Source organism: Gymnoscopelus microlampas (assembly GCF_963454915.1).
Source record: "Gymnoscopelus microlampas genome assembly, chromosome: 12".
Classification (NCBI taxonomy): domain Eukaryota; kingdom Metazoa; phylum Chordata; class Actinopteri; order Myctophiformes; family Myctophidae; genus Gymnoscopelus; species Gymnoscopelus microlampas.
The window spans coordinates 2,806,008-2,878,096 of NC_139949.1; the positions used below are offsets into that span (position 1 = coordinate 2,806,008).

The window sequence follows — 72,089 nt, forward strand, 5'->3', positions numbered from 1 at the left end:
TAAACAATCATATTTTGTTAAAACTGTTGTGAAAAGGTATCTTAGTTAAGACCTCCTGGTCACTGGAACCAGCCGGTTCCAGCAGGGGGCAGTGGCAAACACTTGGTCTCAGAGAGCATACATGACAAAGAGAGCCTAACCCTAAACCATTAAACAAAGGATATGCAAATCCCGCTATGCATGATGGGATTGATAGCCCTGTTTACTATCTTTGAATAACCTCACGTCACCAGTCTTTCCACCTCGGAGGAAAGCCTGGTATGCGTTATTAAAGACCCTTATTACACGGCTTGGTTGAATGCTCGATTCTGATTGGTCAGTCATCGGTCATTATTTCTGGATAATGACCGATGGTAATGACCGGTGAGACCGACGAGGAAACTGTGTAATCAGAGACTCAGAACACCTGCTCATATCAACCTGAGCTGCTTGATTTTATGCTTTATCCAACATAGACAGCCATGTAAACAAACAACCAATGTCATTTACAACTAAACGTTGCTCTCAAGAATGTTTTTGAAAACATTTGAAGTGAGAAATAGACGATGCAATAACCGAAAAGTCATTCTATTTCATCCACTGCACTTCCTTGTTTATCGTGGCACAACAACGCGGGAATACCAAAACGCTCGCCCCAAAACATAGTCGCCCCGGGGCAAATCCGGCGGTATTACAGGCAAATCGGCAGTAAATAGAATGGGGGGCGAGTGTGTTTTGGGGCGAGTTTTTTTCCATTTCGTCATTTGTTTTTGCGAGGCAAACTTGTCCGCCCAGCCCAATACTTATGGAATACTTTCATTGCCGTAAGCAAGGAAATACTTCGTTTTGTTGTTACTTTTGGGTAAATGTATTTATATATTTATTAAGTAGCCGTGTAATAAGCGGGATAATGCATGGGGAGGTAGTCATTATTGAAATTTAAAGCCCTTCAGGGCGATTAACCACCAATCGCCCTGTCGGGCTTTAAATTTCAATAATGACTACCTCCCCATGCATTATCCCTTGCATATGATCCGGTCTAGGCCACGCCTACTGGAAAAAAAAGAAAAGAATCCTCTTTCAGGATTCTGCCCATCCGGTTTTGCGGTGCCGCTTTGTTTTGGTTCCCCAATCCCTATTTAAATGGAATAGAATTTCCCCGTGGAATAATACAGACGCTAAATAGTCTCCGGATAGTGCACGCACATTTATATTAAAAAAATAAGCTAAACTATGCCGCATCAAGGATTTTATTAGGACGGACCTATTTTTGGGTGACGTCTTTCCGGATCTGCCCGTCCGGCCACCTGATGACGCGGATGACGCGCCTGGTGACGTAGAGTTACTTCCACTCCCGACCGGATCATAGACACGAAAAGATATGCTGCCCAGGCTAATCTTTGAATGAGATCCATTCAACTGGTCTTTTCTCTACTGAAGAGTTTTAACTTGACTTCAGTTATATAAGCTGTAGTTTCAAAACTATTCACTCAATCTTATTAACCAATATATCATTATTTTGTATATGATTCCCTGCTTTCATATGACATGAAAAAATGAAAATGAAAAAATGCTAGGTGACTGTCTCCCAGTCAAATTTGGTCACATATATAGATGCTTTATTATTCTTTGGATATCATGTCCATAGCGCTCACACATAGTGTGGATATCATGTCCATAGCGCTCACACATAGTGTGGATATCATGGATAGTGGTCACACAGTGTGGATATCATGTCCATAGCGTTCACACAGTGTGGATATCATGTCCATAGTGCTCACACACAGTGTGGATATCATGTCCATAGTGCTCACACACAGTGTGGATATCATGTCCATAGTGCTCACACACAGTGTGGATATCATGTCCATAGCGTTCACACAGTGTGGATATCATGTCCATAGTGCTCACACACAGTGTCGATATCATGTCCATAGCGTTCACACAGTGTGGATATCATGTCCATAGTGCTCACACACAGTGTCGATATCATGTCCTTAGTGTTCACACAGTGTGGAATCCACACTGTGGATATCAGGGCACTGCACCCAAAAAATAACACCGGGATCGCTGAAGTGTGAATCTGCGCAATGCTCGGCGCTCGGAAGAGGAGCGCACCTAGAAATACAAGGAAGACTGCTGCTGTCAGCTCAAAAAGCGGCAAGGCTCTCCCTGGGTGCACGGCCCCTTAGCATGGCTTTTTTTTTATTTTTAATAACAGATATTTGGGAGGAGGGTGGTGGGTGGAGCTATAGAGAAGTGGGAGGAAATAGGAAAGATGCTAGGGAAGTGTGATTGTAGTTGCCTAGTCTATTAAACTAGGGGTCTTCAACAGGGGTCCAAGACCCCTAGGGGGCCCTCATATTTACTACATGGGGGCTGCCAAATCTTTAACCCATTAACCCAGCATCCCTATTCTGAGACGAAAATAGCCAATCGGCTATTTTTGGCAAAGAGGTTTGGCGTAGAGGGAAAAAAAGAGCAGACCAAGTGCAAGTTTTGAGGGTTTAAGTGGTTAACTGTCTGAAAATACACATTACCATGAATCGAACACAACGCTACCCAATGATAGAGCTGTCAATTAAGTCTATGCAGAAATATATTGAAAAGTTTAATCTGCAACACAATTTCATACAATATGTAGTGGGGGTCCCTGCTTCATCTGTCTCTTAGCTAAGGGGTCTGAAAAACGTTGAAGACCCCTCTATTAAACATTTCCGTCCTTCTAATATTTGAATAAATATTCATTGTTTAAGGGGGGTTTTAGGGGGCGACGGAGCAGTCAACATGGCCAAGTTCACACCTCTCAACACACTGTGAACTTGTATAGATTTGTTATTTTCAGGCTCAAGGTTAAACGTAAAGTAAAATATCATGTAAAATGAGTCGTAGTGATACAATGCCGACGACAGATGTCTTAGACGTCCAATTTAACTGCAAACCAAGACAGGAAGGGGTTAATGAACAGATGACTGGACACTGAAACTGTTTCTATCTTTGATATCTTTGTTATTAAACGTAACTCTTCAATCTGCTTGCATTGTTTGTTTGTTTTTTGGGTGGAACGTGTGCGTGTGCATTGTGTGTGTCTGTGTGTGCGTGTGTGCGTGTGTGACATGATTCAAATCTCACTGCTACAGATGGGTTTCATTAACAAAGCTCTTTGTAAATTCCGACTATCGTGTCGGGCAGAAACCTCATATCTCCATAATTTTTTTCCCCCGTAAAATAAAGCCGTAATTAAACAGAGTGTCACACTAAAGTAGTGAAAACGTGTCGCATTGCAACGCGTTGTGAGCCTGTGCTATTTTCACTACTTAAAGGTCTATTTCTTTATGGAATTTCTTGATTTTTTTGGGGGGGAAGAAATATCAATTTGTGGTTTGTTTTTGAACAATTTGAAAAGCTTTTGAAATAATTTGTATTTTTTTAAATGTAGGAAACAAAAAAGAAAAGGGATAGTAAATTAAAATAAGTTTTATTATCCAGTTTCTGATAGAACTGCCTTTACCTTCCACTAATTACAAGAAGAATACTGTGTGTGTGTGTGTGTGTGTGTGTGTGTGTGTGTGTGTGTGTGTGTGTGTGTGTGTGTGTGTGTGTGTGTGTGTGTGTGTGTGTGTGTGTGTGTGTGTGTGTGTGTGTGTGTGTGTGTGTGTGTGTGTGTGTCTGTGTGTGTGTGTGTGTGTGTGTGTTATAGTCCGGTGGATCTGTCCTAGCTTTTAAGTGAGCAATTGTCGGACAAATCCACCAGAACATTAGAGACGAGGGGCTCAATATAGTAGCCTGGGACCAGATGAATCTGCCAGTGCAAAAAAAATTGCCCTCGGCGGTCTGACACCGCTCCGTTGTGAATGCATTTCCTGCTCCCGAAGTCTGGGGTGACCAATCAGGGCCCAGTATTCAAATATGGGAGACTGTAATTGGTAGTTGGTTGTAGTTCTAACCAATTGCATCCAGAGCCATTATTTTGATGCCGCCCCTTAGACTCATATCCATGATATAGTCTGGCCACGCGAGACTATCAATAAAGGGCCGAACTGGCTAAACCCACTAATTTGGGATTTAGGACTGCGGAAGGGGCGTTTCCCCGCAAAAGTTGCAATTTTGGGACACCTGCCGTACCCGCAAAACACCTGCACTTCCCGTTACATTATGCATAGGTGTGGTTTGGGCGTTACATTAATAAAACTAATCACCGTGCCACATGCCATTGCCTTTTAAGAGAAGGCTGCGCAAGCCATTATCCCCAATGCAATCGTGCGCACTCCTTTGTCCCTGTCTGCAGCGTTGCCAGGTCTGCTTATTATAAGCCACATTGGGCTTGTTTTTCTGTGAAGTTGCTTGTAAATAATGGTAGACCGGCTGTGAGCTTGAGCAAGACACTGAACCCCTAATGGACCCTTCGCTAAGCCCCACCCACTCCACTCTGTTTGGTGCAAGTTAGTCACACCCAGGCCTAGCAAACTCTCAATCAATCATTTCAGCAGCAATAGCTTAAAAATCTCTTCTAAATGTAGTCATCAAAATCTCTTCTAAATCTAGTCAACAAGGCCTGCAGTAGGCTATGCACTGGAAAAATGTGCATGACATTATTTCAATTTTCTCCATATGCTTTCAACTAAAGCGACCCTATCGGTTGGTAGGTGTTGCACTCTGATACATTATAACTCTATGATAAAATGGCCACCAATCGGATTAAAATGCTTTTTATTGAACAATACAGAATATACGGGTACTTTTGAGAGTCCCGTGCATAATTTTAACATCCGTGGCCATAGGGTAAACAATTTAGATTTGAAATCTGAACGTTTATATAGATGCACGGACTGTAAATGGAGAAAGTGCAAACACCAGGTTGAAATTGATCCATGACTGTAACAGGAGTTTTTCATGTACCGCAGGGTAAGACTACAGTAGCAGTTAATAAATAGACAAACAAATGAATGAATATACTTTAACGTGCGGAATCCGAAACAGGCAGCGCTGTGATTCTGAATTTTGTTACGATTACGGTGATTAGTATTATTGACACTACCTGGGCGAGTGAGTTGTGTAACTTTCCCGACGTTAAGCTGTGTATGTGTTCAACAATACAGCCATGCAGCCTTGCAGTTTAAGCACAGATTTCAGCTTGGGAAAAGAACCCTCCAACGGTTTTGGGTATGTGGAATCTGTTGCTGGTTCATAGTCACCATTGCGTTATCGTGGTATTCCTATTCTTGCTATTATGTTGCAAATGCTTGTGTGTGTGCAGGCGAAATAACATTGACAGCTAAATAAATAAATATAAATAACATTGCCTTTCAATAAAACCACAGTTGATAGACATACGTATCACCTACATGTTATTGATCCTCCTATAATTTGACAAACCTCTGTGGTCGACCGACCTTGGCGAGAGCAAAAAATGTGAGCAAAAATGTGTGCTGGTTCTCCTCAGTGCTTGGAGCACTTGATCTGAATTTGCACACAGACATTGACCATTACCATCTGAACGCAACTGCGAAGCCCGTTTTTCAATTTCATCAAATCTCAGCTTATTATTAGCGTTAATGTGTCAAACAATGGGAGATCAAACTGCGCAGCGTTGCCAGCTTTTGCGCGAGATACAAGCAGCAAGGTCTATGAAAACAAGGCCACACGAAGCGAGCCCTACAAGCAACAAGGTCTATGAAAACAACGCCAAATGAAGCACCTTCACACATAAACATTGCCTCTTGGTAAACAGCCGATCTACAAGCTCACAACGCGTTCCCACAACCACCTGCACTTTCACAACCAACGCCAAAAACACACTACCACCAATATTGCCCCTAAACCGCTTACAATAGATTCAAGTGTCTTTATTAGGATAAACCCCTTGAGATGTGCCATCTCGTTTTAGAGGAGGTCCCAACATAAATACATGTCACAATCGTTACATGTACACGGAGTAGACAAAACAATAACACAAGACACAATAACATTATGAACCTTGACAATCATCACAGCCTTAAGATGCATAAAATCCAGTAATATAACACATTCTGAAAATGGTATGTTCAACACAGTGACTAAAGAACAGTATTTAGAGAATTAGAACTGAAAAAAAAAATAGGCAAACATGGCAACACCAACTTCTCCACTCTTCAGGGACGCCACATTCCATTCACTACGTTCCGTTCACCGCAGCACAACACAACTTCAGAGACACGACGACATCATTTACGTGCATGTACACAGAAAACATTCTTACGGATCTGAATAAAACTGTGTGTATAATTTGGAGAGCATTGCATTGCGCGACGCACAAATTGTCTGAATAGACTATCATCTTATATAAACACAGCCTTTGAATGTTGTGCCGCGCTGTGCGCCCTGGCCGTCTACAGACATCCATTGCAGGCGCGCTCTACCAAACCAAGTTGGCATTGTGGGTGGTTTTAGATTCCATTATACACTTTCCCAAACGTGTGTGTGGGCAAAATAGCAATTTTGGGGATAATGCAACAACACGGCCACCGCCACAACGCAAGGCGCAAATAGTGGAGTCGGCATTATGAATGGATATAGCGGCCAATAAATACCGTTGAGACTTCATGCCAATGAATTCCTCCCTCTGCTTGTCACTGCCGTTGTATCCTACTGACTCACCTGCCAGTGAGGAGCCCCGACCGGGGGGAAGCACTGTTGTATCCTACTGGCTCACCTGCCAGTGAGGAACTGTTAGGAAAATTAGATTTAAAGTCTAGAAGTATAATGAATGTGTCTGTAGAAAACTGCATAAATGGAGGAATTTAGAAGAGTAAAAAGGGGGGCACATAGTGGCTCCTGTTTATATCCTGCTGCTTAAACATATAACTGCTTTAAGTTCAGCTATTCTAATCACTTAAGCCACACAGTGTTATATAGACTATTATACTGTGTACTGTATATATACCGTATATTTTAATCATTAGTATGACTAAAAGTGTTAAGTTTTAGTTTAACTATGCCATTATAACCTTATTCAAAGAAAATGTGTTTACCAAGGAAGAGAGGAGATCATAGTGAGAGAGGCCCTGTCTTTCCCTCTCTCTCATTTACTCCCTTTTTGAAAGGAATGTTTCACTGAAAATACAGGCACTAGGGATGCCTCAAAAGTAATATTAGGTCATAACAATTGTATATTCTTGTTGTAATACTCTTATGGTAATATACTAAAAGCTTTAATATGGATATCAAAATGACATAAAATTACACAGCAGAAGTCAGAGTGTTAGTTCCCAGCCAGGAAATAGAAAACTAAAAATGCCATATACCTTGGCCAAATTATTTAGACAAAGGGTTCATAGACGCTTATCGCAATCAAAAGTAAGGGAGTGTAGGACCATCGAAGGGAGGTGAAGGAGTCCAGAGGCCTGTGACTGGGAAGGTGTGGAGTCAGCGTGACCTAACCGCAGGAAGCCTCGTCCTCTGAAGCCAACATCAAGATCTAATTGATAATGTTTTTATGATGTAACGCTGGAATAGGGAAAGGATGCTTCAGTGCAGAAATATCGCCCTGTCTGGAGCATCATTACTCTGTGATGAGGGAGAGATTTTTGTATCCAGCGCGCTGTTATTTGAGTGGTATTGTATCTTTACTGTTTGTTTGATAATTCATTCTAATAGTTTCATAGGCTCAGAAATAATTGTAAACTTAGTTTAAGGATAATAAATGATTTGATATTACAATTGTAAATCACCTGTCACTTTCTTTAAGGGTGTTTTAACGTCTCCCCATTTCACAGAACCTCTGAACTTGCACCTTGGTTATTACTTGAGTATTTTAACTTTATCTCTTATGGTGTGAAGGTACAGAAAAATCATTACAGAACCCCCACCGGGTTGACATGCTGTTGTATCCTACTGGCTCACCTGCCAGGGAGGAGCCCCCGACCTACTCCTCCTGTTCAACATTCCTAGCTGACAGCCCAGTACCCATTGTCAGCCTTGGTTTGGTCCCTGACCGACCAACCAGCAGGCTCCTTCTGCCTTGCTCTGCCCTGGTTCCGCCTCCTTTTGGTTGTTTATGCTGAGTTTTAAAAATATCCAGTTTAAAAATTAACAACAACAAAAAGGGCAACATTTATAATTGAATACATTAAATATCAACAGGAGGAAACTGAAAAACATGTTTTTTCAAGGGTAGTGGATGGAGAGAGAGGATCTTTGTCCAACCAAGCAACGGCGAAATGGGCACGAAGAGGGGCGGGACCACAGGAAGTGCTTGATTCTCAGCCAAGCCGGATGCACCACGTTGTATTCAAACCCCTAAACTCCACGGTGATGGACAGATACTTTACCCCTGTTCCCCCAACTGGGTTTAATACTTAGAAATGTTAGTATTAAACTACATTAAAGGCCCTTTCATAGTAATAGAGGTTTGGGCACATCTACAGTTCGAACGGGCAGCTACTCACACTTACGTTGCACCGCCGATCCGACCAATATGTCTGAGTCATAGTGTTGGGGGCTTTGTCACAGGGGTGCAGTACGTTAGTCCGACAGCGCATTCCTCCGACAGCGCAGCGCTCCGACGTTTCCAATACTAAACTTGAACCAAAGCCGCACCCTAACCCTAACCGCACGCGGATGCCACATAGTCGGAGAAAAGGTCTGTCGGATTAACGCATGCCTCCCTTGTCACAGTACCCATTGTACCCATCTGTCTGTGTCCCTTGTAGTCCCTATAAGGAGATAACTATATATGTCAGTCCTTGTCCCTTTTATGCCCATATATGGAGATCCCTGATGTCATCAGTATATGCCCATATATGGGTATATTGGTAGGATCGGCGCACTGAGTTTGAAGTCGGTCGGTCCCATATATGGACATGACCATATGTGGGCATAGAGGTCGGATCTGTGGCTCTGGACACAGTATCTGTCAGTCCTTGTCCCTTTATGTCATCAGTATATGCCCATATATGGGTATATATGGGTATATACCATATGTGGGCATAGAGGTCGGATCTGTGGCTCTGGACACAGTACAGTATCTGTCAGTCCTTGTCCCTTTATGTCATCAGTATATGCCCATATATGGGTATATTGGTAGGATCGGCGCACTGAGTTTGAAGTCGGTCGGTCCCATATATGGACATGACCATATGTGGGCATAGAGGTCGGATCTGTGGCTCTGGACACAGTATCTGTCAGTCCTTGTCCCTTTATGTCCATATATGGAGATCTCTGATATCATCAGTATATGCCCATAAATGGGCATGCCCCTTTTGTGCCCATATACGGAGCTGACTGATTTGTTTGTGGCTGATGCCATGACGACACATTTAGGTTAGACAACACACTCCATATTTGGCTGTGTCAGAGTGACATCAGAGGTCTGCCTAACCCTTTCATTAGCCAATATTAATATAGGATTGTATTGTGAGATTGTACATCTGCTGTTTTTGAGTGGTGCCGAAGGCAACCACTCCTATACGTGGCTTTGTCTGTGTGTCCGTATGTATGTATGTATGTATGTATGTATGTATGTATGTATGTATGTATGTATGTATGTATGTATGTATGTATGTATGTATGTCCAAAAACATTGATGACAACATCAATACGGGGGTCAATACGGGGCTCATCAAAGGCACCACTCACTTCACACAGGGTGTGATTTTTAGCGGCGCTAGCCGCTCTATACCTGACTTTGTCCGTGTGCGTCAACGTTCTGATTGGTCGGGTGCGTCAACAAAGTGATTGGTCAAGCTTCACGTGACACATGGCTATAAACACATTATAAACACATATCGATGACAAAATGTATCAAAGGCGCCGCTACCTTCACACAGGGTGTGATTTTTTTAATAGCTGAAGGATAAAATAGGGTTCGTTGGGTTATAACAACACAAAACACATTTAAAATAGGGTTCATTGGGTTATAACAACACAAAACACATTTAAGAGACGGGACACTTCATTTTCCTCAAGGACTTTCATCTTTATTGAGTTTAAAAAAAAATCAAACATAACATAATTGTATTAATGTAAGTGTTTAACTCTGCTGTCAGATGACAAATCAACGGTGAACTTTACAGTCATTAAGAAACATTCAGGTCCTTGTGCTTTAAAAAAACACAATGGTCTTTGAATGGTTGGATGGATCCTATAGGCTCATCCATAATGGTTTGAATGGATCCTATAGGCTCATCCATAATGGTTTGAATGGATCCTATAGGCTCATCCATAAAGGTTTGAATGGATCCTATAGGCTCATCCATAATGGTTTGAATGGATCTTATAGGCTCATCCATAATGGACAATGAGTAAATAATAGCCAGCACTCTGAAGTACTTCTTGTTACAGTACGTCTCGCTCCCCCTCGCCTCCACATCCTGCTGTTGTGGCCTCTCTGTACTCATCAGCACCACCCAGAGGGCTCAAAAGTACACTCTCAGCACACCTGCCTCCAGTCCCCAATCTCCTCACCTGCCCTGCGTTGGCAATCACCCCAGAGGCTATAAGAGCCTGGCCGGCATGCAGCTCAGCGTCAGATCCTAACCATTCCACTCGTATGGTAAAGTATAGCTTGCTGACTAGTTTCCCAGTTTAGTAGAGCTCTTAGCCTGTTCACCTTACACAGTGGCAGCGCACACTTTCATTGTGAATTTGTATCTGACCCTGCTTCTCCTCTCCTCTCCAGTTTCCCTACACCCCTCTTCCCCCCGTTGTTGTTCAGCTTATTGTTAATAAACTCGCCCGGGTGGGCTTTAATCCTCCATTTTGCCTCCTCCTTGCTGTGCACTTGGGTCACACTCACCATCCCTAACACTTCTGGTACTTTCAATTCATTTATACACACTGAGGAAGGCTTGACGCTGAAATATATGTTGTCTGTGCATCAATGAATTAAAAGTACCCGAAGGACTTCAGAGTGCTGGCTGTTATTTTCTTATTGTGAAACTTTGTGAGCCGTGCGCCTGGCAAACTGCATTATACAGACTGAGTGATGTGCTCGTTTTTGTTTCCACTGTCATCCATAATGGACCAATACCAATGTTCACTTCAACTTCAAATCAACAAAAGTCAACATACATTAATACAACAACAGAGATAAGTAATAACATGGAAATGATAAAATACAAACTATTAAAATAGATATTAAATCATATAAAACTAGTAACACATCTATACCATTACTATGTACAATAAGGGTTAATGCTCATAACAAGCTTGTTTAATACAATACGAACCAAACAAAAAAGTCTGGCAATATTATGACTGTAATTGACAATAAAATGATAATGCTATCTTATTATTATTAAAGGAGCACTTCAACGACTTTCAACCTGAACTTCATGTTATGTGTCCTTACTAATGGTCGTTATAAAAAGGCACTATTTTCATACTTGTTCTGTGTCACATTGAAACTGCTTAAAATCAGTTTTAAGCAGGACCATTGTAATTGAGGGCAGCGTAGCTGAATGGTTAGAGAGCCTGCCTGGGGAGCAGGAGTCCCCAGTAAATAAATTCATATTTTTTCTTTAAAAGAAAATATCATTGTGACACTGATAAATAGAAACAAAGAGTTCCATTGAGCCAAGCTGGAACACAATGGATTGATTGATCATTCAAATAAACACGCCCTGAAAATGCACGCGGCCCACCCAGTGGTCAGATGGGTGGGCCGCGAACGCTTTCAAGATTTTAAAGTGGGCCCTGATCCAGAAAACAATCACAAACCCATGAATGAAAACATAAAAAGGTACAATACATTACAAGATGCAATACACAACAAAAAACATCCCTTGACTCATGCAATAGGCGCTTTCTGTTGCTCCAAAAGTGACAGACAAGCATGTAACATATTGTAATATAGTCAGTGTTCCTCTGTTAGTGCCCACAAAGAGTGAGCTGAATTAACTCATGTCCATACTTCACTCCCATATTGTGCGCTTTACAATGTGCATTACATTCACCCACACAGACGGCGGAGGAAACCATACAAGGCACCAAACCTGCTCACTGGGAGCAGTTAGGGGTTCAGAGTCTTGCTCAAGGACACTACGGCACTAACTCTGGGGGAACCCAGGATCAAACCGTTTTCCCAAGCGGCCGCTCTACCTCCTGAGCCACTGCCTCTTGTGTGAGGGGACACAGCAGTATGTGTTGTTCGTTTTGTGTACCAGTCTGACATTGACACATACGCTGCTCAGGTGGTGTGTGACTCCACCTCCCCATCTCCACATGCAGCCTAAGAGAGGATAACTGGAAACCGGAGTACATTGTGTTCAGTGTAAATGTTCAAACCTTGCCTGAGGTGATGGACAGTTATGTGATGGATGTGACATGAACTCCTTAGAGATCCACCTCATACACAGGTGGTCTCCTGCCTCTTCCAGCCACTTCAGAACCTCCAAGGAGGTCTATCTCCTCATACTGGTGGTATTCTGTCTCTTCACTGGGTCCAGCCGCTTCAGCACCTCCTTGTACACCCACGTCCTCATACTGGTGGTATTCTGTCTCTTCACTGGGTCCAGCTGCTTCAGAACCTCTTTGTACACCCACGTCCTCATACTGGTGGTATTCTGTCTCTTCACTGGGTCCAGCTGCTTCAGAAGCTCCTTGTACACCCACCTCCTCATACTGGTGGTATTCTGTCTCTTCACTGGGTCCAGCAGCTTCAGCATCAGAACCAGCAACGTTATAATAAACTATCTCAACGTTCCCCCGTCTTACATCATAATAAACCACCGTCGCTCCTGCACGACGCCTTCTGGTGACCTGGCGAAACACAGCAGTACCCAACTTTAATTTACTGGATCAGATGTATCTCTCTTAAATACAAATGGTGTAACTCATTTTACATTCCATTCTTGTGTTGAATAAAAATGTATAATTATTACCTTCCAGAGACGATAGAGGCCACTAATTATCAGTATCAACAGGACCAGCACTGTGACTGTACATTTGATGATGTTGGGTGTCAGATGAGACGCTGTGTGAGAAATATGTTAGAACATCAAAATCAAACAAAAAAAAACAGCTCTAATAAAAATGGGTATTTGAAGTGATTTGCTCAACATTTCTGATTGAATTGTGATTGATTGAGTTTCATATTTTGATTGGAAAAGTTCATACCTGTGACAGTGAGAGAGAGGACATCGCTCTTAGAGGAGAAGTTATGATTATAAACATTGATGTGATAAGTACAGCTGTAGTTTCCGTTGTGGGTGTGGTTTGCTGGAGGAAACAGGAAGTCGGCAAACAGGAAGTTGTCAGAGTGATTGACAGCTGACTGGGTGTGGTTGTGTGTTGTGTTGGATGTGCTGTAGTTCCCTTGGTGGGTGTGGTCTTCTGCAGGAAACAGGACGGTGTCAGAGGGATTGACAGCTGTCTGGGTGTAGTTTTGTGTTGTGTTGGATCCAGTAAGGTTGTGTGTTGTGTTGGATTCAGTGGGGTTGTGTTTTGTGTTGGATTCAATGGGGTTATGTGTTGTGTTGGATTCAATGGGGTTGTGTGTTGTGTTGGATTCAATGGGGTTGTGTGTTGTGTTGGATTCAGTGGGGTTGTGTGTTGAGTTGGATTCAGTGGGGTTGTGTGTTGACTCGGATTCATTGGGGTTGTGTGTTGTGTTGGATTCAGTGAGGTTGTGTGTTGTGTTGGATCCAGTGGGGTTGTGTGTTGTGTTGGATTCAGTGAGGTTGTGTGTTGTGTTGGATTCAGTGAGGTTGTGTGTTGTGTTGGATCCAGTGGGGTTGTAGGTTGTGTTGGGTCCAGTGGGGTTGTGTGTTGTGTTGAATCCAGTGAGGTTTGCTGCAGGAAACGGGAATTTGTCAGAGTGATTGACAGCTGGCTGGGTGTAGGTGTGTGTTGTGTTGGATCCAGTGAAGGTGAGGTGGAAGACGCCTCCTGGGTACTGTGGCTGAATGGAGCATCTGATGGTAAAGCTGGAACCTTTCATCACCTGCAGCCCCTGCTGCTGTCCCTCAGAAACCTCATTTATGGAGGGTACGAACGTGATGATTGGCTTAAACAGCATATCTGTAACAAGACGGAGGTGATTGGCTTAAATAGCAGAACGATAAACACAACGGAGAGACGGACGGACGGACAGACAGATTGATAAGAGAATGTAAATGTGTCATTATGTAAGTATTTCTTTACCTGAACATATCACCTCCAGTCTGGCAGTAGAATTACCAGACTCCTTTGTTCCACACTCACTCAATGAAGACTCAGATCCAACACAGGAAGATGAAATCCACCAAACACGTTCATGTGTAGAACCTGAAGTCCTTTCTCTTGAAACAGCAGAGCCACAGTCCAACTGTCTACACACTACAGATGAAGACTTCAAGTTCCAGTCAGACCAACCATCCACTGGTCTCCACTCTCCCTTGTGATTCATCTCCAGTATACCAATGCACTTACTGGTTCCCCCCACCAACCTGACACCCTCAGACTCTGTACAGAGACAAAAAAAGAAAAGAGAATAACCAGTACAAAATAAAAACTTTCAGTATGAAATAACAATCCAAACCGAAATGTGTAGTTTAGTTTACCTGAGCAGGTGAGTCCAACAGTCTTGTCAGTTGAGCTGGTGTTTCTAGTTGAGTTTGAGGTTTCACAATCCAGAAGTGCAGACTCATTACCTGCACATTGGAACTGTTCGGTCCACATTGGAGCCTTAACTTCTCCATAGAGCGCTCCCAGAAGGACTGAAACAGCCCCACAGCCAAGCTGCTTACAGACCACATCTGCATCCTGCTGGTCAAAGTCACCTTCATACACTGAGACCCACGACTGATCAGACTTCACCTCCACTCTGCCTGAACACAAACTAGAACCATTCACCAACCTCACAGACTCTGGAGAGAGAGAGAGAGAGAGAGAGAGAGACTTGTCTGACACTGGCTGATCATAAAAAAACATATTTAACACATATTTAAATGGAAAAAAAGAAGACCAGAGACATCATGCACTCTGTTCAAGATGCACGCTACAATGTGTTACACATTAAACATGACAGTAGGGCATAGCGCCCCATCAGAACATATCATGTTGCTTAATAATAAACCCCACGTGTTATTTACACAAAAATCATTCAAGAATAAAGAAACAAGGTTCTATTTTTCACTAACTCGTACTAGTGCAAGCCGCTAAATGTTGTTGGAACTTGTTGCGCAAAAACATTTAGCAAAATCCTAGATATAATAATATATCGAGTAAGAGAAGGAATAAATATATAATAATAGGCAGTACTCCAATGGCTTCATCGATCAGGCAGAAGTGTTTCCCAAGGCTTTGTAAGACACTGTAAATATTACTGTAGTTGAAGTAATTTGTTACCTGAACAGATCACCTCTAGTATGTAGAAGGAAGTAGTTGACATCTTTGTTCCACACTCCTTCAGTGAAGACTCAGACCCAACACAGGATGTAATCCTCCAGGCCGGTTTATGTGTAGAACCAGAACTTCTTTCTGTTGAAACAGCAGAGCCACAGTCCAGCTGTCTACACACTACAGATGATGAGTTCTGGTTCCAGTCAGACCAACCATCCACTGGTCTCCAGTCTCCCTGATGCTTCATCTCCAATATACCATTACAGTTACTGGTTCCTCCCACCAACCTGACATCACCAGACTCTGTACAGGGACAAGTAAGGGACCATAAAAAGACCATTACTTTAATTTAAAAATGTACTATTCATGTGAGTTGTCATGTGATCTGGTGTTTCTCGTAGAGTTTGAGGTTTCACAGTCCAGGAGAGCAGCCTCATTACCTGCACAGTGGAACTGTTCGGTCCACTTGACTTCTCCATAGAGCGCCCCCTGGAGGACTGAAGGAGCCCCACAGCCGAGCTCCCTACAGACCACCTCTGCATCCTGCTGATCAAAGTCACCTTCATACACTGAGACCCACGACTGATTAGATTTCACCTCCACTCTGCCTGAACACAAACTAGTCCCATTCACCAACCTCACAGACTCTGAAGAGAGAGAGAGAGAGAGAGAGAGAGAGAGAGAGAGAGAGAGAGAGAGAGAGAGAGAGAGAGAGAGAGAGAGAGAGAGAGAGAGACACAGAGAGAGAGAGATACACAGAGAGAGAGAGACACAGAGAGACAGACAGAGAGACAGAGAGACATGAGTGCATTATGGATGCAAGTGGAATTCTAAAATGATCACAGATTCAAGTTGTTTTACTGAATCCCTAAACACACACAGCGAAAGATTGGTAGTTTATCAAATAGAAAAGAGCAACAGTACCAACTGAGAACAATGCTAATCATTATCATCATCATCATCATATCTCCCTCAAGAGCTTACAACAGAGCAAAAGTCTCCACAAGTCCCTAAAACATATGCACACTGCTAGATTGACGGATGGACAGGAAGACACACGTCTGTCTGTCTGTCTGTCTGTCTGTCTGTGTGTCTGTCTGTGTGTCTGTCTACAGACGGACGGACGGACGGACGGACGGACGGACTAGACTGAAAAGATTGTTGTTGTTTAAGTCATTGTTGAGTTACCTGAACAGATCACTGTGGGTCTGCCTGTTATCAAACCTTTCCGTGTGATATGAGAAGTCTCCATTACGACACAGTCGCTCAGAGAAGACTCAGAACCAGCACAGTAAGGTGTAATCCTCCACACAGGTTCATGTGTAAACCAATAACTCCTTTCTGTTGAAACAGCAGAGCCACAGTCCAGCTGTGTACACACTACAGATGATGACTTCAGGTTCCAGCGAAACCCACCATCCACTGGCCTCCACTCCCCCTGGTGTTTCATCTCCAGTGTACCAGTACAGTTACTGGTTCCTCCCATCAACCTGACATCATCAACCACTGTAAATAGTCAAGAGAGTAAATGTTTAAAGAGTAATAATATTTTTATTATAATAAAATATATATTCAAAAGTATAGTTTGTATTTTACCTGAGCAGGTGAGTACAACAGTCTTGTCAGGTGAGCTGGTGTTTCTAGTTGAGTTTGAGGTTCCACAGTCCAGGAGAACCAACTCATTACCTTCACACAGGAACTCTTCGTTCCACATTGGAGCCTTGACTTCTCCATCGAGTGTCCCCTGGATGACTGAATATCCCCCACAGCCAAGCTCTCTACAGACCACCTCTGCGTCCTGCTGATCAAAGTCACCTTCATACACTGAGACCCACGACTGATTAGCCTTCACCTCCATTCTGCCTGAACACAAACTAGTCCCATTCACCAACCTCACAGACTCTGGGGAGAGAGAGAGAGAGAGAGAGAGAGAGAGAGAGAGAGAGAGAGAGAGAGAGAGAGAGAGAGAGAGAGAGAGAGAGAGAGAGAGAGAGAGAGAGAGAGAGATTATTTAGAATAACATTAAGTACAGAGTATCCCATCTCTGCATGATGTTGTGTGAGAGGAAGACTTATAATGTAGGAATCAAGGCAAATGGTGCACCCACTGCACCTGACCGTCACATGATCAGGAAGTTATACAAGTTCCTCCCAGTATAGAGCAGGCTCCCAGAGCCATGGTAGAACAGTGAAGCGGCCGTCGCCTGGTGGTCAAATCTGAGAATGCGATACTTCCGCATTTATAATGCTACTACGCGTGCATCTACCGTTTGTGCGCCTGCTCATAACTTTTTGGTCTGCTCTATTCAATTCTATTGGACCCAATATTGGACCCAATATTGGTACTCTTGGTACTCTTTGGTGAACTGAAAAGTGACAAACAAGCACAAGGTCGTCCCAAAAAGAACTACAAGGACACTCTCCTCCTTGAAGAGCTTTGAAATTGACCCGAAACACTGGGAACACCTATCCCAGGAACGGCCTGCCTGGAGAAGAAAGTTCCAGAAAGGTGCAGTCCTCTGTGAGAGCAGGAGAAGCTCCTGACCTGTGTTAAAGAGGCAGCAGCGCAAATCCAAGAAAGAAACTGTGCCTGTCCCTCAGGGCTCTACATGCTCTCTGACCAATCTGAGTATTCCAGGCTCAGATTGGTCTTTTCAGTCATCTGCACACTCACCAACACTAAACAAACTGAGACATGCCATGGGACGTGTCATGGTCATCATCAACTATGATGGACGAACATGAAGAAGGTTTGATTCCCGGCCCTGGCAATGTGTTGAGGTGTCCATAAGCAAGACACTTAAAGGGATAGTTCACCCCCAATTTGTTTTTTTGTCTTTTTTCGCAGTCATGACCAACGGACCGGTAGGCAGCGGTTCTCCTACCGGAACCGCTGCCGGTCATCAAATTATTGGCTTAAGAATGTGACAAAAACTAACAAATATCCATGAATTTAAGTCTCCATGGGGTGACTAATCGATAGAAAAAAGTCATTTTGGGGGTGTAATATCCCTTTAACCTCTGACTATCCCTTGCGCTCAATCTGACCACCTGAGCAGCAATAAGCTGGTTGAAGCTGAAAACTTCATACTACTTCAACTTCATCTTAATAAAGTATTATTCATTAAGATGAAAACAAAGGAGATGAGGAGACTGAAGGGAATGAGGAGAGAGATGATGAAGAGGGTGAAGGCCACTGAGTGTGAGGCTGAGTTAACTTTAAGTGGATTTATTGCTTTCCTTCAGTCATTTATTGTCTAATACCATCAATTATGATAATGGTTGTAATCGTGTTACAAATAACAAAACAAACAACCTTTCAAGTAACCCAACTTGACCCACTTTTTGACCATTTTGAATCTTCACCCCCCCCCCCCCATTATATATGGTGGTGTTATTAATGAATATGATGATAAAGGCATGATAATGTTTTCGTGTATGTTCTAAACACTAGAAATTACTCTCTAAATCTAAACACTAAATTGTCTCTTTTATTTGAACCTTTTTAAATGTATGTATTTTTGCTAATAAGGCAAATTGCTCAACATGCAACTATTAGTAACCAAGTTGAATTGCATCCACTAGGCCTATAGATGGCATTTCTATCATGAAGGTTAATAGGAAACACCATTTCTGGGTCCATGACATTTCCAGTAGACTATAATAACTCCAATTTGCCCACTGTCCAAACAAGAATGTACATCAGGCAGGAGGAGTCCTGCAGCACACAACAGTGTGTGACACAGTAAGTAATAGGCAGGCGGTCCTCAGGCAAAACAATGACTAAATAGGGAATCCTCTCTTACTTGTTTGATGTTCCTACCTACCGACACTAGAGCTCTAATACCCGTATCAGCCTTATTGTCTCCCCTATACATAGTAATACAGTCAAGCCCCTAGCAGGGACCCCACTGAGAAGAAAAAGTTACATAGGGAAGCTTTACATACTGCTTTATTTGTATTTTATTCAAATGAGTTTTATTTATGTTTTTGTGTATGCATGTTTTACAAATGAATGAATGAATGACCTCCAAATTATGGTAAAACCTGGAGATGATGGTAAAACAGTATACATTCTATGTGCTGTATGTGTCTTTATGTGTATTTTAATACATTTTTGTTGCATCATATTGTGTTAGCTGAAATATACCGGCCAATGACCGATAAAATGTTTAATTGGCCGTTAATTATAAACATCACCAGCCAACGTGGCCGAATGGGAAAATGCTGTTATTAGGTGTATTTTATCAATTTAGCCTATTATTAATATTTATTATTTGTATTGTTACAATAATCAAAAACTACCATAATCATTTAAAGTGTTCTTTAAATCTGACAGACTTAATGTCAGTGTGGTTTCATTCCCGACTGCACTGCTATGCCCTGCAGTTATCTGATAGATCAGCCTATGCGTCGTACGATGGTGTCGCGCGTTGAAAATATCAGTCCTATTTCTTCAGTCTGCTATTTTCGATACGCAACAACACCGTCATGCAGTGAAGCAAAAATCAAGCTTCACACAGCTGTCTACGTCTCTTCCTAATCAGCGCTGAGTACGGGTCTTGGTTCGCTCAGGTGTTATGATAAACAGACCCAGGGTCCCGAGGTAATAGAATCTGAACCAAGCCGGACCCAATTGACGATAATAAAACAGGGACCCGATCTCTTATGGGTTGTTGATAAGCAAGCACAGTGACTGTCTGCAATGGATAAAGTGGCAAAAGGTTGGTGACACATTGTAGGCAATTAGTCAACCTTCCTTGCACCATCATGACATAACATTAACAAAACAAAACATAAGCTGTAGCAAAACCTATGCAGACTGGTCTGGCCCAAATGCCGTTTTCGTTCCGGCAGTCTGGCAGACCTCCGGCAGAATATCACTCCGGCAAGTGGTATGTGGACCGGATGTGAGCCAGGTCTGGCAATGACGGCACCGGTTACATGATGGCAAGCCGCATATGGGCCGAGTATAGATTGGGTTCATTTGGCCCACATTAGGCATTTTTGTATCTGGCCCACAGGTGTTTTGGGTTAATTTGGCCCACGTTAGGCATTTTTGTATCTGGCCCACACTTGTTTTGGGTTCATTTGGCCCACGTTAGACATTTTTGTATCTGGCACACATGTGTTTTGGGTTCATTTGGCCCACATTGGGCATTTTTGTATCTGGCCCACAGGTGTTTTGGGTTCATTTGGCCCACGTTAGGCATTTTACAATCTGGCCCACAGGTGTTTTGGGTTCATTTGGCCCACGTTAGGCATTTTTGTATCTGGCCCACATGTATTTTGTGTTCATTTGGCCCACATTGGGCATTTTTGTATCTGGTCCACAGGTGTTTTGGGTTCATTTGGCCCACATTAGACATTTTTGTATCTGGCCCACAGGTGTTCTGGGTTCATTTGGCCCACATTGGGCATTTTTGTATCTGGCCCACAGGTGTTTTGGGTTAATTTGGCCCACGTTAGGCATTTTTGTATCTGGCCCACACTTGTTTTGGGTTCATTTGGCCCACGTTAGACATTTTTGTATCTGGCACACATGTGTTTTGGGTTCATTTGGCCCACATTAGGCATTTTTGTATCTGGCCCACAGGTGTTTTGGGTTCATTTGGCCCACGTTAGGCATTTTACAATCTGGCCCACAGGTGTTTTGGGTTCATTTGGCCCATGTTAGGCATTTTTGTATCTGGCCCACATGTATTTTGTGTTCATTTGGCCCACATTGGGCATTTTTGTATCTGGTCCACAGGTGTTTTGGGTTCATTTGGCCCACATTAGACATTTTTGTATCTGGCCCACATGTGTTCTGGGTTCATTTGGCCCACATTGGGCATTTTTGTATCTGGCCCACAGGTGTTTTGGGTTCATTTGGCCCACGTTATGCATTTTTGTATCTGGACCACATGTGTTTTGGGTTCATTTCATTTATCATTTTTGTATCTGGCACACAGGTTAGCCTTACTTCTATCTGGCCTGCATGTGTTTATGGGCTTATTTGGCCCAGATTAGCCTTATAATTAACAAGCCCTAAAGGGCGATCTCGCGCACATGGGTGCATGCACATGAGCCCTTGCACATGGGCGTTTTGGCATGTATACCCTTCTGCTGAGCTGGTTGAGTCACACTGTGATGTCAAAACAGGTCAGCTATATCCATATATGGGGTCTCTTTGGCTTGGATGTGTTGAATCCTAAATGGTAAATGGTGCATTTATATGGCACCTTATTTATCCAAGTCCCTTGGATTAAAAAGGCTGCAAGGCAGCAACCTGCGTACCAGGAGCAATAAGGTTCAGAGTCTTGCTCAAGGACTCTTCGACATGTGGACCTTGAAAGTGTATTCTCCGGGGTGGGTAACCTCTCAGCACCCCACCCACACTGTAAAATAGACTATTTTGAGCAGAAAACAAACCATGCCATGTCGGAACTACCATGTCATGTCGGAACTCAGCACACTACCACTGAAAGTCAATGGGGAAGTGCTAAGAGTTCTGACACTTTCCGACATTGAAGGACGCATAAGAACCTTTGTTTATGTGAGTAGCGACGTAGTTTAGTTTATTTTGACTACAGTTTAGCGCCCGTAGCGCGGTGCCTCGCACGGTCCGTTTTTTTGTCATGCCGGAACCGGCTTGCCATAAGTGAGCCAGATCTGGGCCAGATCTGTTTGCCAGATTTGGCTGTGTTTTGGATGTGGATGTCTTTGCTCTTCGCACCATGGCAACCTCTTCCACCCCCTCCTGGGGGGCACCCACGATCCTGCCCGCCCCCCCAAACCCTCTGAGCCTTCTGGGTGAAAAGAGCTTGCTCTTTCTTCTGCTGTGCAGTGCATTGGCATCATCGGACCAGTCAAGCGAGCTGTTTAGGTGCACGCCCAGGAATTTGTAGCTGTCCACCAGCTCCACCGACTCTCCTTTGATGATGCTGGGTACTGGTGGGACCTTTCCTGCTTCTTCGGGGATCCACCGGCATCTCCTTAGTCTTGCCGGGGTTGAGTGGGAGGTGGCCCACCTCGCTCCATTGCACAAAGCCGTTCACCACGAATGTAACGTGGATAATGCAGCAAAGTGAATGGCAGTGATGACAAACACTCCTGAAGAAGAAACAGTAGTGCAGACACTCTCCAATGGAACTGTACGTGGAACTGATACTCACATGCACTTGCCAGTATCCTGAACATCAGCTGTACATGAGCTAAGCAACAAAGTCCTTATGAAAATATGTAATTCTTATACTCCAAAACGGCACTGCAACACGGCTGTCTCTGTAAAAAATGACACATGACTCAGAGTTTGAACACCTGTTCCATAACAGGCTTTGAGAACCCACACATGTGGGACTGGACTCCTGATTGGCTGTCAACTATGAATAAATCAAAACTCAAAACCCTCCTTTGAGGGGTTTCCACATGGGTCTGTAACTCAGACAGACTCCAGCATGTAATGGTTTGACATCCTGTAATATTGTTTTAAATACCGGGGTCCCACAGGGTGTCTTGCCACATTCTCTTCTCCATAAACACAAACAAAATCACATGCAATAACAATGGACTGTCATTCTTTAAATATGCAGGTGACAAGCGCTCTCTGACCACTGTGGACATGCATGGTTCTCCCTGAAGCTGAGTGTCAGTATAAGACCCAAAAGCGCATGTTCCTCCTGAGGAGTCTGAATGATTTTAATAACAAGGACAGTTTAACAGTATTGAATCAGTTCTCACATTCAACACATCACAAAAAAAGTTAAAAACAACAACTCACAAGAATCATTAAACAATAAAGCTACCGAAATCACCCACCACACCAATATGTGTCTCTACATGCAGTAAAAAGTAAGGCAGATCATCAAGGACCCTTCAAACTGGGTTGAGGGGGTTCCAGGGGTCCCCAGTTAATGACAGAGCCTTTTACTCTGTTATAAGTAAAAGGCCTGTGTTCAAATTGTTACTTGAGTAAAAGTACAAAAGTATTGGCATCAAAATACTTAAAGTATCAATAGTAAAAGTACTAAAATGTTTGAAAATAGCAGATCTACAAGCTCACAACACGGCGCCAATGCAACACGTTGTGAGCTTGTAGATCTGCTATTTTCATTATAATTTATATCTGCAAAGTAACTAAGTATAAAGTTTTCAAATAATTGTAGTGGAGTAAAAGTACATTATTTGTCTCTAAGTTGTAGTGGAGTAGAAGTAAAAGTATTGAGAATGGGAAATACTCCAGTAAAAAAAAATACCTAAAAATGTTACTTTAGTACAGTGAGTAAATACACTTATTAACTTTACACCACTGTGATCTACAAGCTCACAACACATCGCTTTGTGACGCGTTGTGAGCTTGTAGATCTGCTATTTCCAAAGGATTTTATACACATGATAACTTGTAAAATGGGACATTGTGCATAATGAGTACTTTTACTTTGAGTACTGAAGTATATTTTGATGCCAAAAAATGAAAACCCTCCTACTCTATTCCCATTGCCTGAGAGACAAGAGCCTGCGGTGATTGGTCGTGATGGTTTCCCTGACAACCGATAAAACCTGCGCTCATTGGTCGTCCCTCAGAACACACCCCCGTGTCCTGTGCTCTCATTGGTTGCATGACTCCAGCGCATGGGATAACCAGCTCAGCTGGAAAACCAACGGGCAAATTGATTACTGTCTAATCAGCAGCAGCTGTGACTGAGATTGTCTGTGGGAGACGTCGACAGAACACAGAACAGCAAAAAGAGGTATATTTATGCATTTATAATTATTTAGATCACGTCTGAACATTAATGGTTGAGAAATAACGTTGTGACTCAACATATGCTGCACATAATGTAAGATTCTGTTGGTTAGTTAGCCTGTAGTGTAACAGGTATTTCCTTGTAAACACAAACCGTTTGTTTGGACTTTTTAAAAGACAACATGCTATTAAAACCAAAGTATCTTGCCTTTTGTATATAGAATACATAGGTGTGTGGCCTTTTCTACTGTTTATCATGAAGTTGCCTCAATAATCTATATTTATTTTACTTATATTGCAGGGCTTTGTAGGCCAGGGGGGACTTTTAATAAGCAAGTCAAAGGTAAGGTTCCATTGGTACACTCTTGAGTTACTGACACGTTAGGGTCCATTTGGTTCCATTTGTACACTGTGAGTGTACACATGTAACCAAATGGACCCTGACAGGTCTGTAACTGACAGTATACATGGAACCAAATGGACCCTTACAGATCTGTAAGAGTTACAGACCTGTACGGGTCCATTTGGTTCCATTTGTACACTCACAGTTACAGATATGTAAGGGTCCATTTGGTTACATGTGTACACAGTTACAGATATGTAAGGGTCCATTTGGTTACATGTGTACACTCACAGTTACAGATATGTAAGGGTCCATTTGGTTCCATTGGTACTCTCAGAGTTAAAGGCCTGTAAGGGTCCATTTGGAATCTTGAGGGTCCCTGCTGAACCCCACCTGAGAACCACTGTACATTTAAGGTGTTGGTTCTTAAAGTGGGTTTCTAGAGATGGTTCCTCCAGGTGTAAATACACTTCTCTTGTGGGGTTCCTTGGCGCACAACCTTTTCAAATCTGAAGCCAAATACAATTGACATGGAAATCTTTGAGAACCACTGATATGATATAGCTACTTATAACTTATTTTAAGGTGAATTGTAATATGACAACTGTAAACATAATTAGAGTTTGAATATACTGTATTGTTAGTTAATCAAACATTTCTTTCCTTGCAGGGCTGTGATTGTCATTGGTTGTATGACTCCAGCGCATGGGAGAAGTTCATTACTGTCTGATCAGCAGCTGTTATTTTCACAGCAAGTAAGTTCAATCTGGTTGATTCTGTTGCATCTCTGCGCTATCTTTTTCCTTGCTGTGCTAATAATCGTTCAAACAAGGCATATATATCATCAAAGACGTATTTGACTATCTGTCAGGACTTATCTAACTTGACTGCGTGACTCATTTACGCTGCACCGCACACACACCGCGTTTAGATGCGAGTGAGCAACAGGCATGCTGTCACTGAAATATGGACCGTGGTGACAAACGCTCTAAAGTGTGGCTTCACTATAGCCTTAGATCAAGACTATCGTATATGTATTTTATCAAATCTGACTTTTACTTTCGTATCTACGAGAGTCTTAGTGACCACACCCCCAGTTTGCCCTGAAATGTCACCGGTAAAACCTGGAGCTGTATGTCTCCAAACATGTAGAAATGCAAAACATAAGGTGCTTGCCCCAAATGTTAAGTAGGTGTCCAGAGTATTTGTGCAATGTATTAGTTCATATTTTTCAATAAAGAAGTGCTTTAATCCCATCTGTGGCCGAACGCCATTCCCCCCCCTCGTTTACTTCCTATTTACATGTAAATTGTGTAATTCCGGCTTTCACTAGATGCGCCACGTCACTACCGCCGATCTACAAGCTCACTGCCTTTTTAAAAAGGAGGAAAAAAATTAAAACGTGCAGCTCACTGTATAATCCACAAATGAATCGACTGTTGGAATAAAGGCGAGGATGTTACTCTATTCATTAAATGTCTTAAATTGACTAAGGCTTAAAAGAATAAAGTTACTTTATTCTTGTGTAAATATGTAGATGCATTGTTGTTTTTTAAAATGTATCTTCTCTCTCTTCCCCTTGCTCCATCTTCTTCCCTTTCTTTATGGAAATACACCCACTGTTTTACACCTGCAAACCTGTGATGTGATAAAGCTTTTCTCATTCTCATAGGTGTTGAACCAAATCTGCTGCCATTAGCTGATACCCAATCCCTAGAAAACCTGGAGGAGCGGCTACAAAATAGCCCCGACCTCAAAATCCAACTGGTAAGAATTTCAGTTCTACTCGGGGAAGACACACACACAAAACCCTTTTTGTTTGTTGTTTAATGCTAACCCTTATCTTAAATTGGCTTCTAACAGCTTTGCTGGGACATACAATATAGAATTGAGAAGCTAATTTAGTCAATCATGAAGGAACACTGCTATTCTATAGCTACTGCTATTTTTTAAAGAATTGTGCAGTAAGTGATTTTGTTTATTAAAAGATAAACATATCTATATTCGGATGGCAATAATTACTATGAAGTGTTCAGTAACAGGGGTCTCCCTGTCTCTCCAGGTGTTTAGTGAACAGAACATGCATGTTATGGTCAGATACCAATGTTATCCAATCAGAGATGACTCATACAGGATAAACAAGTGAAATTGGAAATGATGACACAAAGAAGTGAGCAGTAGCAGTACTCCAAGTCTTTCGGGTGACTGAACTCATTTCGGCTGCTTGTACCTGTGACCTTATGCTTTTGGTCATGACCCACACTTCAGCACAGAGCACATCATCCTTAGTTCCAAATTCTTGTTCTAAACAAAATTGATTTATTTTCCCTTACTGTTTTATTTACCGTTGCACTGAGAATTAAGACACATTACTAAAGAAACATTCTCATGATTGCTTTGATTTCAGGTCTCCAGCGTCAGGTGGAGGTGGGGGCAGAAGAGGCCGAGACAGGGGGTTCTCAAACAGCTCCAATGCAGAGTGAGTCTTGTCTAGAAAGATGGTGTGTTTACATTGATACAGTTCATTCTGGAATAGGGGTCTTGTCTGGCCATTAATAACTGAGCTTAAATTATCTGAAATTCCAAGTTCTTCTTCTAAACAATATGGATTTGTTTTTTCTTTTTTTTCCCTCCAGTTTTCCTTACTGCATTTTATTTTATTTATTTATTTTTTTACCGTTGCACCGAGAATCAAGCCCCATGACTAAAGAAACATTCTGATGTTTGCTTTGATTTCAGGTCTCCAGCGTCAGGTGGAGGTGGGGGCAGAAGAGACCGAGACAGGGGGTTCTCAAACAGCTCCAATGCAGAGTGAGTCTTGTCTAGAAAGATGGGGTGTTTACGTACAGTCAGTCCGGAAAGTATTCAGAATGCTTCACTTTTCCTACATTTTCTTATGTTACAGCCCTATTGAAAAAAGTATTTTTGAATATGTTTCCACAAGTTTGGCTCACATATTTTTGCGTAGTTTTGACCATTCCTTTTTGCAGAACAGCTGCAATATATGCCAGCTTATGTTCAGCTAAACAAAGTAACGTTTTAATTCAAATATCAACTTTAACGATCGGACCAACATCTAGGCTAAACATGTCACGTTTGATCTCTTCGCAGAGCATCAGTAGAATAATGATAAGTGGCTGAGCTCATCAGTATTAGTGTTGGGTCGATAGTCAAACTAGGCTATAGATTTTAAGATATAATGTCAAATGATTGAATAAATCTAAGATAGTCTAATTGATACTGTACAGTATCAGCGGCGCTATAGACAAATTGTTTCAAACAGGCTGTTTTAGAAACAATTTTACATCAAGTTGTGCAGATGTGAAGGCGAAATATATTGAACTTGCAATGAAAATGAGAAAATCAGATTGATCAGAATAAGAGTAATTAGAGGGGTGTGTTCTAAAATAATAGCCTACTCTACACTGAAGGTATGATAATGACTGCGCGTGCATGAGGACTCCAGTCTTTGAGCTCATGACAAAACACAAAGGTTGCATTCGTTCAGAAAATAATGTTTGATATTACGAGCTGTCCAGAAGGCTCTCATCCACTGCAATGTATTCACTGAACTTCTGGTAGACGTTATGCCACCGAAAGTGTCATGGCGCATCTCTATGGACGCAACCACGTGATGTATGACACTTCCTTATGAGATTTTCCTTGACGGCTACAAGGAAGTAACACGGAAGTATCCATTATTGTTTTACAATGGGCGGCGACACTACAGGCCAATCAAAGCCTTGTTTTTCCAGGGACTTCTCGGGTTGTTTCTTCAGTGCACTCAGGGCATGGTGCTGCAGCACATCAAGCGCACCGTAGATTCTGTCATGTGACGGGAAAGACCCGCGGTGATTGGCCAGTTTCTCCAAGAAACAAAAATGCCGACCATGTATGCTAATTACTGAGAATGTCCATCGGCCATTGCCGGATGAGGCATCTAGGTATTTATATCTATGCTTGTACCTGTAACCTTGTGCTTTTGGTCATGACCACATCTCATCTTTAGTTCCAAATTCTTGTTCTAAACAAAATGGATTTATTTTTCCTTACTGCGGTTTTATTTACCGTTGCACTGATAATTAAGACACATTACTGAAGAAACATTCTTATGATTGCTTTGATTTCAGGGCTTCAGCGTCAGGTGGAGGTGGGGGCAGAAGAGACAGAGACAGGCGCATGTGAAGGAGCTCCAATGCAGAGTGAGTCTTGTCTAGAAAGACATGGTGTGTTTGCGTAGATACAGTTAGTTCTGGGATGGGGTCACGGCTCCAGACGTAACGTTTTCACTGGTGCCACTTAACTTTTCAGTAGGTAGCGCCACCAAAAATTACTTACCCCCCCCCCCCCCCCCCCCCATATAGCCTACAGTATGTAGGAATTGTGTTTTAATATACTACTTAAGATGTCTGCCAATATTGATAATATGGTGTACCATCACTAGCTTAAGTTTTTAAGTGCTTTATTTATAAAGTACATACAAAGTTCTTTTTACATAGAAAAATAAATACTCCTGGGAAGAGGAAGAGGAAGAAATCGTTATTTACCCAGGGTTTGGACTAAGTTGCAGTAACTTATTTCTTGCCAGACCCTGCAGGATTGTTAATCACCCGGTGATTTTCATACCTAGTGTCGTGTTGGGGAGTCGAACTGGGAACCTCTCGGTAACAAGCCTGACCATCTTAACCACTAGGTCACCGCATCCCTTGGGTATACAAGCCTAAATAATAAATTCACTTTGATGCTGCGTTTTCCCCCCTCTTTTCTTACACAGGTTTTTATTTATTTACTATTTTACCAATAATTAAGCCACTTGACTAAAGAACAACATTCTTATGTTTGCTTTGATTTCAGGACTCGGATCTCATCAGTTCTGTTCTGGCAATGGCCAGAACAGCATCTACAACAGCCTCGTGGAGGAGGTCTGCCATCTCTGCGTGAACCTTGGTTCTGAGGGAGGTGCGAGCTACGTGGATGAGGGTATCCTGGTACAGTTCTTTGTGACTCACAGTTGTCACATCGGAAATGTATAATGGACATGATGAGATTTGTTGACTCGGAACGTCAAATTCTGTGAGTTAAATTTTGGCGAGGGAGGATCGTCACTTCAGCAAAAAAGCACTACTTTTTTTTTCAGTTTACAGTTTCTTGTTAACTGCATTGTTCACATATTCCAAATGTTGACTGCATTGTTCATACACGCATTTGCCTCACATGGTTTGCAGTTTAATAATAAAAAAGCAGAAAACTTTTATGCTTGTTTTTATTTTATCTTAGTCAATTATAGCCTGTGTATGGCATTTAGTATGGCTTGATTAAAGGAGAGAGCCTGACTAAAGCACAACCCCCCCTAAATAAGACCTTTGTCACACCCCATCTTAACTTCTACAGTTGACTTTTTTCATAGGTGCTCCTGTTCTGAGATCTTGCCACACCTTCACCCCTAAAATGGGGCATTTGCCCTCCGCTAGTGTGTGCTTAATTCTCGATCTCCAAACTTTTTTTTTTTCCTTCATGGATCATCTATTTACCACTTACTGACATGTTAGGATCTGTTTTTTTGGCCCTTCATACCTGCCATTGATGCAGAATGGATCAGTATTTGCTGCTTTCTACAGGGCGATCCTTCTTCAATCACCGATTATTCTACTGATCCATTCTGCATCAATGGCAGTTCAGTTGGGACAAAAACGGATCCTGACATGTCAGCAGGTGGTAAATAAATGATCTGTGAAGAAAAAAATAAGTTTGGAGAAAGAGAAATAGGCACAATAGCTGATGGCAATTGTCTCATTTTAGGGTTGAAGGTATGGCAAGATCTCAGAACAGGAGCATCTATGAAAAGTCAACTGTAGAATGGGGTGTGACAAAGGTCTAATTTGGGGGGGGGTGGTAGTCAGGATCTCTCCTTTAAGGATTGACAGCTTTGGGCCAGAACATTATGTCCACAGCTGGCCCTGTCCTGGCAAATGTATGGGCCAGCTGTGGGCACAGTGTTCTGGCCCTATGCTGGTGACCCATATCTGGGCCAATTATGTACACATTGTTCTGGGCTAGTTCTGGCCAACCATGCCTAGGCCAAGTATGGACACAGTGCTCTGGCCCTGTGCTGGCCAACCATGTCTGGGCCAGCTGTGGAAACACTATTCAGGCCCTGTGCTGGTGACCCATGTCTGGGCCAGCTGTGGAAACACTGTTCAGGCCCTGTTCTGGCGACCCATGTTTGGGCCAGCAGTGGAAACACTGTTCTGGCTCATCACTGGGTCAGCACAGTGTGGCCCTTTACAGCTGGCCCATGCACGGTTCATGTATGTCTGAGCTTCTGGCAAACCGATCTGGCGCCAGACCAGGGGGTATAGACCATTGCTCCGAGTGGGCCATGACAAAGAGCATGATCCGGGCCATAACTTTGCCAGGTCTTTTTTGCTATGTTCTGGCTCATCACTGGGTCAGCACAGTGTGGCCCTTTACAGCTGGCCCATATACGGTTCATGTATGTCTGAGCTTCTGGCAAACCAATCTGGCGCCAGACCAGGGGGTATAGACCATTGCTCCGAGTGGGCCATGACAAACAGCATGATCCGGGCCATAACTTTGCCAGGTCTTTTTTGCTATGTGGGAGGTTTAGCATATTAACTCATTCAGTGCCAGGCTTTTTCAAGCTTGTTGATCCCTGTGCCAAGGAATAGGCTATTATTTTACCTTTTTAATTGGTCATAGAGTGTTTGTCTTCAGTGTGATTGATCCCCTGATGGTTGCTAATCACTGAGTCACTTCAGGTGTGGTTTCACAAATCTCAACGAGGTCATTGTGACCTCGTTGACATTTGTTTTTGATGTTTGAAAGTGCCATGCCTCACTCAGAAATACAGCATTTACAATGGGAGGAAAAAAATGTTTTTTTTCTCCGTTTCACTTTTAACATTGAAGTGGATGGAGCAAAAACTTTTCGAAAATGGTTTTCTCCTAGTTCCTTTGAGATAAAAAAAATCTTTTTTTGGGGAGACGTCAAAAGGTGTCATTGGCACTAATGGCACACTGAAAATGGCCGTCAAAAGACGTCATTGGCAGGACTTTACATTGGCAGATGTAAAGTCCAAAACATGTATTAGTTTGTTTATACATGGAAAGATGTGCAGTGCTAACGTAACGAGGTGTAATTATCAGTTGGGTGCACATATCTGCAAACACGCATGTGACGTTAATTATAATATGGCCGATTATTTGACCGGAAAAATATAATGCTGTCGGTCAAAAATTGCCTAGCGGAAACCCTGATTGTGCTTTTGGGGCTGGTAACCTAATGTGCTTTGTCAGTTTCCTTAGGGACAAGTCCAGCCACTGTATTCCACTGTTATTAAGGTTTCGAGGCCAATAGGCTCGAAGCCTTATTACATCTGTAAGAGTTCATGATCTTCCGCCGGTTTTGCCAGTTCTGGCCTAACCGCGTGGTCACTTTTTATGAAATTCGGCAATATGGTAGAGGGCTATGCCAAACGGCGAAAACCCGAAACTCACAAACATTGGCCAAAGGGTGGCGCTGTAGCACTCAATTGAAAATGCCAACTTTGAACAGGTACAGCTCATGCCCTGTTTCACCTACAGCCATGAAACTTTGATACACACATGCGTCTCCTCATGCCTAACAACTTTCACTGTTTGACTTTTGACCTCTGACCTTTAGATCTCCCACCATTTCGAATTCTATGAAAAGCAGTAAAAAGCAGTAAAAAGCCTACTCCTCCTGGGATTTATGAGCAATCTGTACGAAACTGTATACACATGAACTTTGGACCAATGCCGACAGACGTAACCAAGCGGATTTTCCATAAGTGAAAACGTTAAGCTTTTATAAGCCAATGAAAATTGCAGCTTTTTAAAAATTATTCATCTGCCCCTAACACATACATGCAGACTCACATTTGTTTGACACTTTGCAATATTGTAGAGGGTCCTTCCAAGTATCACTGAAACCAATCTTACTCCAATTGGTCAAAGGGGGGCGCTATAGCAATTTTTTGAAAATGCAAACTTTAAACAGGCAAAAGTCATGCCTCGTTTGGCCGACAGCCGTTAAACCTGCTTACACATGTGCCTTGACTCATGAGGAACACATGTATCACTTTGACCAGTAAGCTCTGCCCTTAGATTGTCTGCAATTTTGAGCAGTTTGAAAAACATTTAAATCCAGGATTTCTGAGCAATTTGCATGAAACTGTGTCAAATACATGTTTGAGGCCCTTTTTCACAGGTTCAGGTGTGTTGGTTCAATAGCTTGATCGCTTAATCATCTGCCTTGAAACCATAGGGTAGCCGGTTCGAATCCCACCTCAGGTAGACTTCATTATAATTGCATTGCACACAACATGACTATATCAATGAATACATGTGCAATTTTTAAAGATGACGAGAAATGCATACTTGAAAGTAGTTATTTTCAATGTATGACGTACTTCATTCGCGCTTTTGTTTTGTTTTGTTGGATTCTCCCTTTTCACTGTCTAAGGCTGTGTATTGGATAGCTCCACCAGTAGAGTGTGAGTCTCATGTGCCGAAGGTCCCTGGTTCGAATCCCACTTATTACAGTTCACATTTAAATTGCATTGTACAAAACATGACCCTGTTAATTCAGACAAGTGCAATGTTTAGACAATAACACGAAATGCTTTTGAGAGTAGTTTTTTTTTATGTATGACATACTTTCTTGTGAAAATAGCCGATCTACAATCTCACACCTTTTTAGATAGCAACGCGTTGTGAGCTTGTAGATCGACTATTTTCCACTAGTTTCCATTCCGAAATATATTGAGCAGTTTGAAAAACATTTAAACCAAGGATTTCTGAGCAATTTGCGTGAAAGTGTGTCATGTGTGTGAACTCCCTTTTCACTAGTACAGGTCTGTTGGCCCAATGGCTTAATCATCTGCCTTGAAACCACAGGGTTCCTGGTTAGAATCCCACGTCATGTAGAATTCATTATAATTGCATTGCACACAACATGACTGTATCAATGAATGCATGTGCAATTGTTAACCAGTAAACTCCGCCCTTAGATTGTCTGCAATTTTGAGCAGTTTGAAAAACATTTAAATCCAGTATTTCTGAGCAATTTGCGTGAAAGTGTGTCATGTGTGTGAACTCCCTTTTCATCAGTTCGGGTCTGTTGGCCCAATGGCTTAATCATCTGCCTTGATACCAGAGCGTCGCCGGTTCAAATCTCACCTCATGCAGACCTCAACTCAATTGCATTACACACAACATGACTGTATCAATGAATAAACATGCAATTGTTAAATGAAACGCTTATTGAGAGTAGTTGTTTTCAATGTATGATGTACTTCATTCCCTCTTTTGTTTTGTTTTGTTTTGTTGGATTCTCCCTTCTCACTGACCAAGGCTGTGGATTGAATAGCTTGATCAATACAGTGTTAGTCTCATGTGCCAAAGGTCCACGGCTCAAACCCCACTTGTCACAGTTTACATTTAAATTGCATTATGCAAAACATGACCCTGTTAATTCAGACATGTGCACTTTGCTCTCTCTCTCTCTCTCTCTATCTCTCTCTCTCTCTCTCTCTCTCTCTCTCTCTCTCTCTCTCTCTCTCTCTCTCTCTCTCTCTGTCTCTCTGTCACAGTCTGTCTGTCTGCCTGTCTGCCACTCTGTCACTGTCTGTCTGTCTGCCAGTCTGCCACTCTGTCACTGTCTGTCTGTCTGTCTGTCTGTCTGTCTGTCTGTCTGTCTGTCTGCCAGTCTGCCAGTCTGCCAGTCTGTCACTCTGTCACAGTCTGTCTGTCTGCCTGTCTGCCACTCTGTCACTGTCTGTCTGTCTGTCTGTCTGCCAGTCTGCCACTCTGTCACTGTCTGTCTGTCTGTCTGCCAGTCTGCCACTCTGTCACAGTCTGTCTGTCTGTCTGCCAGTCTGCCACTCTGTCACTGTCTGTCTGTCTGCCAGTCTGCCAGTCTGCCACAGTCTGTCTGTCTGCCAGTCTGCCAGTCTGCCACTCTGTCACTGTCTGTCTGTCTGTCTGCCAGTCTGCCACTCTGCCACTCTGTCACAGTCTGTCTGTTTGTCTGTCTGCCACTCTGTCACAGTCTGCCAGTCTGCCAGTCTGTCACAGTCTGCCAGTCTGCCACTCTGTCACTGTCTGTCTGTCTGTCTGCCAGTCTGCCAGTCTGCCACAGTCTGTCTGTCTGCCAGTCTGCCAGTCTGCCACAGTCTGTCACAGTCTGCCAGTCTGCCAGTCTGCCACTCTGTCACAGTCTGCCACTCTGCCAGTCTGCCACTCTGTCAAAGTCTGCCAGTCTGCCAGTCTGCCAGTCTGCCACTCTGTCAAAGTCTGCCAGTCTGCCAGTCTGCCACTCTTGTCACAGTCTGCCAGTCTGCCATTATTCTCGAAACCGCTAATTGCTGCTTGCAGCTATATTTTTACCTTTTTGGTTTGTGCTGTTTATTTGAGTTATTCTATTGTAGTAAGTAGGCATAGATTTTATGTTGTATTGATGGTGATTCGTTTCAATGAGTTTGCTCTCCTCTCTTTTTGTTACAGTGTGACTCTGTTAATTAAGCATAGTTTTGCATTGAATATTTTATATTTTATATTGCATGTTTTTGGTGCCAGGCCTGTGTTTCCCTGTCTTTCCCCATTAGTCGTTCAGTAGTACTGTGTGCACCATGGGCCGACCCGGCCGTCCCGGCAGAGTAATTCCACAGAAGCGGACTATGGGGCCGTCTTACCCTAAAAGGACTGACCGTGGGTCCAGGACTGACCGTGGCCCAGGTGACCCCGGCTGGGTCACCTGGGCGAGGATGTATGTTGCGAGACCCGAAACACCCGATGACCCCAGACCCCAGAAAATAACTTGTTCACACTCGCCGTTGGCAGGGTGAGCCCTGGCAGAATCCGACGAGTTAACTCGTCCATGGCAGTCAGTGAGTCAATAGTATATTGTAATTGTGGACTTCACATGAACACAAATGGTACATTTTAAAAGCATGTTGATGATCACAAATGTTTACATTGTTGAAGTGATTGTTTTACCTGAACAGTTTATCTTCAGTGTGAGATTGGAATCATAAGACTTTACTGGTCCACACTCCATCAGTGAAGACTCAGAGCCGACACAGGAAGATGGAATCATCCACCCAGGTTGACGTGTAGAACTAGAAGTGAATTCTGTTGAAACAGCAGAGCCACAGTCCAGCTGTCTACACACTACAGATGATGACATCATGTTCCAGTCAAACCAAGCCAACACTGGTCTCCACTCTTCCTGGTGTTTCATCTCCAGTCTACCAGTACAGCTACCGGTTCCTCCCACCAACCTGACATCATCAACATCTGTACAGAGAGTGATAAAAAATATCAATAACACAAAGAAATGTGTTACTTTATTTACAAGAACTGGAAGTGATCTCTAATCAGTTTGAATTATTTCATTTTTGGCCCGGACGGCTGGCGTAGCGGTCACCCAGGCTGCTAATTCAGACTGACAGCTAGTGTATCGCAAGTTCGGTCCCGTTCCCGATGACCTTTGCTGCATGTCACTCCCCATCTCTCTCTCTCCCCATTTCCTGTCAGTCTACTCTGCCCTGCCAAGGTAAAGAGCAGTAACTACGAAAAAAAAAATCACTGAAAAATGGGTTTAAAAGTGATTCAACTGGTCAGCCAAATGAGATATCGGCATATAAGTGATATTACACTAATTTTGCATCTGTTCTTGAGGTAATTGTTTATCCCCCAAAACCACAAAGGCTAATTTGACCTTTGGGATACACAAATAAGTCGGCGTGTCCAAAAACGTAGTTACTGCTCTTTACCTTGGCAGGGCTAAAGGCAAAAAAATATCTTTAAAAAATAATATATACATATATTCCATCTTTGTTTACCTGTTGAGTTGTGTGTTGGTTTAACTTGGACCGCTGAGGAGAAAAATCGTAAACCATATGAGTATTAACCCTGTATTAGAGGTGTGTGTGTGTGTGTGTGTGTGTGTGTGTGTGTGTGTGTGTGTGTGTGTGTGTGTGTGTGTGTGTGTGTGTGTGTGTGTGTCTGTGTGTGTGTGTGTGTGTGTGTGTGTGTGTGTGTGTGTGTGTGTGTGTGTGTGTCTGTGTGTGTGCGTGCGTGCGTGCGTGAGTGCGTGCGATAATTCAAATAAAGTCAAGTAAAGTCATGACATTCCTGTGTAGGCAGGCATTTTTTTACTTTACTTAAAGCACCCAATGACTTAATGACATTATAATGCTGTATACAAGAGATTATTATGTAGTTTAAGTGTATTATAATGTATGTTAACTATGAGGATTATAACATATTATGATACTGGCCAAAATAAAAAGATCTGCTCAGCAATTATGAAGTTTTATAATACCTTAAGAATCATTATAAAATGAGTTATGTTATGATTATTGCTATAAAGTATTATAACTTATTATGTCTTATAGCTGTAACTATACTGTATTATAAGAATATTATAATTATTATTATCATGCATTCTTACTCAACTCATAATGTGTTATTATTGTTATAAAGTATTATGAGTGTTTTTGGAATTCATAGAATTAATAATTGTAAACACTGTAAACAAACAGAGAGGCAATTTCCAGTCTCTACTCACGACAGTCAGCAGATTCATCTGACCGGTCCCCACAGTCATCTACTGTGTCACATTTCCACGAGAACGGAATGCACGTTTCATTCTGACAAACAAACTGAAGGGGGAGACAGAGCATTATGTTTAGAATCAGTAATGTATTAAAAGCAGACTTGAGACAGAAAGTTATAAACTGGTAAACCATACCGGTCGCGGAACTCACATTTCCATGTGTCTTCTGCTGAATGAAAATGAAATATGAATTCCGCGACCGGGATGGTTTACCAGGCTAATAGAGTCATATAGAGTGAAGCTGAGGTGAATCACCTGGCTGGCAGTGCAGCTGGACATACACTGCTTGTTGTCAGCTGTCAAGTAGTAGTCTGTCGGACAGGAACACTTGTAGCCCCCTCCAGGTGAGAGCAGACACAGGTTACTGCAGCCTCCATTGTTGGTCTGACATGGATGACCAGACACTGCAGGGTGGAGAAAACATGCACACATGTAATGAATATGAGAACACACACCTATATGTTACAACAGAGCTTTATAAGCTGTTTGTGCTCAACACCTTCCAAAGGGCAAGGCTAAATATTAACGCACACCTTTATACTTGGAATAAAGTTAGCCTGGCATGGCCAGACTAATATCACTGCGTAGATATTAGTCTGGAATCTCTGTGTGGAACCTGCATTTCCGAGGGGCAAATAAAAATAATGCCTCTGGTGATAAACCTGCCCCATATTTGCATACTGGGCTCTGATTGGTCCCTCACAACTTTGGAGGGAGAGAAATAAAATCTCTATTGAGAGGGGCCAGAGCTAATCTGCAACATCATTTCTTTTTCTTGCAATGGCAGATTCGTCTGGAACCAGGCTACAATAAAGTTGCCCAATTACAAGCTCACAACATTTTGCATCGCAATGCTTTGTGAGCTTGTGCATCTGCTTTTTCACTATTCATTTTTAATTGAAAAAATAATCATACAATGTAATACAAAATTCTGCCTATAGTGCCATGCCCAGAATAGGGACAACAGGTAGCAGATCAAATAATACGATTTACAAAACAGAGCTGTCAGAATTGGCCAAAAATGACTTCCGAATATTCCTTTTAAAATACCACATGGATTAGATCTAATCAAACCTATAGATATTTTCAAATCTATATTATTTTTAATTTAAAATATTGCATTCAATAAAACTCAAACACAGCGAAAGTCTCTTTCTTTCATACACAGTTGGTGCTGAGAAACACGCTCTCATGCGAGATCAATTGACTCATTTTAAAAATGTAATGTTTTAGATCAGGGGTCTTCAACGGGGGATCCGAGACCCCTAAGGGGTCCTCAGAGTTACTAAAGGGAGCCGCCAAATCTTCGTGCGAGAGGATTGTATATATTTTTTACATTAACCACCCTAGCATCCATATTCTGAGGAGAACTTCAGCCAAAAAATAGCAAGCTGAGCTTGTAGATCGACTGTTTTCAGCAAAGACGTTTGGTGAAGAGGGAACAAAGAGCAGACCAAGTACAGAGTTAAAAGTAATTAGTAAACTTAATTATTGACAGTTTTAAGTGGTTAAATGTCTGAAAATACACATGAATCCAACATACTCTGATGGCAAACAAGTCTATGAATCTATCTATGAAACGTATAAAAAAGTGTAATATGAAACACAATGCTATTCAAAATGTAGTGGTCCCTGCTTCATCTCTCTGTCAGCTAAGGGGTCCTTGGACTTAAAAACCTTGAAAACTCCTGGTTTAGATACAAGCCTGGGGCTCCATGCACATAAAACTTAATTCAAACACAGCAAAAGTCTCTTTCTTTCTCTATACAGTTGGTGCTGAGAAACCTATCTGGAGAACGGAGACTTATCGCTCCAAGGCTCATTGTGCTGTGATGTTACCTCCACAAGAAACGGGACATTATGGAGGGAGTTTTACTGTGAGGGACAATCCATACAGTTTTTACATTGTAAATCACTACCAAATGAAACGCCTGTTTCAGCTTTACCTGTCATCATGTTGAATCAATTAAAGAGACGACGACGTGTGATTAAACGTGTGTGCTTTCTAGTACCGAGGGAGTTTCTGGTTGCTGTGTGTGTGTCTGTGTGTGTGTGTGTGTGTGTGTGTGTGTGTGTGTGTGTGTGTGTGCGTGTGCGTGTGCGTGTGCGTGTGCGTGTGCGTGTGTGTGTGTGTGTGTGTGTGTCTGCTGTGTGAAGTCTGTGTGTTTACAGAGAGGCAGCTGATTTATCCTTTGCTGTATGACGGTGTCCCGTGGCAAACACAGCTAATCTACAAGCCCACAACACGTTGCATCAGCGAAGCATTAAGGACTTGTAGATCGGCTCGCGTTCGGGCGCAACACCGCTGTACGATGAAGTATAAAGTGCTGTTTGCGGTTTCTCAGACTGACGGCTCTGTGATCTTGCGTGACCGCCTGCCGTTAAAGGTTGAATGCGGCCAGCGTCTTGCGAGGACCCGTGCGGCAGATCTTTTTTTAATTTTAAATTTGAAGTGGAACCTTGATTCTTATAGTCGAATATTCTTTCATATTTTTTATATTCAAAGGAATATTCGTTGATAGCCTTAATACAAAATAAATAAAAGTGATAAAACAGCATGAGGAGTAATAATGAGAGTGTTGTATACAGTAGGTTGTACAGACCCTCAGGTTGTCGATATGATCCTGTACCTGGCCTGTAGACCTGTTCGCAATTTGGTGTTAGGGGAATTTCTCACCTGAACTGAGTCAGTGGGTCCCTAGACATGAAAAATCACGGAGGTGCTTGTCCGCCAGAGTGGCACGAATGGCGCAATGGCCAAATCAAAAATGGCCGCCATCGACTATGATGAAAATCCAACTTTTTTGTTTCTGAATGTATATACAAATGTAATACCTCCATTTTTACTAATTGTTGTGTGTGGAATTCATTTCTGATATTGTTATGACCATTCTGGGTGATTTTGACCTTGGAAGGTCATGGTCAAGGTCATTTTGTTATTCTGAAGACCTTGGCCATAACTTGGCCATTGTTAGGAGTAAAAACAGGTGCAATGAGTCTTATCCAACTAATTCTGACATTTAGAATTCATTTCTGATATTGTTTTGACCATTAAGGATCATCTTGTCATTGAAATATCAATGTCAATGTCATGTTTCAATAATTAAATTACGATTTTGTACTTTACTGTGCCTTTTATGGTATTTCCTTTCATAATAAAAGAGAAGGAAACTGGGATCTACATGCGGCTACTGTCGAGGACTCCATGCCAATCTTTGCAGAATGTGACTGCATAAACTACCTGCGTCATGGCTCATGGTATCTTGAACAAATCAAGGTGCTAGAGTTCACACATCCTGAGCTCTACCGGCGCTTCTCTATAGGCCAGTGGGTTGTTCAGGATCGACCAGGCTGGTTCTGCGCTGTAGGAGGTGACATGAAGGTCGACCAGACCATTCAGCGAGTGTCGAAGGGTCCAGGAGGTCACTATGTAGTAGGAGCCACACACAATGCGAATTCTGTGGCAGAGTTCGAGCTTTTGTTCCACGAGATTGGGTCAATCACCAATGTCCTCAACCTTCTCACCAACAACCACACCACAAAACACACAGAATGCCATCTCCAGCATGCATTGAGTACCACTCGGCGCCTAACATTCAACCGGAATGTGTCGAAGCTGCTGGACTTTGTGCTAGAGCGTCAGAATCCATACTCAATAATGGTCAGTGTGCCTGTGCCACTGCACAATCTGCTCACAAAGCAAGCTGTTGACCGAGGGGTCGCTCCCCGCTTGCTCAACTGTCTCACAAATGGGGAGCGTGTCTACAGCTCATACAGACAGGAGAGGTTAGTTGAGAAGACCAAGAAAATGAGCACAACCATACCAAAGCGGAAGCTACCGCAGTTCAACGAGCAACCGAAGAAGACACCAACAACCATTCTGAAGGAGCAGAAGTTAGTCTCATCCAAAGACATGGCCGAGGCACATAGGAGTATGGACATTGCTAAGGAGCGGGGCATGAACATCCGGCAGGTCCTTACTCATGATGTGCTCTCAGCATCTCCCCTGTTTGAAGGTGACCTTCCAGCTCATGTCAACAAGTCAAAACTTGTCAGTGAAATTGAGCCTGACCTTGACCTCACCCAATGGAGTCCAAAGTCTACTCTTGCCACTCATGTTGTGGTAGACTTCATGTCGAAAATACGGCAGATGCCACTAGCACGATTCCCTACTTTCGGTGCTGTCATCAACACCATCATCGGCTCAACATTATCCCTCTGCGAAGAGCCAGAGTTCATCCATCTCATTCTTGATTCCTACATTGAGATGTCTCTAAAGGAAGGGGAGCGCATGCGGCGCACAGACTCAAGAACAGGAATCGACATCATTGGCATGAACAGAGACACACCTATCCCTCAGAAACTTGACAAGTTCTGGGCATCTGAGGAGAACAAGCGTAATCTCCAGCTGCTAGTTCGGGATATGGTGTGCAGTCGAGCCTGTGGCAATACTACCATCATTGTCAGCTCTGTTGTCTCTGAAGATGAGGTGCTCCCAGCAAAGGCAGCTGGTGGTGAAGAGATCCCAGACCTCTTGAACTGGATTGAGGAGGCTGATACCAAATTGGTGGTGCATGTGGACTGGGCTGTTCGTGTGAAACAGAGCAAGAGAGTTATCATAGTCTCCAATGATACAGACACCTTCGCATTACTGCTGTACTACACCCCATACTTCCAAGCACTGGGGATGAAGGAGATCTGGCAGCAGCATGGCACTGGTGAGAAGCGGCGCATGCTTCCACTGCATCAAGCAGTCTCTCATCTTGGAGCACCACTTGCCAAGACAGTGATCATATCCTGACTGGGGAAGACTGCATGAGCAAGGTGGGGACCAAACATGCAGCTATGACTTCTGACCCAGTACAATATTTAACAAACTTTGGAGAGGCAGACACCTTGAGAGAACAAGACACAGCATTGGCAGAGAAGTACTTGGTACGTGTCTGGGCAGGGGCTAGGTCAAGTACAACTGCTGAGACGTTTGATGACGTCAGGGTAGAAAGCTATACCAGTGCCAGTGCTGGAATTGATGCTCTCCCTCCCACAAGTAGTGTGATCAGAGGTCACATAAAACGAGGTGCTTTTCTGGTGCATAGGGCTTGCCACCTGCTTGTGACGGCCAAGGAACCTGAGGCAAGACTAGAGGCAATGGAACATGGATGGGAGGAGCACTTTGGTACACTCCTGCCATCCAAATGTCTGAAGCCTTTACCACCGAGTCTGCTCACAGTATGCAAGTGTGCAGGCAAGTGTGACACTCGGCGATGTGGCTGCCGTGCTGCTGGAGTTCCGTGCATTATATTCTGCCATGAAAAACAGGAAAATCCTTCATGTAAAAACCCATCACACCTGTATGCACACATATATGCTGCACTGTAAGAGAAATTATACAAAAAAATAAATTTGATTTTGTCTTATGATTTTATTTGTATATCACTTTTAGTTTCATGTCTTATTTTCTAATTAAAGCACCCAATTCAAATAAAAGTCAAAGGGGGATATTTAGAATTGGAACATTTTTCATGTTCATGTCTTCTGTTAAAAAAAAGAGAAAAAAAAGAAAAAAGTTTTAAAGATTTTTTTTTTTTTAAATCGAGTTATTGAATAATGATATTGATATTGATATTTCAATGACAAGATGATCCTTAATGGTCAAAACAATACCAGAAAGGAATTCTAAATGTCAGAATTAGTTGGATAAGACTTATTGCACCTGTCTTTACTCGTAACAATGGCCAGGTTATGGCCAAGGTCTTCAGAATAACAAAATGACCTTGACCATGACCTTTCAAGGTCAAAATCACCCAAAATGGTCATAACAATATCAGAAATGAATTCCACACACCACAATTAGTCAAAATGGAGGTATTACATGTGTTTAAACACTCAAAAACAAAGAAGTTGGATTTTCATCATAGTCGATGGCGGCCATTTTTGATTTGGCCATTGCGCCATTCGTGCCACTCTGGCGGACAAGCACCTCCGTGATTTTTCATGTCTAGGGACCCACTGACTCAGTTCAGGTGAGAAATTCCCCTAACACCAAATTGCGAACAGGTCTACAGGCCAGGTACTGGACTAATAGGGGTGGTACATGTGGATGTCATATGGATAGATCAGGTTGCTGATGAGTCTGATCGTGTTGGTTCCCTGAGTCTTGTTTGCTCTGTAGATGGAGCTGGCCACTGTGTCTGTCCAGTAGATGTGATCCTCAAACAGAGTAATTCTATAGATGTTGTCCTGACTCACAACTACAGAGGCACAGAAACAATCAAAATATTATAAAATGAAAGAACAAAGTATTATAAAGTATTTCATAACAAGTGTTAACATTCAGCCGCAAATTATATAAAAGTAAATAATGTTCTCACGGCTTTATTTATTACACTAAACTATTTAAACCAGATTAAAAACTAATAATTAACCAGAGAAGAAGAAGAAGAAGAAGTAGAAGTAGAAGAAGAAGAAGAAGAAGAAGAAGAAGAAGAAGAAGAAGAAAGAAGAAGAAGACGAAGAAGAAGAAGAAGAAGACGAAGAAGAAGAAGAAGAAGAAGAAGAAGAAGAAGAAGAAGAAGAAGAAGTGTGTGTGTGTGTGTGTGTGTGTGTGTGTGTGTGTGTGTGTGTGTGTGTGTGTGTGTGTGTGTGTGTGTGTGTGTGTGTGTGTGTGTGTGTGTGTGTGTGTGTGTGTGTGTGTGTGTGTTACCTGTGTGTCTGTTGGTTCCATCCAGGTTGGCAAACTCAATGTATTTCCCCTCGTTGCTCCAGTAGATGTGATCATTGATGTAGTCTAACGTCAGGCTGTAGGGATTTGAGATCTTATCCTTCACGATGACTGTCCTGTTGGTGCCGTCCATCCCCATCCTCTCTATGTGGGGGTTGTTGTCACTTATGTCTGACCAGTACAAGTATCTGTCAGGGAGACACTGTGTCAGGGTCACTATTCACAACTAATCACACATACAGTACTGTACAGTACTAGTGGACATACAATATGATGAAGAGTTCATACCAGGGTTGTTATACTTAACTATAAATAACAAAATAAGGAACATTTGAATAAAAAAAAAACTACATTTTTGTTAACTGAAATGCAAATTTAAACAAGGTTTAACAGACAGAACGATAAGTAACTGTAAATGTATTGTGGGTTTACTAAACTAACTGAAACTAACTAAAATCATGGAGACAATATAGGCCTACATGTACTTAGTTTTAGATTTAGTCAACATCCAATATATATTGTTTTAATAAATAAAAACAGATCTACAAGCAACGTGTCATATCTTGATGTAGAGCTTGTAAAGTGGCAATTTACAACATTTTTCATAGCTTTTTTAATATCGCCCCTGTCTACCCCTTATTACAATAAAAAAAAACAAAAAATAGAGCATTTTGACATTTAAAAACTAAACTAGCAAACCTGCTTTGAAAACTAATTAACTAATTTTCTGCTAATAACGCATATATGCGTTCTATAGAATCCATCACTTCCTGCCAATAACACATATAAGTTTTTAGCATTAATTTGAGATATGATTTTTCGAAGATCTAGACTCCTATCCACTTCCTTGTTAACTTAAAACTTAAAAATATCTCGGCTCCTGAGTACTTTTTTAATTTCAATGAAAAAGTGTTAAAAAAAAAGAAAAGTCAAAACAAAATAATATAGTAAAAGTATCAATACTGCAATATATAAATACTCTGTTACAAGTAAAAGTCTGTAATTCAAAATGTACTTGAGTAGAAGTACAAAAGTATTCGTATCAAAATGTACTTAAAGTAAAAGTACTCATTATGTAGAACGTCCCATTTCAAGTTTTTAAATGTATAAATATCTTTTGAAAATAGCAGATCTACAAGCTCACAATGTGCTGTATCGAGACGCGAGCTTGTAGATCGGCTATTTTCAAATGGCCAAATTGTATATAGGTCTGATGTGGTTAATGTTTGTGTTGTTATAATAATCACAATCTACAAAGTCACTAGTAACTAAAGTTTTCAAATAATTGTAGTGGAGTAAAAGTATATTATTTGCCCCTGAGATGTAGTGGAGTAGAAGTAAAATTATTCAAAATTGGAATTACTCCAGTAAAGTAAAAATATCTCAAAATTGTACTTTAGTTCAGTACTTGAGTACATGTACTTTACGTTACTTTACACCACTGCTTAGGTGTCATATGTTTGGAGTTTACCTCACAGCATTTACTGTAAGGGCTCCACATTATGTGGCTTAAACTTCCTCTGGAAGTTAGACAGGCTACCTCACTGGTTACTTTTAAAACTCTTTCTAAAGACTCACTTCTACAGAAAGGCTTTTAACTAGAGACTCTGTGTTTTTGTTTCTTACTTTAATTGAACTCCCTGTGTTTTGCTTTCTTTCCCCACACTCTGTTTGTTGTGGTTTGTGTTGTGAAAAACGTTGTAAACTTGTTTTGGAGATGTGCTTACAAATACATTGTGTTATTAGTATTACCTCACAGGAGCTCCAGAAAGCACAGCCAATCACAAGGAGGTATTCCACACTCAATTTAGTGCACTTTTCAGTGAGTCACAACTTACATGATACTATGTTTAAATTGTCCAACTTTTTAGTAACTTTTTAACATTGCATTAGCAAGAGGAACAGAATATGATGCAATGTCATCAGTTTTATGTTTAGATGTAATTCAGTCTTCTTGTATCCGTGGTGTTTCACAGGATGGTTGATACATTCATTGTGTGGTTTATGATGTCACCACAGTGCTCTTACCCGTAGCGTACATCCACAGCCATGGAGTATGTCTGGTCCAGACCGGTGTTGACCAGGACTGTTCTGTACGACCCGTTTAGTTTGGACACCGCTATGGTGTCTCCGTCACACCAGTACAGGTTACCTCCCACCCAATCAACAGCCAGACCCTCTGTTTCTGTCGACGTGTTGTGAAGGACCTGTTTATGAACCAAACATACACTATGAATATAATCACCATGTTTTATAGTTTTGTTATTTTTATACAATTCTTTCAAGATTTGTATACCTTATTTTCTAGATAGGATAGAGCATCTAGGTCCCCCCCCCCCCCCCCCCAAAAAAAAAGGAAATCATGATGTTCAATGTTGCGACGTGTTGTGAGCTTGCAAATCTGCTATTTTATCTTCTTTTTTTTTTGTTCACAAGGAGAACTATACACTAACTCAGTGGTTCCCAAACGTTTTAGCTCAAGAATCCAAAAGATACATTTCATGTCTCCTCGGAGTCGGGACCCAAACTAGTGAAAGTAGCCGATCTACAAGCTCACATGCATCATATTAGATTTTTTTCCTTATGTTTGTAAGGTTGTAAGGTCAATGTTTTGAATTATGTTTTCATTCACTAAAAATGTATATTTTGTTAAAGAAATGTTTTGAAATAATAATTAATAAAACATATTTACCGTGACCCAAAAATGGGCCCCGTCCCACTGTTTGGGAAACACCGCACTAAGTGACTGAGGCACCAGGCACCCTGTTCTCTTGTTTGACATTTAACGCTGATATCACAAAGTACTTATATTACAAGTATAAGTATTGTTCATTTGGTTTCCCTTCCCTGTCACTCATCCTCATCGTTGTCATTGTCACACTGACCTGGACGTCACTGCCACTGATGTGCATGCGTCTGATCCTGTTCCATTCTGTCCAGTAGATCATCTGCTGCTGATAGTCAAAGTCCAGAGCCACTGCCCAGCCCAAGTCCTGTCACACCACAGCAGTTGTGTTAGTCTCAGACAGGAATACATTCCAGCATGTCAAAAGCAGTGTGTGTAGAATAGTGTAGGATTACCAGTGGTGGAAGAAGTACTCAGATTTTTACTAAAAGTATCAATACCACAATGTAGAAATACTCTGTTGCAAGTAGGCTAAAAGTCCTGTATTCAACATTTTACTTGAGTAAAAGTACAAAAGTACAATAGTTATACAAATGATACTTACCGAAAGTAAAAAGCACTTTTTTTCCTCTTTTATTTTTAAACTTTACAATAATAGCCAATCTACAATCTCACAACGTGTTGTGATGCGACACGTTGTGAGATTGTAGATCGGCAACTCAAGTTTTCAAATAATTGTAGTGGAGTCATAAGTACATAATTTGCCTTAATGTAATGGTGTAGAAGTAAAAGTAATGAAAATTGCACATACTCAAGTAAAGTAAAACATAATCAAAAGTGTAGGCTACCTATACGTACAGTACTTGAGTAAATTACTAGTTACTTTCCACCGTTACATATGTTATATCCAATGGTTTTCACCTGTTTGAGCACTGTGGAGCTGGAGCCGTTCCAGTTGATCTTCATCAGGTTGTAATAGTTGGCTACGATGAGGAAGGGCTCCACCTCTGGAGAAAGTGAGACATTACATTTGAGTTGGCTTACATAAAAAAAAATCCACACACACTGCAAAGCAAGATTGTCTCATTACAATATTTCACTGTTCATACTGTAGGTCTACTTGTATGAGTATGAGACTAATAGAGGCAGGCAGGCAGACAGACAGACAGACAGACAGACAGACAGACAGACAGACAGACAGACAGACAGATAAACGGACGGACGGACAATCAGGCAGGAAAGCACACAGACTGACAGACAAACAGACAGACAGAGAGGCAGACAGACGGACGGACGGACGGACGGACGGACGGACGGACGGACAGACAGACAGACAGACAGACCTGTTGTGTTGTGTGTTGGTTCAGCCTGGAGAGCTGATGAGAAAAATAACAAACTAAATGAGTTTCAGTGTAACAGCTGGTTGGTTGCAGGTTGTGGTTTATGTGTTGAAACATAGGACAAGATGTGCTTTATTACTCCTGTTTGCTGCTATTTATTTGACATTGACAAGGTGGGAATGAGAAACTGTGATTTATATCAGAACTCACTTAAAACTAGATCCCCGGCAGGCTAGGTTGCCTACCCAGGGCTGTGTCAGTCGTGAGGTGTAGCTGTCTGTGTAGCGCCCCCTATGGGTGCAAAGTGCAATCACTTTTGGCTCTGTGTAGTAGTTTAGAGGCTCCTAAATGTGTGATTCACATTTGGAGCTGATGGAGCGCTGTGTTCATGATCTGTGACATTTTGTACAAAATGGGCCCCCGCCAAAACCTTGAAAGGTAATCATAGCCAATCGGAATAGAATCATAAAAGTTTGTGTATAAATATATGTGACCCGTCTGTGTACCATGAGGTCCCCAGCTAAATGATTGATAGTTACAATAGGAACCAAATGGACCCTTACGAATCTGTAACTCTGGAGTGTACAAATGGAACCAAATGGACCCGTAAGGGTCCATACACTCTCAAAGTTATGGGGGTCCTTGACATAAAAAAAAGTTTGAGAACCAGTGCTGTAATGTAAATTCACACATTGAAGAGACCTATGGCCCTATATTACCCCTTATGCCTAAACTAATAAACCATATTTGACTATTTAGATTTTCTTTTTAAATATATTTCAACTGGCTAGATAAGGGGTAAGGCGGTGTGCAAGATACTGTAGGACCCCTAGTTTCAACCTTGAGCATCACAACAAAACAAAACAAAACGTCAAAACAAACATCTTCCATGGTGTTCATGATGATGACAATATGCACTGTACATACGTAGCTGTTACACTGAGCATAATTCACACAATATACATCTGTAGATATCAATGAATCCACTGTGACACGCACGCACGCACGCACGCACGCACGCACGCACGCACGCACGCACGCACGCACGCACGCACGCACGCACGCACGCACGCACGCACACACACACACACACACACACACACACACACACACACACACACACACACACACACACACACACACACACACACACACACACACACACACACACACACACCTGCCATGATGGGCTTGAAGACACAATGTAACTCTATAAACCCCAATAAATACAATGTAACTCCAATATGTAATGAATCAAGCTCATAGCGCGGCACCGAGTGCCGCGCTATGAGCTTGTAGATATGCTATTTTTGAAAAATCGTGATTGATTTTGCAAATCTTTGAATATATATATTTTTAAAGCGGACATTTGTAATTCAAATCTTTGCTTCTGGGGGTCCCTCGAACAAAATATTTTACAAATGTTCGCATTAGAAAATATGTATTCAAAGATTTGCTAAAAAAATGTTTAGCGCTCTGTGCCGCGATATGAGCTTGTATATCTGCTATTTTTCAATAGCCAAAGAAATCTAAAATGACAAATGACATGGTCCCCTTCCCTTTCATATAGATCAGGGGTTTTCAACTGATTTTGACCCAGGGACCACCATCCTGACTAAGAGCAACCTGGGGACCACCACTATTGTGTGTGGTGGGTCCATCATAGACCCAACCCACACAATAGTGGTGGGGGGTTCATGCACCACAGGGAGCTGGAGAAAATAGCTATAATATCAATATAATATCTAATACAGTGATTTTGTTTGAATATGAATAAGGATTACTGTGATTATGGTAAGCTACAATTCCTATCACACACACACCATACAGTAAAAACTTCTGTAAGTTATTAAAAGTAAAAAATACAAAAACATATTTAAATGTTTTTAGTTTTTTTTTGCCAGGGACCACCTGCAATACCTCCAGATATAGATGAACAATATTAACCCACAAACTGCCGAAGGGTCCAATCTAATGTAAACCACTGACAAACCTATTCATGTAGATCTACGGGATTGGCAGTGAATGTGTTAAGGAGGCGTGCAAGATAGGACCCCTCATGTACGGTCTTGTGGTTCTCAAAGTGGGGTCTGTGGACCCCCAGGGTTCCTTGGAGAGGCTTCCAGGGGGTCCCCAGCTAAATGATTGATAGTTACAATAGGAACCAAATGGGCCCTTACGAATCTGTAACTCTGGAGTGTACAAATGGAACCAAATGGACCCGTAAGGGTCCATACAGTTATGGGGGTCCTTGAAATTAAAGATTTTGAGAACCAAAGCTGTAATAATAATGAATTGCATTTTTATGGTGCTTTTCTAAGTACTCAAAGCACTTTACAATGGTTCATTCATTCATACAGGGGGGGGCATTGGGAGGTGGAGTGGCGAACAGTCAACGCCAGCATCCCCACTTTTCCCACACCAATGGTGGCAAAATAGCACTGACCGAATCATTGGAGGCAATGTAGGGTTCAGTGTCTTGCCCAAGGACACTTTGGCATGTGGACAGGAGGAGCCGGGATTCGAACCGCCGACCCAAGGATCATTGGACGACCTGCTCCATCTCCTGAGCCACAGCCGCCCTTCACACACTTTAAGAACTATGGCCGTATCTTGCGTGCCTTATCCCTTATGCATAAACGTATATGCCATATTTCACTATTTTGAAAATCATTTTAAAATAGTTCAACTAGCCGATCTACATCGACACGTTGTGAGCTTGTAGATCGACTATTTGAACTATTCTTAAAAAAAATAATAATAATAATAAAATAAAAATAAAAAATAATTACCCATATATATATATATATATATATATATATATATATATATATATATATATATATATATATATATATATATATATATATATATATATATATAAATCAAAATAGTAGATAAAGGGTAAGGGAGTGTGCAAGATACTCTAGCCCCTTCCTACCAAAAGGCAGAAGTCACGCATAACGAACACAAGGCAGAACTGTTAGTTAAAAGGATGACTGGCCAATCACAGCGCATCCTCGCCGTTTCCTGACTGTCCTTTGTGACATGCTTGTTTAAATAGAGTGGATGGGAAGAGGTCAAGTCAAACTAAATTTGTCTTTGGGAATGTTTACAAACGACGTAATAGCCTGCATGTTGTGTGTGAGTGTAATGTTGGCTCCAGTCTGTGATGCGCAAGGTTTACGACACTGGTGATATGTACGACAGGAAGCAGGTAAATGTATGCGGCCGTAAGTGAGTACGTTGTTGTTGTTGTTAACCGGCTTGTAATGTACGCTGCCACCGTTGGCACTCAGTAAAGACAGACCTGTTCAAGCTCACCTCCATAGTAGTGTGCGTTATTCTCTGAACATAACCCTACATTGACATCGGACGCGTCCGGGATATGACTAGTGTGCATGTATTGTGATACAGTTGTTGGTTTTAGTTCGTTCCCCCCATTTAAAAAATGCCATCTCCGACCTTGAAACAAACACACAAACATAACTCGCCTTCTATAAACAAGAGCCACGTATGTAAAACTCATGAACGTGCAATTCACAGTGCACGAGCAGACAGGCACAGACATTGAGGTCAGCGGCGTTGTGTCAGCTTATAGATTGGCTATTTTCTAAGATGTATTCACTGTCCTCATGCTATTATACCAGGGGTTCTCAAAGTGGGTTCTACGGCAACCTGGGGTGCCGCAAAATAGTTTCATAATATTTGGAATTTATTTGGACGCTTTGGAAATAATATCATTTTATTTCAATTTAAACGTGAAGTACAAAGTTATTTTCAGTCAGTTCTAACCAAAACGGCTATTTTCTCAAGTTTTCCACACAACATATCTTGGGGAGAATAATGTCAAAAGTTCTATTATTTTAAGACTGGAGTTGCTTGGAGGAGCACTTGTTTTTATGCACCATCAAACGGCACATTCATGATATGTCGGATGACATGGAATCTGTTCTCTGTGAGAAACTACGACTGAGTGGGAAATTTGCATTCCAAATTGACGATTCAACTGATGCAAGTGGCCATTGCCAGCTGATTGCCAACATGAGGTACGTGGATGAAGATTGTATCAAAGATAACTTTTTATTTCGCAAAGAGTTGGAAAACCACGCTACACGGTGATGAAATATTCAGAGTCAGAGACGAGTACTTCAGGGAACATAACAAAAAACAACTGGGATATGTGCGTCGGCATTTGTACCGACGGCGCAGCCTACATGACTGCCGGGTTAAAGGTTTTGTAACGAAAGCCAAAGAAAGAAATCCCACCAAGGTCACAACCCACTGCATGCTGCACCGAGAGGCTCTCATGGCCACAACTATGCCTCCAGATCTGTTTTGAACCAAGCTGTAAAGATTGACATTTTACATCAAGTACCGGCCACTCAAGATGTGATTATTCTCCATTCTCTGCAGTGAAATAGGATCAGAGCACCACGGCCTCTTATTTCATACAGAGGTGAGATGGTTATTGAGGGGAAAACCACATGATGAGATGGGACATGTGAACATGTAGACAGGAACGTTAGATGAATGAGTGTCTGTCTGTCCGATCATGATAAACCTTGTGATTGTTATATTTATACAGATGTTGGAAACTGTCAAAGGACAATGGAGTACACATAAATAATAGTAAACACTGTAAACACAGTAATAACTAGAAAATGTGCTCCTCGGAGCACAGGTCTCCGCAAGTACTGTTCCTGATTAATCCTGTCTTACCTATTTATATTACATATTGTGATGTCACGTGAAGCTTGACCAATGTTAGGTGTTCTCAGACACACACACACACACACACACACACACACACACACACACACACACACACACACACACACACACACACACACACACACACACACACACACACACACACACACACACGGACAGACGGAGGGTAAAACATACTCTCCACCATACTGGCGGAGACAAGGAAGCATGAATATGAATATGGAGGTAATTATTCAGTCTGTACTCACAGCAATCTGCAGGTTCATCTGACCGGTCCCCACAGTCATCTACTGTGTCACATTTCCATGACAATGGAATGCACTTGTAGTTCTTACAAAGAAACTGATGGGGGAGACAGAGGATTATGTTTAGAATCAGTTATGTATCTAAAGCAGTGGTTCTCAACCTTTTCAGGCCGTGACCCCCATAAATAATCATATTTGAACTGGGGACCCCCCAGCTATATATTGTGAAAATAGCAAATCTACAAGCTCACAACTGCTCGCAACGCGAGTAGTTGTAGATCTGCTATAATCAAATGTTTTGCCTCTTTCTTATATTATTTGACAATATCATGTGGGGACCCACAGTGTGAGAACCACTGATCTAAAGCACACATGAGACATAGGGCCCTATCTTAGCCAAGAGTGGCTCTTTGGGGATGTGGCTAAACCCACTCTTTGGGGATTTAGCATGGCGCAAGGGTGTTCCCGTGCAAAAGTAGCAATCTTCGGACACCAGCCTTATCCCTAAAACACATGCACTAACCGTTACATTATGCAATCTTACGCTCTCTCCCTTTCTGCCCATGGAAGAGCGATGTTGCCATGGAATACAATTATATTTGATACACAGAATTATCACACATTGCTGGTTATAGATAACTTCAATTTACAGAAATCTGCTTGTGTTCTGGATTAATTAAACAATGGTCTGGTGTGGTTATAGTAAACACTGATCAAACGACATTGTAATTGTCTTTGATAAGCTTGATTGGCAACTGCTGATAAAAACAAAATGTATTGACACAAGGAATTAACAGTCAACCTTTTGTGAATTACAGTAAAATTGTAATGACGATCACATTCACAATCACTTCATTCAAAAGTGCCGTGCGTCCGTGCCCACTCACTCTGACTCCAGCGCCGATGCCGCTGGACATAGGAATTAATACAAGCTGAAGTGTGTAATTTGGAGTGAATGGCATCACACGGCAGAAATTGTCTTCTTTGAATACACTATCATCGTATATAAACACAATTGACAAAAGGAAATGACACTCTCACTTCTGCTGATTACAGCAAAACTGTAATCACATTTGTGGATAATTAGCAGAGAAGGAGACCTCAAATGCCGTTCCGTGGTGCGCCAATTAAGGTACCGGCAAAGATAGGGCCCGTAAGTCATACAGAGTAACACAAGTGAAGGGGAGGTGAATCACCTGGCTGGCAGTGCAGATGGACTTGCACATGTAGCCTCCTCCAGGTGAGAGCAGACACAGGTAACTGCAGCCTCCATTGTTGGTCTGACATGGATGAGCAGACACTGCAGAGTGGAGAAAACATGCACACATGTAATGAATATGAGAACACACACCTATATGTTACAACAGAGCTTTTCAGACTGTGCCCAAGAAGCACCAATGAGCAAGTCAAAATGGAAAGGCACATCTATTTTCCTTGCGGAAATAGTCGATCTACAAGCTCAAAACATTCTTTATTGCGATGCAATATGAGCTTGTTTTGATTGATTGATTGAAAATTTTATTAGGCAAAAGAATGTAAAACAACACAGTTACATTTATAATGCTTTTGTCTAAAAGGTCCGGCCAAAAAAGTCCTTGCGGGCTTGTTTCCATTGGGGTCCTTGTACATAATGTTGTTTTCACTATTTTATTTTTTTATTTGGGGGGGGGGGCAAAATCTACATTTTCGCCTATACCGACATTGCCAGAATATGGATGCCAGGTTATTGTTACTGTATATGCCAGGTTCTTTTTATAGCACTTTTAAAAACAGATCAAGATCTAGACACTAATACAAGATATATAAAACAGCATGAAGAGTAATAATGAGAGTGTTGTATACAGTAGGTTGTACAGACCCTCAGGTTGTCTATAGGGGTGGTACATGTGGATGTCAGATGGTATGTACAGGTTGCTGATGAGTTTGATCTTGTTGGTTCCCTGAGTCTTGTTGGCTCTGTAGATGGATCTGGTCGACCTGTCTGTCCAGTAGATGTGATCCTCAAACAGAGTCATGTCATAGACGTTGTCCTGACTCATAACTATGGACACACAGAACCAAAAGAGTCACAATATTATAAAGAATGTGAGTGTATCAGTAAAGTATACAAAAGTAAATGATCATTTTGTTGCTTTTCTTGCTTTTTCTTACACTAAACTATTTAAAACAGATACTAAAGACTAGAAATGAACAAAGAAGAAAGCCAAAAGTCAAAGCTACTGTGTGTGGAGGTGTGTGGGGCGCGATGGGGTGCAATTTTTCTTTATTAATTAAGTAATTAAACGACCGTAAAACAACAGTAACAACACACTCTAGCCAGTGGTGGAAAAAGTACTCAAATGTTTTACTTAAGTAAAAGTATCAATACTGCAATGCAGAAATACTTTGTTACAATTAAAAGTCTGGAATTAAAAATGTACTTGAGTAAAAGTATACAAGTATTTGCATCAAAATGTACTTAAAGTACTAAAAGTAAAAGTACTCATTATACAAAATGTACTATTTCAAGTCTTCAAATGTATACAAATCTTTTGAAAATAGCAGATCTACGGGCTCACAATGTGTCGCATCACCACACATTGAGCTTGTAGATCGGCTATTGTCAAATGGCCAATATAGGGCTGAAGTGGTTACTGTATGTTGTTTAATAATAATCAAAATCTGCAAAGTAACTAGAAACTAAAGTTTTCAAATAATTGTAGTGGAGTAAAAGTACAACATTTGCCTCTGAGATCTAGTGGAGTAAAAGGAAAAGTATTGGAAATTGGAAATACTTGAGTAAAATACAAATACCTCAACATTGTACTTAAGTACAGTACTTGAGTACATTTACTTAGTTACTCACCTCTGTAATTTCATTAATGAATCCCAGGACCATTATCCATTCTCTTTTGGACTCCTTCAGGACATCTGAGTAGCCTATGCCTCCTACAGACTACGGTACTTAACAGGTCACACATGGACCATTGATATGCAGAGTCGGCAGTTTTGTAGCTTGGTAAAAAGGTGTGAATGGGGCAGCCAATGTATACGTGAGTATGTAGCAGTAATATATCAATTGTTGTCGGAGGAGCAGAATTTGTTTTTCTGGCCGTCTTTCAGCAGCTAGACTGGGCAAGAGCTTTATTGCCCAAGTGACGCAACACTTCTGGTGTGTGTGCGTGTGCGTGTGCGTGTGCGTGTGCGTGTGCGTGTGCGTGTGCGTGCGCGTGCGTGTGCGTGTGTGTGTGTGTTACCTGTGTGTCTGTTGGATCCATCCAGGTTGGCAAACTCAATGTATTTCTCCTCATAGTCACTCCAGTAGATGTGATCGTTGATGTAGTCTAACGTCAGACCGTAGGGCTTGGAGATCTTATCCTTCACGATGACTGTCCTGTTGGTGCCGTCCATCCCCATCCTCTCTATGTGGGGGTTGTTGTCACTTATGTCTGACCAGTACAAGTATCTGTCAGGGAGACACTGTGTCAGGGTCACTATTCACAACTAATCACACATACAGTACTGTACAGTACTAGTGGACATACAATATGCTGAAGAGTTCATACCAGGGTTATTATAGTGAAATAAATCTTATACAATAAGGAAAAGTAGAATAGAATAAAACATTTTAGTTAACTGAAGTACAAATAAAAACGAGGATTTACAAAAAATATATACTAACTGAAACTGTATGCATCTGTGTAATTTTTTGATTTCTTTAGCTATTCAAAAAAAGCAGATATACAAGCTCATAGCGCAGCACAGAATACAACACTATGAGCTTGTAGATCTTTTTTTTAGCGGTGCCAACCGCTCTACGTTTGACTCTGTCTGCGTGTCCGTGGGTCCGTCCGTTTGTGTGAGCACGGGATGAGCACGGCAAAGAAGCAAACAGCTATAACTTCAGTTTGCAGCATGCCACCAAGTCCAAATTTGGTATGTGGACTTAGACCACCAATAGGCACGAGCATGAATTGATGACGTTATCAAAGAGGGGTCCAGGGACCCCCAGCGCCCGTATGAGCACGGGATTTTAAACAGCTAGAACTCCAGTTTGCAGCATGCCACCAAGTCCACATTTGGTATGTGGACTTAGACCACCAATAGGGACCAGCATGAATTGCTGAAGCCCCGCCCCCTCTGTCTTCCCATTGGCTGGCCTTCAAACAACCATAACTCAAGTTCGCAGCATGCTATGGAGTACAAATTTTGTACATGGACTAAAGCCAGCAATAGGGACTAACTGTCATTACTTAAGCCCCGCCCCCTCTGTCTGCCCATTGGCTGGGCTTTAAACAGCCATCATTCCAGTTTGCAGCATGCTACCAAGTACAAATTTGGTAAGTGGACTCAGACCACCAATAGGGACGAACTGAAATGAGTTAAGGCCCGCCCCAAAGGCACCGCTTCCTTCACACAGGGTGTGATTTTTTATTGTGAAAATGTGTGCAAATCTTTGAATATATATATTTTTTTTTTAACTCAAATCCAAATTTCCCAATTTAACATTTTTTTGCAGATATACGAGTGCCGCGCTATGAGCTTGTATATCTGCTTGTATATCAGCCAAAGAAATCTTAAAATGACACAAATGATGCTTTCCTGGTCTTAAAGGGTTAATAAAGAAAAATAAATTCACTAAAATCATATATTGTAGAACATGTCCTTTGTTTTAGTCTTTGTCAATATATGTAATGTATATGATTCTTATTAGTGACTTTTCAAACTTAGATCTGCAAGAGGAACAGAATGATGCAATATCATCAGTTTAATGTTTAGATGTAATTCAGTCTTCTTGTATCCGTGGTGTTTCACAGGGTGGTTGATACATTCAGTGTGTGCAGGGGTGTATTAGCCATTGGGCCGCCGGGGCCGTGGCCCAGGGGCCCTTGGCTCTCATAGCCCTTCGGGGGAACTGGGCCGCGCTAATGAGTATGTTGATATACTAATATACTTGTTTCAGGCAGCATTGCAATTAATATGTTTTTACCTCAAAGATTTTATGAATATTGCTTGTGACACATGCAGCAGCTTGTTTTGTCGAATCAGACTATTGGGACTGATCGTGGCAGCCGCTTTCCATATTGTGTTTTACACACAAAAATATATACAACTAGACGGACGGATGGACGGACAGACAGGGGGTAAAACATACTCTAGCCATGTCTTTCGGCCTGGCGGAGTCAATTATACATACAAGCTTAAGGAACCAGTGAAGTAACTTCTCACTATAAACCACATTGTTTCAAAGGACACAGACACTAATAACAAATATAATATAAATACTGCATACATATACATTTCACTAAAATCATAGTCATATTGTCATCTGGACTTTACCAACCAAATGTAGCCTAGTTATTAACAACAGCTTGAGCAAAATATCTATAAGGCATAGGGTCGCTTGTAAAAGCTTTGGCTTTTATGCTATCATAGATGTAGACCTATTTGACAGTGCAGAAACATAATTGCCTTCCTTGATGCATTAACGAGCGCCAATGAGCATCAGCTGGACACAGACACACACAGCTCCCCTCTGCAGTGCTGAACTGAAAGTGCACTGTCTGTCTCATTTCTCTCCAAAAGTCCTAGCCCCTTTCGGGACCCTGTTTACCTTTTTTGTATTTGGGGAGGCGGTATCCAGGGTCCCTTGACGCTCAAATCCTTGCGGCTACCACTGTCTGGTCTCGGGCAAATAGCTTGTCGCTTAGAGGTTGCAGAGATTTCTCAAATTACCCAGAGTTGCAGTAGTAACGCGCTGAAAGCTGCATTGATCCGTGCGGATCGGCATTGCCGTTTAACATGTTTAATTAATGAATAAAACTTAAACTCCTCTCTCACACTCTTCTCCACTGCCCATGTCCCGCCTCCCCGCGTTGTGACTGTCATGCAAGCATGTAGGAGCTCGGCTAATCAGAGGCAGTAACGTAGGACGCGCAGCTTGTCAGTCACAACGCGGAGAGGCGGGACATGGGCAGTGGAGAAGAGTGTGAGAGAGGAGTTTAAGTTTTACTAATTTATTAAACATGTTAAACGGCAACGCCGATCCGCACGGATCAATGCAGCTTTCGGCGCATTACTACTGCAACTCTGTAAACTCTCTCTTGTACTCCGCGAGTACGAGATTTGAGCGTCGAGGGACCCTGGATACCGCCTTCCCAAATACAAAAAAGGTACAGGGTCCGGAAAGGGGCTACAAAAGCCCTTGAATATGATGGAATAAGATTAAGGATTACTGTAAAGCTCACATTTCATATCATACACACCATACCTGTAACTTTCACTAGCCCAAAAGAAAAAATGTTTTTGCTAACAAAAGACTAATTCTAGATTTTTTCTTTTTTCTATTTTTTCCAATTTTTTTAGGGGGGGCCCTATAAAATTGTCAACCCAGGGTCCCGTGCGGGGGTTAACCCATCCCTGAGTGTGAAGTTCATGATGTCACCACAGTGCTCTTACCCGTAGCGTACATCCACAGCCATGGAGCGTGGCCGGTCCAGACCGGTGTTGACCAGGACTGTTCTGTACGACCCGTTTAGTTTGGACACCTCTATGGTGTCACTGTCACACCAGTACAGGTTACCTCCCACCCAATCAACAGCCAGACCCCTGGCCAACGTGTTGTGAAGGACCTGTTAATGAACCATACCATAAGACCATGTTTTATACTTTTATTTTGAATACAATACTTGTGTGTATTTTTTTCACAAATGTGTCTAGCTTTTTTTCATTTTCATTTAATATTTAATATTATTTTAATATTTATTTTCAAAGACAGCTGATCTACAAGCTCACAATGTGTCACATCGCGACACGTGAGCTTCTAGATCTGCTATTTTGATATTAAGAGAGCACACGTTTTGTACACTAACTCAGTGGTTCCCAAACCTTTTAGCTCGAGACCCAAAAGATACATGTTATATCTCCCTGGGACCCAAACTAGTGAAAATAGACGATCTATAAGCTCATAATGGGTCACGATGCGTTGTGAGCTCTGCTATTTTCACTATTTATTTATGTTTTGCGGAATTTTGCTTTTTCTCTTTTTCTTTTTTTTAACACATTTTTTTAATGTTCTTTTCAAATATGTTTGAATATTTTTTTCTCTTTAGGCGGGTTTTAATTTTCTAATAATATTTTAATTAAAGTAAAAATAAAAAAGGGTTTAAAAATAAAAAGTTAATTTGTTACATTTGAAAATGGGTCCATGACCCCAAAACGGGTCCCATTCCACTGTCTGGGAAACACTACACTAAGTGACTGAGGCACCAGGCACCCTGTTCTCTTGTTTGATATTTAACACTGATATTACAAAGTATTTATATTACAAATACTTAGTATTGTTCATTTGGTTTCCCTTTCCTGTCATTCATCCTCGTCGTTGTCATTGTCACACTGACCTGGACGTCACTGCCACTGATGTGCATGCGACTGATCCTGTAGTTGAGGTTCCTTTCTATCCAGTAGATCATCTGCTGCTGATAGTCAAAGTCCAGAGCCTCTGCTCCCCTGAAGTCCTGTCACACCACAGCAGTTGTGTTAGTCTCAGACAGGAATACATTCCAGCATGTCAAAAGCAGTGTGTGTAGAATATAGTGTAGGATTACCAGTGGTGGAAAAAGCACTCAGATTACTAAGTATCATATAATAAGTATCAATACCACAATGCAGAAATACTCTGTTGCAAGTAGGATATAAGTCCTGTATTCAAAAGTACAAAAGTATTACAAATTATACTTAGCAAAAATAAAAGTACTTTTTTACATTCTTTTAAATCATTTTGCGTATATTTCTGAATAGCCTATGTATAAAATAGGTCATAACTGGTTAATGTATGTTTTGTAATAAAGTAATCTGTAAAGTAAATAGTAATTAACATTTTCAAATAATTGTCGTGGAGTCATAAGTACAATATGTGCCTTTGTAATGTAGTGGTGTAGAAGTAAAAGTATTGAACATTGGAAATAATCAAGTCAAGTAAAAAGAAAATCATATTTTGTTTACCTACGTACAGTACTTAAGTAAATGTACTTAGTTACTTCCCACCATTACATAGGCTGTATTGTTATGTCTAATGGTTTTCACCTGTTTGAGCTCTGTGGAGCTGGAGCCGTCAAAGTTGATCTTCATCATGTTGTAGTTGTTGGCTACGATGAGGAAGGGCTCCACCTCTAAAGAACGTGAGACATTACATTTGAGTCGGTTTACATTTAAAAATTCACACACCTTGCAAATCAATCTATCTATCTATCTATCTATCTATCTATCTATCTATCTATCTATCTATCTATCTATCTATCTATCTATCTATCTATCTATCTACGTGTAACATGTAGGTACATAAATAACATTATAAATATAGATTTATTAATCACCATCTTTGGATGTTGTGAAGCTGCTGTATCTACTGACTGACCTTTTTATTCACTTTAAATATGTGTAATATAGTGGGAGGATTTTGTTGTGGGATCCCTGTGGGATGACAAACGTATGACAGACGCTAAATAGTCTCCGGAAAGTACACTCACTTTTATATTTATTTTGTATTTTAAAAATAAGCTAAACTATGCTGCATCAAGTATTTTATTAGGTTGGCCCTATTACAATGCCTTTGATCATAAACCCGAAAAAGGTATTGATCCCAGGCTGAGACAGACTGAAAGGCAGACAGACTGAAAGGCAGACAGACAGATAGGCAGACAGAGAGACAGGAGGGTGGGCAGGCAGACTTACAGAAAGACTTACAGACAAGCAGGCAAGGGCGGACAGACGGACGGATGGAATGACAGACAGACAGACAGACAGACAGACAGACAGACAGACAGACAGACAGACAGACAGACGGGCAGGCAGGCAGGCGGACAGGCGGACAGGCAGACTTACCTTTTGTGTTTTGTGTTGGTTCAGTCTGGAGAGCTAATGAGAAACATGAAAACTAAATGAGCTTCAGTGTAACAGGTTGTGGTTGTGGTTGGAGAACAGCGCAATCTTTTATAAAACAATGAAAAAAAAAATAATCAGACGGGAATTCCCGTCCTTGGCAATGTAATCCTTAGCAGAATCGGACGGGAATTGGACCTGTAATATTATCTCAGAGTTATGGGGGTCCTTGAAATAAAAAGGTTTGAGAACCAGTGCTGTAATGTAAATTCACACATTGAAGAGACCTATGGCCCTATCTTACCCCTTATGCCTAAACGTATAAGCCATATTTTGCTATTTTGAAAAGCATTTTTAAATAGTTCAATCAATAGTTCAAACGCCGATCTATATTGACACGTTGTGAGCTTGTAATTGAAAAAAATATATATTTTAAAATGTTTTTCAAAACAGTAGATAAGGGGTAAGGCGGTGTGCAAGATACTGTAGGACCCCTAGTTTCAACCATGAGCATCACAACAAAACTAAACAAAACGTCAAAACAAACATCTTCCATGGTGTTCATGATGATGACAATATGCATTGGACATACGTAGCTGTTACACTGAGCATAATGCACTGATAATTTACTGATGATACAATGTAAATATTTAAAAAACAATAAATCCACTCTTATGAGAAAAATAACTGCTGAAGACAGAGGTGTCTTTGTTGAATTATGTGAATTGACTTTACACATTAAGGGGCCATGGATAGCTGAGTGGTTAAGGTGTGTACCACGTAAACTTTGATTCCTGAGCCCGGTGGAGCTTTGCTGCATGTCACTCCCTGACTCTCAGTCCCTGCTTACTATCTCTACACTGTGGACTATCAATAAAGAATAGAATAAAGCAGAACAAGCCCCATATGAACAGACCATACATTTTAACTTAACATTATGAATAGGCCATACATTTTAACTTTACCCATTCAATCCAGGAACGTATCTGTGTCATTTTAGATTTGAGCTATAACCCAAATCAGTGCAGATAAAGGTGGCAAACGATCCGCTCACCATCATTTGTGTGTACAGGCCACCTTCAGCTGTATCAGAAACTCTGGTAAACCTAATAGATTTAGTTTCCAAGTATACACATACGGAACTTGTCCTATTGGGTGATCTAAATTGGGACTGGAATAGTGATAAATCTACTTGTTTCAAACAGCAATGTGACTCCCTCAATTTGAGCCAGATTATCCACAGCCCTACTAGACCTGACAGTAACACTTTGATTGACATCATTCTGACTAATGCTGTGCATAAATATGTTTCAGTTGGGGTTTTTGCTAACGATGTTAGTGACCATTGTGCCATTGCATGTGTGAGAAGCACTAAATTGCCTAAATCAATTGGGCTAACTGTAGTCAGACGTTGTTTCAAACACTTTTCAGAACAAGCCTTCTTGCATGACCTAGCACAATTAGATTGGTCCCACGTCTCATTAATACCTTCAGTAGATGAGCCCTTTTCTTATTTTCTTGATCTATTCTCTTTTGTGGCAAACAAACATGCTCCCCTAAAGAAGGTCCAAATCAAAAATAGATTGGATCCCTGGTTCTCCAGGACCCTAGGTGACCTGATTTTTGATAGAAACAAGAAATGGGCACTGGCCAGAAAGACAAAGGCCACAAATGACTGGCTTCTCTTTCGAATCTTAAGAAATAAATGTAGTACTCTCACTAAAAAACTGAAAGCAGAGTATTATTTAACTCTCACCTCCGACACATCCAGTAATCACGCCAATTTCTGGAAAGCAGTTAAGCTGCTCCAGCAGAGGGGAAACACCGGACCCCCCCCAAAGTTGCGGGTAGGGGATTCTGTGGTTTGCGACAAAAGAGTGATGGCAAACGCTTTTAATGACTATTTCAAACGGGCTGGACATATTTTTGATGAAGAAAATGCATCCTCCTCCCAGCAAGGTTCAGAAGAGGATGCATCCTCATCTACGGTTCCAAATGCTTATTCTGACTTCAACTTTTCTGCCATAGCTGTATCTGATGTTCTGCTTGCACTGACCTCTTTAGACCCGAAAAAGTCTCCCGGTCCTGATGGCCTTGACCCCTATTTGTTAAAAATAGCGGCGTCAGTTATAGCGGAACCGTTAACTGACATTCTAAACCTTTCTCTAGTATCTCAAAACATACCGGCTAAATGGAAGCAAGCGTATGTCTCACCCCTCCTCAAGGCTGGTGACCCCCTTGATGTAAACAATTATAGGCCAATTTGGGAGGTGGAGCGGCGAACAGTCTACGCCAGCGTCCCCTCATTCACACACCAATGGTGGCAAGCTAGCGCCGACCGAATCATTGGAGGCAATGTAGGGTTCAGTGTCTTGCCCAAGGACACTTCGACATGTAGACAGGAGGAGCCGGGATTCGAACCGCTGACCCACGGATCATTGGATGCTCTACCTCCTGACCTTCACCCACTGAAGAGAACTATTATGGCCCTATCTTGCGTGCCGCCTTATCCCTTATGCCTAAACTTACATGCCATATTTTACTATTTTGAAAAACATTTTAAAATAGTTCAACTAGCCGATCTACATCTACACATTGTGAGCTTGTAGATCGGCTATTTGAACATATTTTTATTAAAACATATTTATATATTTTATATAATATATATTTATATCATATCTTATGTTACACCCCTGCCTGCTTGAGATTGGCTAAATTCATGGAAGGGGACCGCCCCTTCTTACCAAAAGGCAGAAGTCAATTATAACAAACACAAGGCAGAACTGTTAGTTAAAAGGATGACTGGCCAATCACAGCGCATCCTCGCGTGGATGGGAAGAGGTCAAGTCAAACTAAATTTGCCTTTGGGAACGTTTACAAACTACGTAATAGCCTGCATGTTGTGTATGAGTGTACTGTTGGCTCCGGTCTGTGATGTGCAAGGTTTACGACACTGGTGATATGTACGACAGGAAGCACATAAATGTGTGCTGCCGTAAGTGAGTATGTTGTTGTTGTTAACCGGCTTGTAATGTACGCTGCCACCGTATGTGGTTGGCACTCAGTAAGGACGGACCTGTTCAAGCTCACCTCCATAGTAGTGTGCATTATTCTCTGAACATAACCCTACATTGACGTTGGACGCGTCCGGGATATGACTAGTGTGCATGTATTGTGATACAGTTGTTGGTTTTAGTTCGTTCCCCCCATTTAAAAAATCACACCCTGTGTGAAGGAAGCGGTGCCTTTGGGGCGGGGCTTAACTCATTTCAGTTCGTCCCTATTGGTGGTCTGAGTCCACTTACCAACTTTGTACTTGGTAGCATGCTGCAAACTGGAATAATGGCTGTTTAAAGCCCAGCCAATGGGCAGACAGAGGGGGCGGGGCTTAAGTAATGACAGTTTGTCCCTATTGGTGGTTTTATTCCATGTCCAAAATTTGTACTCCGTAGCATGCTGCGAACTTGAGTTATGGCTGTTTAAAGGCCAGCCAATGGGAAGACAGAGGGGGCGGGGCCTGAGCAATTCATGCTCGGCCCGTATTGGTGGTCTAAGTCCACATACCAAATTTGGACTTGGTGGCATGCTGCAAACTGGAGTTATAGCTGTTTAAAATCCCGTGCTCATCCCGTGCTCATACGGGCGGACGTCTCTGGGGGTCCCTGGACCCCTCTTTGATAACCGGTGGCACGTGTGGCAAATGAGAGGAGAGATGGCATAGGCAATCTCCAAGTCTGTGTGTGTGTGTGTGTGTGTGTGTGTGTGTGTGTGTGTGTGTGCGTGTGTTTGTATGTGTTGCTTCTTTGCCGTGCTCATCCCAGGCTCATACACACGGACACACGGACACACAGACAGACACACAGACAGTCTCTGGGGGTCCCTGGACCCCTCTTTGATAACCGGTGGCACGTGTGGCAAATGAGAGGAGAGATGGCATAGGCAATCTCCAAGTCCGTGTGTGTGTGTGTGTGTGCGTGTGTTTGTATGTGTTGCTTCTTTGCCGTGCTCATCCCAGGCTCATACACACGGACACACAGACAGACACACAGACACACACACAGACACCGAGTCAAAGCCACGTATAGAGCGGTTGGCACCGCTAAAAATGCCATCTCCGACCATGAAACAAACAAACAAACATAACTCGCCTTCTATAAACACGAGCCACGTATGTAAAACTCATGAACGTGCAATGCACAGTGCACGAGCAGACAGGCATGGACATGGAGGTCACAACGCGGTGTCAGCTTATAGATCGGCTATTTTCTAAGATGTATTCACTGTCCTCATGCTATTACACCAGGGGTTCTCAAAGTGGGTTCTACGGCAACCTGGGGTGCCGCAAAATCATTTCATAATATTTGGAATTTATTTGGACACTTTGGAAATAATATTATTTTAAATCAATTTAAACGTGTTATTTTCAGTCAGTTCTAAACAAAACGGCTATTTCCTCAAGTTTCCCTCGCAACATATCTTGGGGAGAATAATGTCAAAATGTCTATTATTTTAAGCCTGACTGGAGTTGCTTGGAGGAGCACTTGTTTTTATGCACCATCAAACGGCACATTGATGATATGTCGGATGACATGGAATCTGTTCTCTGTGAGAAACTACGACTGAGTGGGAAATTTGCATTCCAAATTGACGATTCAACTGATGCAAGTGGCCATTGCCAGCTGATTGCCAACATGAGGTACGTGGATGAAGATTGTATCAAAGAGAACTTTTTATTTTGCAAAGAGTTGGATAACCACGCTACACGGTGATGAAATATTCAGAGTCAGAGACGAGTACTTCAGGGAACATAATCTCAACTGGGATATGTGCGTCGGCATTTGTACCGACGGTGCAACCTCCATGACTGGCCGGGTTAAAGGTTTTGTAACGAAAGCCAAAGAAAGAAATCCCACCATGGTCACAACCCACTGCATGCTGCACTGAGAGGCTCTCAGGGCCAAAACTATGCCTCTAGATCTCTTTTGAACCAAGCTGTAAAGATTGCCAATTCACATCAAGTCCAGGCCACTCAAGACGTGATTATTCTCCATTCTATGCAGTGAAGTAGGATCAGAGCACCACGGCCTCTTATTTCATACAGAGGTGAGATGGTTATTGAGGGGAAAACCACATGATGGGACATGTGAACATGGAACATGGAACATGTAGACAGGAACGTTAGATGAATGAGTGTCTGTCCAATCATGATAAACCTTGTGATTGTTATATTTATACAGATGTTGGAAACTGTCAAAGGACATGGAAGTACACATAAATAATACAAAACACTGTAAACACAGTAATAATACAGCATGAATATGAATATGGAGGTAATTATTCAGTCTGTACTCACAGCAATCTGCAGGTTCATCTGACCGGTCCCCACAGTCATCTACTGTGTCACATTTCCATGACAATGGAATGCACTTGTAGTTCTTACAAACAAACTGATGGGGGAGACAGAGGATTATGTTTAGAATCAGTAATGTATCTAAAGCAGTGGTTCTCAACCTTTTCAGGCCGTGACCTCCCAAAATAATCATATTTGAACTGGGGACCCCCCAGATACTAGTGTAAAAATAGCAGATCTACAAGCTCACAACGCCTTGCACTAAGAGGTGTTGTGAGCTTGTAGATCAGCTATTTTCAAATGTTTTGGCTTTTTCTTATATTATTTGACAATTTGCCCAAAGTTTGACCAGTTTTTTATAGTATAGTTTGTTGATTACTTTTGATGCAGTAATGGTATTTCTTTTAGGTATTAAAAACGTCTTTAAAATTATCACTTCACTGTGATCTGGGGACCCCCCAAAACCATGTGGGGACTCCCCTGGGGGTCCTGACCCACAGGTTGAGAACCACTGATCTAAAGCACACAATGAGACATGTCATACAGAGTAACACAAGTGAAGCTGAGGTGAATCACCTGGCTGGCAGAGCAATTGGACATGCACTGCTTGTTGTCAGCTGACCAGTAGAAGTCTGTGGGACAGAAACACTTGTAGCCTCCTCCAGGTGAGAGCAGACACAGGTTACTGCAGCCTCCATTGTTGGTCTGACATGGATGATCAGACACTGCAGGGTGGAGAAAACATGCACACATGTAATGACTATGAGAACACACACCTACATGTTACAACAGAGCTTTTCAGACTGTGCCCAAGAAACAACAAGTCAAAATGTTAAGGCACATACTGTATATTTTCCTTGCGAAAATAGTCGATTTACAAGCTCACAACATTCTAAATTGTGATGCAATATGAGCTTGTACATAATGTTGTTTTCACTATTTTATTATTTTATAATCAAATCAATATTTTCGCCTATAACAACATTGCCAGAATATGGATGCCAGGTTGTTTTTATATGCCAGGTCCTTTTTATAGCACTTTTCAAAACAGATCAAGATACACTAATACAACATATTGTAAATAAAAGTAATAAAACGGCATGAAGAGTAATAATGAGAGTGTTGTATACAGTAGGTTGTACAGACACTCAGGTTGTCGATATGGGTGGTACATGTGGATATCAGATGGAAGGAACAGGTCGCTGATGAGTCTGATCTTGTTGGTTCCCTGAGTCTTGTTGGCTCTGTAGATGGAGCTGGTCTCCCTGTCTGTCCAGTAGATGTGATCCTCAAACAGAGTAATGGCATAGATGTTGTCCTGACTCATAACTATGGACACAGAAAACCAAAAGAGTCACAATATTATAAAGAATGTGATGTATCAGTAAAGTATACAAAAGTAAATAATGCTCTTGTTGCTTTCCTTGTTTTTTCTTGACTGAACTATTTAAAACAGATACTAAACACTAGAAATGAACAAGCTGAAGGCTAAAGCTACTGTGTGTGTGTGTGTGTGTGTGTGTGTGTGTGTGTGTGTGTGTGTGTGTGTGTGTGTGTGTGTTGTGTGTGTGTGTGTGTGTGTGTGTGTGTGTGTGTGTGTGTGTGTGTGTGTGTGTGTGTGTGTGTGTGTGTGTGTGTGTGCGTCTAGTCTGTACCCCCCCCCCCCCCCCCCCCCAACAACACACTCTAGCCTTCAGTGGTGGAAAAAGTACTCAAATGTTTCACTTAATCAAAGGTATCAATACTGCAATGTAGAAATACTCTGTTACAATTAAAAGTCCGGAATTCAAAAGGTACTTCAGTAAAAGTATAAAAGTATTTGCATCTAAATGTACTTAAAGTACCACAAGTAAAAGTACTCATTATACAAAATGTCCCATTTCAAGTTTTAAAATGTATACAAATCTACAAATGGCCGATCTACTGTATGTTTTGTAATAATCAAAATCTACAAAGTAACTTGTAACTAAAGTTTTCAAATAATAGCAGTGGAGTAAAAGTACAATATTTGCCTCTAAGATGTAGTGGAGTAGAAGGAAAAGTATTGGAAATTGGAAATACGTGAGTAAAATACAAATACCTCAAAATTGTACTTAAGTACAGTACTTGAGTACATTTACTTAGTTACTCACCTCTGTAATTTCATTAATGAATCCAAGGACCATTATCCATTCTCTTTTGGACTCCTTCAGGACATCTGACAGTAGCCTATGCCTCCTATAGACTACGGTACTTAACAGGTCACACATGGACCATTGATATGCAGAGTCGGCAGTTTTGTAGCTTGGTAAAAGGTGTGAATGGGGCAGCCAATGTATCACTGTGGTAACGTGAGTAAGTAGCAGTAATGTATCTATTGTTGTCGGAGGAGCAGAATTTGTTTTTCTGGCCGTCTTTCAGCAGCTAGACTGGGCAAGAGCTTTATTGCCCAAGTGACGCAACACTTCTGGTGTGTGTGTGTGTGTGTGTGTGTGTGTGTGTGTGTGTGTGTGTGTGTGTGTGTGTGTGTGTGTGTGTGTGTGTGTGTGTGTGTGTGTGTGTGCGCGTGCGCGTGCGTGTGCGTGTGTGTTTGTGTGTGTTACCTGTGTGTCTGTTGGTTCCATCCAGGTTGGCATAGTCAATGTATTTCTGCTCATAGTCACTCCAGTAGATGTGATCGTTGATGTAGTCTAACGTCAGACCGTAGGGCTTGGAGATCTTATCCTTCACGATGACTGTCCTGTTGGTGCCGTCCATCCCCATCCTCTCTATGTGGGGGTTGTTGTCACTTATGTCTGACCAGTACAAGTATCTGTCAGGGAGACACTGTGTCAGGGTCACTATTCACAACGAATCACACATACAGTACTGTACAGTACTAGTGGACATACAATATGATGAAGAGTTCATACCAGGGTTATTATAGTGAAATAAATCTAATACAATAAGGAAAAGTAGAATAGAATAAAACATTTTAGTTAACTGAAGTACAAATAAAAACGAGGATTTACAAAAAATATATACTAACTGAAACTGTATTGCATCTGTGTAATTTTTAGATTTCTTTAGCTATTAAAAAAAAAGCAGATATACAAGCTCATAGCGCAGCACAGAGTGCAACACTATGAGCTTGTAGATCTTTTTTTTTTATTGTGAAAATATGTGCAAATCTTTGAATTTATATATATTTTTTAACTCAAATCCAAATTTCCCTTTTTTTTTTTTTTTTTGCAGATATACGAGTGCAGCGCTATGAGCTTGTATATCTGCTTATATATCAGCCAAAGAAATCTTAAAATGACACAAATGATGCTTTCCTGGTCTTAAAGGGTTAATAAAGAAAAATAAATTCACTAAAATCATATATTGTAGAAAATGTCCTTTGTTTTAGTCTTTGTCAATATATGTAATGTATATGATTCTTATTAGTGACTTTTTAAACTTAGATCCGCAAGAGGAAGAGAATGATGCAATATCATCAGTTCTATGTTTAGATGTAATTCAGTCTTCTTGTATCCGTGGTGTTTCACAGGGTGGTTGATACATTCAGTGTGAGCAGGGCTGTATTAGCCATTGGGCCGCCGGGGCCGTGGCCCAGGGGCCCTTGGCTCTCACAGCCCTTCGGGGGAACTGGGCCGCGCTAATGAGTATGTTGATATACTAATACTTGTTTCAGGCAGCATTGCAATTAATATGTTTTTACCTCAAATATTATGAATATGAATATGAATATTGCTTGTGACACATGCAGCTTGTTTTGTCGAATCAGATTATTGGGACTGATCGTGGCAGCCGCTTTCCATATTGTGTTTTACACACAAAAATATATACAACTAGACGGACGGATGGACGGACAGACAGGGGGTAAAACATACTCTAGCCATGTCTTTCGGCCTGGCGGAGTCAATTATACATACAAGCTTATGGAACCAGTGAAGTAACTTCTCATTATAAACCACATTGTTTCAAAGGACATAGACACTAATAACAAATATAATAAAAATACTGCATACATATACATTTCACTAAAATCATAGTCATATTCTTGTCATCTGGACTTTACCAACCAAATGTAGCCTAGTTATTAACAACAGCCTGAGCAAAATATCTATAAGGCATAGGGTCGCTTGTAAAAGCTTTGGCTTTTATGCTATCATAGATGTAGACCTATTTGACAGTGCAGAAACATAATTGCCTTCCTTGATGCATTAACGAGCGCCAATGAGCATCAGCTGGACACAGACACACACAGCTCCCCTCTGCAGTGCTGAACTGAAAGTGCACTGTCTGTCTCATTTCTCTCCAAAAGTCCTAGCCCCTTTCGGGACCCTGTTTACCTTTTTTGTATTTGGGGAGGCGGTATCCAGGGTCCCTTGACGCTCAAATCACTCTCTCTCTCGTCCTTGCGGCTACCACTGTCTGGTCTCGGGCAAATAGCTTGTCGCTTAGAGGTTGCAGAGATTTCTCAAATTACCCAGAGTTGCAGTAGTAACGCGCTGAAAGCTGCATTGATCCGTGCGGATCGGCATTGCCGTTTAACATGTTTAATAAATGAGTAAAACTTAAACTCCTCTCTCACACTCTTCTCCACTGCCCATGTCCCGCCTCCCTGCGTTGTGACTGTCATGCAAGCATGTAGGAGCTCGGCTAATCAGAGGCAGTAACGTAGGACGCGCAGCTTGTCAGTCACAACGGGAAGAGGCGGGACATGGGCAGTGGAGAAGAGTGTGAGAGAGGAGTTTAAGTTTTACTAATTTATTAAACATGTTAAACGGCAACGCCGATCCGCACGGATCAATGCAGCTTTCGGCGCATTACTACTGCAACTCTGTAAACTCTCTCTTGTACTCCGCGAGTACGAGATTTGAGCGTCAAGGGACCCTGGATACCGCCTTCCCAAATACAAAAAAGGTACAGGGTCCCGAAAGGGGCTACAAAAGCCCTTGAATATGATGGAATAAGATTAAGGATTACTGTAAAGCTCACATTTCATATCATAACACACCATACCTGTAACTTTCACTAGCCCAAAAGAAAAAATGTTTTTGCTAACAAAAGTCTAATTCTGGATTTTTTCTGTTTTCTATTTTTTCCAATTTTTTTAGGGGGGGGGCTAAAAATTGTCAACCCAGGGTCCCGTGCGGGGGTTAACCCATCCCTGAGTGTGAGGTTCATGATGTCACCACAGTGCTCTTACCCATAGCGTACATCCACAGCCATGGA

General features: G+C 41.8%; 1 protein-coding gene and 1 long non-coding RNA gene across 2 annotated transcripts in view; both read left to right on the top strand.

The window, feature by feature from the left end:
* The window catches only part of LOC311057110, a 4,573-nt gene extending 1,564 nt beyond the window's left edge, over positions 1–3,009 (top strand). The window contains exon 2 of the long non-coding RNA XR_014601954.1: positions 1,628–3,009. This is a non-coding gene — a long non-coding RNA (uncharacterized lncRNA). The remainder of the gene's footprint in view (positions 1–1,627) is intronic.
* Positions 3,010–23,954: 20,945 nt separating this feature from the next.
* Positions 23,955–30,667, top strand: LOC311056780 (uncharacterized protein; the record flags this gene model as incomplete). The annotated part of the gene is made up of 9 exons (XM_084073586.1): positions 23,955–24,010; positions 24,308–24,349; positions 25,020–25,104; positions 26,022–26,116; positions 26,757–26,828; positions 27,089–27,160; positions 28,480–28,551; positions 29,204–29,337; positions 30,482–30,667. Exons 5-9 carry the CDS (start codon positions 26,822–26,824, stop codon positions 30,665–30,667), a joined length of 471 nt encoding a protein of 156 aa, XP_083929712.1. The 5' UTR covers positions 23,955–24,010; positions 24,308–24,349; positions 25,020–25,104; positions 26,022–26,116; positions 26,757–26,821.
* Between the last annotated feature and the right edge of the window lie 41,422 nt (positions 30,668–72,089).